The sequence below is a fragment of the Natator depressus genome, chromosome 27, assembly GCF_965152275.1.
Source record: "Natator depressus isolate rNatDep1 chromosome 27, rNatDep2.hap1, whole genome shotgun sequence".
Taxonomy (NCBI): domain Eukaryota; kingdom Metazoa; phylum Chordata; order Testudines; family Cheloniidae; genus Natator; species Natator depressus.
The window spans coordinates 14,731,395-14,787,928 of NC_134260.1; the positions used below are offsets into that span (position 1 = coordinate 14,731,395).

At 55.6% G+C, this 56,534-nt stretch overlaps 4 protein-coding genes across 4 annotated transcripts; 1 reads left to right on the top strand and 3 right to left on the bottom strand.

Moving 5' to 3' along the window:
• Positions 1-211: 211 nt before the first annotated feature.
• On the bottom strand, positions 212-15,313 carry KAT2A (lysine acetyltransferase 2A). Its single transcript, XM_074940623.1, has 18 exons — positions 15,104-15,313; positions 13,580-13,703; positions 13,210-13,355; positions 11,402-11,491; positions 10,252-10,433; positions 9,294-9,485; positions 8,919-9,025; positions 8,598-8,711; positions 7,565-7,701; positions 7,021-7,229; positions 6,486-6,612; positions 5,790-5,900; positions 5,540-5,683; positions 4,928-5,042; positions 4,272-4,308; positions 3,641-3,704; positions 3,125-3,209; positions 212-2,287 (listed from the first exon to the last, which is right to left on the bottom strand). The coding sequence occupies exons 1-18, from the start codon at positions 15,311-15,313 to the stop codon at positions 2,094-2,096; spliced, it is 2,388 nt and encodes a 795-aa protein (XP_074796724.1). The 3' UTR covers positions 212-2,093.
• Positions 15,314-17,104: 1,791 nt separating this feature from the next.
• On the bottom strand, positions 17,105-19,792 carry LOC141978377 (heat shock protein beta-11-like). The gene has a single exon (XM_074940414.1). It carries the CDS (start codon positions 19,712-19,714, stop codon positions 19,103-19,105), a length of 612 nt encoding a protein of 203 aa, XP_074796515.1. The 5' UTR covers positions 19,715-19,792; the 3' UTR covers positions 17,105-19,102.
• Positions 19,793-21,247: 1,455 nt separating this feature from the next.
• LOC141978577 (heat shock protein 30D-like) lies at positions 21,248-22,007 on the top strand. Its single transcript, XM_074940774.1, has one exon. The coding sequence runs from the start codon at positions 21,308-21,310 to the stop codon at positions 21,884-21,886; it is 579 nt and encodes a 192-aa protein (XP_074796875.1). The 5' UTR covers positions 21,248-21,307; the 3' UTR covers positions 21,887-22,007.
• A 3,666-nt stretch (positions 22,008-25,673) lies between these two features.
• On the bottom strand, positions 25,674-56,131 carry RAB5C (RAB5C, member RAS oncogene family). The gene is made up of 6 exons (XM_074940721.1): positions 56,028-56,131; positions 35,124-35,389; positions 28,829-28,980; positions 28,368-28,490; positions 27,299-27,392; positions 25,674-26,816 (listed from the first exon to the last, which is right to left on the bottom strand). Exons 2-6 carry the CDS (start codon positions 35,287-35,289, stop codon positions 26,701-26,703), a joined length of 651 nt encoding a protein of 216 aa, XP_074796822.1. The 5' UTR covers positions 35,290-35,389; positions 56,028-56,131; the 3' UTR covers positions 25,674-26,700.
• Between the last annotated feature and the right edge of the window lie 403 nt (positions 56,132-56,534).

Here is a 56,534-nt window from a genome sequence, read left to right on the forward strand (position 1 = left end):
GTGGCCCCTGGCGGGGGTTGCGAGAAGGGATCGCCTTGCAGGCTGTTTGACCATCTCATTCCCAGGCTGGTGCTTGCGGCTTCCTGCTGCAGCTGGACAGAGGTGGTGGCAACTGGCGTCAGCTGACAGTCTGGGGCAGAGCAGCACCATGGGCATCTCAGGAGGGGACCGGGGGAGGCTGCCCACCCACAGTGCCTTGCTGCTGGGGGCCCCGGGACACCAGGAGACAGACACGTGCTTCACGGGGGCCACGTACATTTATTTAAAAAAATAAAATAAAGGAAAATAAAAGTGAAATGGGGAGATGGGAAGGGCCCCTAGCAGCGGGACCAGTTGCCCCATGGCAGCACACGAGAGACAGGCCAGCGCGCGGTGGGAATAAGGCAACAGTGACCAGTCTGGGGGAACATGACGGCAAAACGCTTCCCCGGCCTGGCTGCTCTTCCATCCGTTCCTCTGCAGGGAGAAGGCTTCGCGGCCGGCGTCACTAGTGACTTCAGCCAGGCCGCCAGGAGCAACACGGGCTGGTACCACAGGGAGGTGACCGATGAGCCAAAGGGCAACAGCTCTTTACTTCACGGGGGCCTGTCGCTCTGCCAGGACTCAGGGGCCCCTGCCATGGAGGGGAGGCAGAAAGCTCCTGTTCCCCGAGAGGTTGCAGGACAGCTCAGTAACCCAGCTGTGAGGCAGGGAGAAGCAGCCTCAGGGCCCATCATTCCCTTGCCCAGGGGACTCCGTTCAGGCCGCAGAGGAAGGAGCAGGGAGGGGTCATGGCTTAGCCGCTCACCACTCTGTTCACCCCTGCACAGCAAGGCTCCAGCCTAGGACCCATTTCCCCTGAGCTGTCACCCCACTGCACCCCCCTTGGAAATGCACCACACTGGAGAACCCTCCCCTGCCCCAGGGCCTGCAGCCCAAGTGCCACTGAAATGGAGGGGCAGGAGCCCATGGTGGGAAGCTTTCCCCCAGGCAGCCCTGACTATGGCGCAGGAGTGCAGCGCTCAGGGAGCTGGAGCCGGGAGAAGCCCTGGAGCACAAGGCAGGGGAGATGGGGTCAGAACCTGGTGCAGCTCAGAGGGCCCGCAGCAGGGGCTAACACGCTAGCCGAATGGCTCACCCCAGGGAAGCAGGGCTGGGGCAGGACTCACAGGCAAGGGCCCAGCCCCAGGGGAGCGTGCAGCGCCAGGGGCAGGACAGGACAGAGCATCGGCCGCAGGTCGAGCTGCTGGGGGAGGAATGGCTGAGAGCTGATACAGACCCCTCGGACCACCTCGCACAGCCTGCAGCCGAGACCCTGAACCCAGGCAAGGCCAGAGTGGGGCAGCTCCCGTCCCCACTGCCCTCTGGCCAGCAGGGGAGGAGAACACCGACCCCATTTTACATTCATGCAGTGAGTGGCAGGGAGGGATGCTCCATGGGGAGCAAAGGGGCGGGCGGGAACAGGAGGTGAAGGGAACACACCAGGCTGCGGCAGGAGCAGTGTTGTTATGGGAGATGCAAGGGGGGAGTGGGGGCTGGGCCTCGGCCACATAAAGCAAAGACGTACCGTGTGCGTAGCCCAGGGGCTTAGGGCACCCCCAGGCCGGAGACACACGGTGCGGCTCGCCCAGGGTGGGGCTGCCCAGCACTGGAGCCAGTGCTGCCCTGCTGGAACTTCAAACCCAGCAGGTCCATGCCCCGGCTGAATCCACTGCAGAGCCAAGAGCACCCCGGGGCTCCTGCCTCCGAGTTCGTGCAGCGACACCCGCATGCTGAGTGCTGCCTGGACTGCTGCAGAGGGGCCCTGGGCCGCTCCGGTCCTGGCTGCTGCCCCGGTGGCTAACGCAGCCCTGACACCAAGGGGAGAGGCCAGTGGTGAGCCAGCGAGTGCCAGCAGAGAAGCCAGAGTCCCAGGGCGTCCCCCAGCAGCAGGAGGGGAGCTGGCCCCACACTCTGGCCGTTCAGCAGCGATGCGTGCCCCGCTCCCACCTGATCCGGGCTCGGAGAAGCCCAGGAGACCCTCCTGGGAGAGCGATGCCCCGGCCAGGAGCTCCAGGCACAAGGGAAGCGCGAGGCCAGGAGGAGACGCTGAAGGGCCAGGGCCCCCCAGGTGCCTACTTGTCTATGAGCCCGGCCTCCTTGAGCTTGAAGTAGAAGAACTTCTCGAGGGTGTTGGCACACTTGCAGTAGTCGCTGTCGGGGGGGTTGTACTCCCGGCAGTTGGTGATGATGCGCTGCAGGTCGGCGATGAAGAGCTTCTTGGTGACGTAATAGCGGTTCTTCAGACGCTCCGTCATGGTCCTCAGGTCTGCGGGGGGCAGCGGGTTACTCCCCCCGTGCTTCCCCCCCGTCAGATCCCAGCGCCCTCCGCCCCACAGAGGGGAAACGGGAGCAGCGACCAGCGAGTGGCTGGCTGGGTTACTCCCCCCGTGCTTCCCCCCCCTCAGATCCCAGCGCCCTCCGCCCCACAGAGGGGAAACGGGGGCAGCGACCAGCGAGCGGCTGGCTGGGTTACTCCCCCCATGCTTCCCCCCCGTCAGATCCCAGCGCCCTCCGCCCCACAGAGGGGAAACGGGGGCAGCGACCAGCTGGCTGGGTTACTCCCTCCGTGCTTCCCCCCCCCCCCCATCAGATCCCAGCACCCTCCGCCCCACAGAGGGGAAACGGGGGCAGTGACCAGCGAGCGGCTGGCTGGGTTACTCCCTCCGTGCTTCCCCCCCGTCAGATCCCAGCGCCCTCAGCCCCACAGAGGGGAAACAGGGGCAGTGACCAGCGAGCAGCTGGCTGGGTTACTCCCTCCGTGCTTCACCCCTCATCAGATCTCAGCGTCCTCAGCCCCACAGAGGGGAAATGGGGGCGCAGTGAGTCAGTGACAGAGCCAGGAACAGAATCCAGGAGTCAGGGCTCCCCACCTCCGCCTTGGCCACTAGAACCCCACGTACCCCTGCCACAGGAGAGGGCAGAACCCAGCCCTACTCCAGCCAGATTTCACTTAGATTTCACTTCCCTACCAGAGGTGAAATAGGACCCAGGAGTCCTGCCCCCCCAACTGCCACTGTATACCCCACGCAGCCCATGCTCGCCTCGCCCCACCCCCCACCCCGCCGGGCGTGCGGCGCGGGCCTCGGGCAGATCGGCCACCTACCGATGGGGAAGCGAATGATCTCGTAGTAGTCAGGGGCCTCTGACTTCTTCACGGGCTCCATGAAGGGCCAGGCACTGGGGTGGGTCTGTGGGGGGCGAGGGGCAGTTAGAGCCTCACGCATGGGGGACAGATCGAACACCCCTCCCGCTGCACAACCAGCCCGCTACCGCCCTCTTCCAGAACCAGGCCTGGGAGGTGCCTGGCTCCTGACCCCCACCCTGAGGACAGGGAGCTCAGACAGAGCGAGATGCCCTGGACTCAGGGACCATGGATCAGAACCAGCCGAGGTGCCTCTCCGCCGGCTGCTGGCCCCAGCTGTGGCAGGGGAAGGTGCCAGAAACCCCATGGTGCGGGGAGAACCCGCCCGGAGCCCTCAGTTGGCGACTGGCGTGTGCCCGGGCATGGAGGCTCTAATGGACCCATGGAAGCTCTCGATACCCAACAAAGTCTTTGCCTCCAGCATCTCTCGGTGCCCAGAGTGAGACCCCAGGGGAGATGCCCCCCACGCGCCATCACCTTGATTTGGGCCAGGAGGTTTTTCAGGGTGTTGTACAGCTGGTCTGGGTCCTTGAGCTCCTTCCTGCAGGAGAAGGGGTCAGATGAGGTCAGCATCCACTGCATTTGTCCCCTCCCAGCACCTGCAGGTGAGCGGGCACCGAGCTCTCATGGCTAGGCAAGCCCCTGGCCCTCCCGCTTCGGGGAGACTCGTGTCCTCCCTCCTGGGCAGCCTGCTCTAGGGCACTCTGCTGCAGCAGGACATGCTGCCCCCGTGCCGAGGGCAGCGGCCTGCCAGGGACAGAGCCACACGAGGGATCCCTGAGGCAACGTGACCAGACTCAGACCACGTGTGTCACGGCTGCTCCCACACAGCTACAGCCCAGATGCCCCAAGGACGCTGCTGCCCTGAGATCTGACAGCCTGGGGTCCCCTGCCGGGGTGGTGAGAATGGATTGCAGCCACGTGCCATCCCTGCATTGTCTTCCAGGCCAGGGAGACAGCACCAGGGCCCTCCGGCAATCGCTCCTTTTGGCCCAGGCTGCTGACAGGGGTAAGATATCAAACCGGCGCCACTGCTCCCCCCACTCAGTACCCCTGGTGAGCTCCCCAGGCCAGCAGCGACAGACGCGGGGCTGGGAACAGCACTTACCCTTTCTCCTTCCCCAGCGGCCGCCATCCCGTGTCTCCTGGAACGCAGGAAGAGGCGTTCACTCACACGCCATCGACCGCGTCCCAATCCCCTCCCCAAGCGCCATCCCTGGGTAGCACTCTGCCTCCGTGACCCCCGAACTGCCCGACCCAGCCCTCCAAAACCTGGCTGGGAGGGGCACGACCACCCCCTCCGCTGCCCCCGGAATGCACTGCTCCACCGAGACGTGCCGGGAGCTGTACAGTCCTGCAGAGCCAAGGCTGGGATGCCAGCTGTGCTCCTGTCCAAGTGCACAGATCAGAGCCACTGCCAGGCGCCCGGCTGCAGAGCCATTCAACCCCTCTGCTCTCTCCTGAGGCTCCTGCTCTTGTTACTGTATTAAGGAAGGAGTCAGCCGCTGCCCAGCCTCGCCCCCCAGGACAGGGGCCATTGGGATGCTGCACGCTGCAGTGGGGGACCGTGCCGTGGCACAGCCTGGCCACAGCCGAGACCATTTGCAAGCGGACACCGGCTGGGCCTACAGGTGCAGCGGTGGTGCGAGCACAGGCGCCAGGTGGGTAGCTACAGCCGCCGTGGCCGGGGGTAGCCGTCAGAGCCCTTCCCTGCTGCTGGAGCAGGCAAAGCCCGGGCTGCAGATGTTTGGGGCCCAAACTTACGGATTCCAGGGATGCTCTCGACAGGGATTTGCCGCACGCCCTCCTTGAAGCAGGTCAGGCCCGGGTAGACCTTGCGGATCTGCGCCTGCTTCCTCTCGATCAGCTTCTTGATGATCTGCAGCGGGAGAGGCCAGCTGGGAGCGAGCGGGGGAAGGCCTGGCGAGGGCAGAGTCTGGCTGGTCCCGGCCTGCTCCCCTCACCCTCGGGCCTTGGCGGGGGAGCCGGGCGCAGGGCTGTGCCCACAGGATGGGGCAGCCACTGCCCTCAAGGCTGCCTAGCGGCCAGGGGCACAGGCCAGCAGGGCTGGAAGCAGGGCTTGCCCAGGGCGAGCCGGAGGCAGGCAGCAGCTCCGGGGGGGCGGGTCTGGGTCTGCCCGAGGCGGATGCTGCGTCGCGGCCGGACGCTGGCCTGTGACTAGCACGCACATGGCAAAGCCCTGCTGGGAGCTGCCTGGGCCATGGAGACGCTGCCCGAGAGGGGTGCTCACAGGACAGCGGCCTCCTGGGCTGGCAGCGATGCCCTTTCCCTGCACTAGCATCAAGAGCATTCAAGGTGTTGCGGGTGCGCGGGCGTGGCGGGGGCAAGAAGCCAGGCCCCCCGCCCAGGAGATACCTCCTTCTGCTTCTTGATGATGTGCGAGAGCTCGGTGTAGGGGATGCGGGGGTTGAGCTCGCACTCCATCAGCGTCGCCCCTTCGTAGTCCTTGATGTAGCCCAGGTAGCGGCCCTTGGGCACTTTGATGTCCTTGGAGAAGCCCTGGAGAGGAAGGGGGGTTGTGAGAGCGAGCGAGCCACACCGGGGGGCGGGGGGATTAGGACACTCCCCTAGGTGGGCGAGGGCCGGCGGCGCCAGGGGCCCAGACCTGCTTCTTGAAGTAGCCGATGGCGTACTCGTCGGCGTAGGTCAGGAAGTAGAGGATGTTGTGCTTGATGTGATACTCCTTCAGGTGGTTCATCAGGTGCGTCCCGTACCCCTGGCAGGCAGGCAGACAGACGCCCATCAGGTGAGACCCCGGGTCACCAGGGCAGGTGGGTCTCAGCGTCTCCGAGAGGGCTTGGGGGGAAGATGCCCCAGGCTGGCCCTGCCCCGGGACATGTTGGGGGAACAGACCCCAGCAGAGCGATTGCTCGGCCGCAGGAACAGCCAGCGTTAAACATGGTCCCCGGCCCGGCCTCGGGGCACATTCCGCCGTCCACAAGGCTGCGCTCACCAGGGCCGGGGCAAAGCATCAGCTCCTGCCTCCCTCGCAGCTAGCCCCAGAGCCATGGCCTGCAGCCTCCCCCCTGCTATCTACGCCTGGGTTCCCCACCCAAACCCCTCTGCAGCACCCCCCAATCCCAACCTGCTGGCCATGCCCTGGGCTCCCCCAGCCCTGCCGGTGCCCCTCACTCCTGACCTGCAGCCCCCCACTATCCTTGCCCTGGGCTACCACAAGCCCTGCCGGTGCCCCTCCCTCCCGACCCACAGCTATCCCTGCCCTGGGCTCCCCAATCCCAACGTGCAGCTCCCCACTGTTCTCTCTCATTCACCCCCCCGGTGAGTGTAGTTTTCCCTTCACCTTCACTTGCTCGTTGGAGGTGACAGCACAGAAGACAATCTCCGTGAAGCCCTGGGTGGGGAACATCCGGAAGCAGATGCCCCCGATCACCCGGCCGTCCTTGATCAGAGCCAGGGTCTTGTGTTTGCTGCCAGGGGAGGCACAGCCAAAGTTACAGGGGGGTGGGGGGCAGCCTCAATGCACCATCCTGCCCCCGGCGAGTCGCTGCAGCAGCGGGGGTGGGGGGGTGGGGAGGAGGTTGCAGCTCAGACAGCAGTTGCCCCGTTGGAGTTAACAGGATGGGACTGGGGAAGAATCTGGGCCGCAATGTCAGCCTGGCTTGGGGGTCCAGACCGTTCCCCCACCCCACAGCTGCTGGGGTCGTGCTGGGCCTAGGCCTCTGGAGCAGCCAGGACGCAGGGACCGAACTGGGGCTCTCCATTTCCTGCATGAGCCAGGACCGCGACGGAGCCTGCGCCCGGCTCTCCAGAGCGGACCCCCCCCCGCCCCCCACCCCGGAGCCTGCGCCTGGCTCCCCAGAGCCCCCCCCACGTACGGGTCGAAGACGAGGCGGGTGATGTACTCCTTGGGCATGCGGGGCAGCTGATGGGAGAAGACATTCTGCAGCCCCACCAGCCACATCAGGATCCGCTTGTTGGATTTCTGCGAGAGCGCATTGCCGATGACGTGGAACTCGATGATGCCGCGTCTCTCCTCTAGCCGTGCCGTCTCGTCCCGCGCCGCGTTGGCCGACAGCAGGCTGGTCTGGGGGGCGGAGCGGGGGGTAAGGGACAAAGCCCTGCCCACCTACCCAACCCCCCCCGGCCCACTGACGCCCAGCCGGGAGCCAGCCCAGGGGAATAGGCTTCCCAGGGTATAGCGGGGCTCATGTCCTCCTGCAGCTGGCACTGGATTCCTCCTTGGCTGCTGCCCGCTCCATCCCCTCCCCCACAACAGAGTCACGCCAGGCCCCGGCACGGGGTCAGAGCAGGCGCCAGCCAAGGTCTGGCACAGCTGCTCCGAAGGGCTGGCAGCTCCTACTGTCGCCAGCAACCCTGGCCCCACTAATGCAGCTCTCTGCCCTGCTCCCTACCCCGTACCTCCGGGCCCAGCATGGCAGCCGGGTCCGTGATGGTCAGCATCACCTCGTTGACCAGCTCCATGGGGATGTCGCCCATGACCCGGATCCGCTTGGCGTCCTCCAGCGTCAGGCTCTCGGGCAGCTTCCGCTTCTCGCCTGCTCGGGCGGCAGAGGACGGTCACGCCGGGGCCAGGCCACGGGCCACTCGCTTCCCTGCATCTCCCACCCGATGTGGCTCAGGACGCCGCCTCCCGCCGAGCCACAGCGCAAGGGAGCCGGCAGCGGGCGCATTCGGACCCTGCAGCAGCAGCAGCCAGGCCTCGCCAGGGCTGGGGCCCGCGGGAACCGGTGCTGCTGGGGCACGAGCATGGCTGGGAGGCCTTGCCGTCACCCCGCAGGGGGCTTCCCCTCTCGGCCACCTACAGGGCCAGGCCAGGCCAACCGGGTGCTCCATGGCTTCCTGGGTGGCGCTGCCTGCCAGGGAATTGGGCACGGCCCGTCCCAGGCAGTCTGTGCTCGGGGGGCGGGCGGCAGACGAGGGGTCTAAAGGCTGTTCTTTCATTCCCCCACCTTTGAGCTGAACGGCTCGTGGCCGACGGGCGCCAGGGTTACAGGGAACGGCGGGCGCAGGCTCTTCCCAAGCTGGCTGACGACGATCCACTTGCGCATCCACCGTCCTCACGTATCGCAAGGGCAGCCCCCTCCCCCTACCCCACCATCTCCACAGACCCTTCCACCCCCTGGAACCTGAGATCCCTCCCCCAGCCCACACTGGAGACCCAAGCAGCCCCATGGACTCTCAAGGGTTCACTGCGGACCACTCTGGTCTGGCAGCACTTTGCCCCTTTCACTCCAGGGCAGGTGGTGCTGGCCGGAGGCCGACCCCTCCCAGGGCGCTGCGTCCTCGGGCACGAGCCCCCGGCACGGGGCGCACACAGTCCCAGAGGCGCCGGGGCCATAAAGGCTTGTGCCACTGGGCAGGGTCCCAGGGCCGTCTCAGCCCCTCCCCGCACCCACTGCGGGGGACAGTGCAGGGCTGGAGCCGGCGTTACCTGGCACGGGCTCTGCCGTGCTGGCATCCAGGCTCATGGAGGACAAGGAGCTGCTGCTGCCGAGCTTCTTGCTGAAGATCGGGGTGCTGGGCACGGCGACGGTGCTGACGGCTGCTGGGAACGAGAACGGAGCCTTTCACGCGCCGAACCCACTGGCCCACAGCCCCCTGCCCCGGGGTCGGTGCCCACGTGGCCCCGGACAGGAGGCGTTTGCACTGGCCCTCCGCGGCCCACACCACCAGGCCGAGGAAAGCACGGGCTTGCAACGGAGCCGGCATGGCATGAGCTCAATCACTCCCAGGCATCTCCCCAGCGAAGTACCTGGGCGTGGGACCAGCTGGGCACCTTCTGTGGCCGGCATGGTGAAGTCAGATTCCCAGATGGGCGAGTTCTCCCCGTAGATCTCCTCTTCCAGCATGGACAGAAACCTGGCCAGGGCGGGCGACAGGGCATGTTAGCCAGCAGGTTAGTGGCACGGCCACATCAGAGCTGCCAACCATGAGCAGCATGGGGGGGAAGTGTGGGGCCACACGTGGCCACCCAGATTAACGGGGCAGGTACCCCATGGGGAGGAGCCTCACCCAGCAAGCTGGGCCCAGGTACGCAGAGACCAGACGTGACCCACCCATCACAGCCACCTCTGGGTTCGCGACTCCCTGGGAGCCAGCCCCACTCCCTGGGAGCCAGCCCACCTACTTGGGGAAATGGGTGAGGATGAGTGTCCGCTTCTCCGGCACCAGCTTGTCCTTCTCCACCCGGAACTTCTCCAGCAGCTGCCGGCGGGTGACGGTGAAAATGGACTTGAGCAGGCTGCGCCCGAAGACGTGGGTGGTCTCATAGCGGGGGAGGCTGTCGCAGCTCTGGGGCACGTGGCAGTAACACAGCCAGCTGAGGGGAGAAAGGGGGCAACTCCCAGGGACCTGCCCACTCCTGGACGCTGGTACCAGCCCCCAAGGGGCTGGCGTTAGGACTGGGGTTGCAGCCACGGGCTGGGATGCAAATCACAGCAGCTGCATCTTATCGGGAATGGAGGGGCAATGGGATAGTCAAGATAGGGGACATTTCCCAGCAGAGTGCGGGGCACAGAGAGACGCTGTCTCTCCAAGCCAGCCGGGGCACAGCACGCTGGCTTCATGGCACTGAACCATCACGAGGACCCACAACCCCACCTGCCGGGCCCACAACCCCACCCGCTGGCCCGGCCCAAATGCAAGCTGCGAAGTGCATTAGCCCACTGACAAGTTGCCCAGCAGAGCTGCAGGCCCTTCAGCGGCACAAGCATGTGCAGTCAGCGCATGCCAGGGTGCACCTCGCTGAGCCGCCGGGGGGCAGAGGCACCTGCGGGTGGCACTCCGGGGATGCAGCAGGCGCTGGGCACGCTTAAGAGCAGCAGGCTCAGGACCTCCAGGTCTGCGAATTCAGCGGGAAGCGCGGCGGGAGAGATCAGGACCAGAGAGCGCGTGGCAGCTCAGGAGAGGAGGGTGAGCCCAGATCCCCTCAATGGGGACGTGAAATGAGGGGAGACACAGGCAGGGCTCCCCCAGACCTGGGGGCTGGGCACAAGCTAAAGCCCCGTTAGCAAAGCAGGCGATGGACTGTCGGGGAGCACTGCGCTGGGACGGGGTCTGCACCAGCGCCTCTCCCCAGCGCTCACCGGGTGTAGTTGACTTTGTAGGTGGCCACGTCGTCATTCTGCGAGCGCTGCCGGAACTGGGAGGGCGTCTCCAGCTTCCAGTAGTTGAGGCAGAGCAGGAACATCTTGGAGAGCTCGTACATGGTCTGACGCTCCTTGGGGGGCAGGTGGCTGAACTTGTACTGGACGAAGTTGAAGACTCCCTGTGGGGGCAGAGCGCCCGCAGAGCGTCAGGGGAGGGGAAGGCAGGCCCCAGCTGCGGTGGGCTTTGTCGCACAGCAGCCGACACAGAGCTGGCTCTGCGCAATCAACGCAGGGCTGGCGGAGGGGGGGTGCACGAGGTTAACGCAGCCGAGGAGCTGCAGGAGCTGTGGAATGGAGCAGCCGAGACCCGGGTCCAGTTATGGAGCAGGTGTAGTGGGATGAGCATGGGTGGATTCTCCAAGAATTCCCAGGTCGTTCATCAACACTACAAGATCCTCACTGACCCGTTTGCTAAAGCTGGCAGCTTCTATCGGAGAGACTCAGGGCTGGGACCGAGGGGCGGCAGCAGGGAGCCCAGACTGGAATATTGGGGGCACATGAGGGTACAGACCAGAGCAGCCGAGTGGCGTGGCTCGGAGATGCACTGGCTGAAGCCTGGAGACACGACACTGGGCAAGACGGAGCCTGGTCTGACCCCGCCTGGCAATTCCTGCCCTGTCCCTCAAGCTCCACCAGAGCCCTCCCCACCCCTGCCCTCTGACTTACGAAGATCTACCACTTCCAGGGTCAGGGCGGGAGACCTCCACGAGAAACAAACGCGCCCAGCACTGGCCCACGGGGACGGATTTCCTCGGACCAGCGCTAACATGCGGCTTGGTTTGCTACTGAGGCACCCAGACGTACAGTGACGCGTCCATGTCAGACCCTGGGTGGATAACAAGTCAGCCAGTTGCAGGGAACGTCTCCCAGTTATACAAGAATTATTGGGGCAGGGGACGCCAGGAAGCTAAAAGCCATAAGATCAGGTTTGAGAGAGGGTCATCGGAAGACACCAGCACCTCTCCCCCCGCCGGGGGCGTCCAGGCAGACACGTTAGCTCAGAGACAGCTGCATGTTACAGCAGAGGGTGCACCGGGCTTTGCGGTCACCGTGACAATGGACGGCCGCTATGGAGCGCTGGGGTTACCTGCTCGATGTTCGGCTTCTCAAAGGGGGGGCTGCCAAGGGACCCTTCTACAACAGGACGGCTCATCTGCAGGATGCATTTCCTCAGCAGCTGGGGAGACAAGGGGGACGTGTCACACCAGAGACCGGAAAGAGGCAAGGCTTACAGCAGCCACAGAAAGCTGTGACCATTACAAGACAGGCCAGGAGCAGCCGGCCAGATCCCCAGCTGGCTTGAATGGTGCCACACTGGTGCCTTTAATGGGCTGTGTTGATTTACACCACTTGGGAATCTGTCCACTCCTTCCCTCGCAATGTATTCTCCCAGGGGGTTCAGCTCGGGACGGGGGTGGCAGGACAACATCTGGTTTCCAGCAAAGCGTCTGCTTTCAAGCCAGTCTTGCAGTTGGGTTGCCTGAAGCAGGTTGCCAGACATAGAATAAATCGCTGGTGCTCAGCCTTTCCAGACAGTGGAACCCATTTCAGGAGGCTGGGGTACCCCGTTCCATCTCACTTAAAAACTACTTGCTTACAAAATCAGACATAAAACCACGAGAGCGTCACAGGGCACTCCTACCGACCAATGGCTTGTTTTCTCATTTCTACCATATAATTATAAAATAAAGCACCCGGAATATAAATATTGTGCTTACATTTTAGTATACAGCATCTAGAGCCGTATAAACAAGTCACTGTATGACGTATTACTTTGTACTGACTTTGCTAGTGCTTTTTGTCTAGGCTGTTGTAAAACTAGGCAAATATCTAGGTAAGTTGATGGACCCCCTGGTACGAAGATCTCTGCGTACTCTTGGAGTATGTACCCCTGGTTGAGAACCATCGTAATAAATCAGCAGCTCACTGGGCTTAGATCCCTACATGGGCTCGTTATTCCCAGGCCTAATGGAGACTACACACAGACTCTCCCCCACTTCTCATGTAATCCGTCTGCTGCTCCTTCCCACATCTCGCCAGCAGCACCTCAGCCTGGTGAACAGTTCACAGCATCAATAAAGGAGCAGAGGTCAGCTAGGACTCCAGGAATTTTAGGCAAGACGCAGGTTAGGAGAGGAGTGGCTCTTTCAGTCTCGTATGACAATGAACTAGCATTCCTCGCTCAAGAACAGGGGCACTGGGGGCTTCTGAGCCCACCAGAACACATAGCCACGGAGGTGTCAGGAATTCGGAGTTCCTGACAGGCAGGATGTATACAAACGGAATAGTTACTTTAGGTCCTACACAAATCAGATGTAGTGTCAGTGGATAACACGTGCAGACCGTTTCCCCAGGAAAGGAATGAACTCTCCAGCTACCCTGATCCCATTTATCCAAGGTGGAAGAATGAGCACTCCCTCCAGAAAGGCGCAGCCCTGAGGCCAAGAGGACGCCTGCCTTGAGGATAGCCTGGTGATACTATAGCTGAGAAGGATTGTAAACGCTTCTGGGCATGGGGCAGGAACGAATTGGGGCGCCCATGGGACAAAGCGGAATCCCCGCCTCAGAGCTGACTTCAACCAAGCGTGCCCTGGAAAGTAACTGCACGGAACAGCAGCCAGACCAGAGGCAGGCAGAGATGTGCCAGATTTTAGGCTGGAAACAGGAAGCCTTTGCAGTGGCTACACTGAGGTGGAACCAGTGTCAGGTGGGCAGGAACAGCCAGCCCATCCTGCCGAACAAGAGCAGGGTCCCAGCACGGCAGGGTCAGAACTGCCGCCCTCCGGGGCCCCCAACACGACCGTGCCAGGACATTAAAGCATCGGCTCAGCTGCTGTCCTGGAGGCCGGGCTTGCGGCTCAAAGGCAGAGCGAAGCCGCTGCTCCCCCACCGTACCTTGAAGAGGTAGAAGTACACTTGCTTGGTGTCCGTGTCCTCCTCTTTGTGGACCGACATAAAGAGATTTTCCACGTCCACCACCATCCCCAGCAGCCGGTTGATCTCCTCTTCCGAGACGTTCTCCAGGTGGGACACATGGTCAGCTGGACGGGGGAGCAGCGAAGAAGACGGGCAGGCTTAGGTGGTGACACCCTGGCACCGGCCACAGGGCATCGCCCGGCGTTGCCAGGGGGCCTCGAAGGCATGCGCCGCACTAAATGCGGCCCCGACCTGTTCTGACAGTCCCACCAGGGCAGAGCCCGGCGCGCTCCCAGCCCTTGCCCCGCCCTGGGTCCCCGTGCCGGGGGCAGGCGCCGGAAGGCCTTACCTAGGGCGTGTCCACAGCTACGGCACAGCTCGCTCAGGTTGGTCACGGGCTGCTGCAGGTCCATGCGGGGGGCAGTGGGCGGGTTGGGGTTCTTCCAGCCGTTGCACTTGCAGGCATCGTTGGCCTACGCCAGGGACAGACAGGCGATCGGTGCGGGGGCCTGGACCGCACCCCAAGGACCGGCCCTGCCCTTTCCCTTCCCCATTCCGTGCCACCCCAGAGGGGTGGAACAGCCAGGGAAGGTGCCACAGACAGCACCCCACCGCACAAGGCGTGGGGGGCTCCCGTGCAGCCTGCCGGCCCCAGGGGACAGGCTGGGATCGCTCAGCTCCTCAGGCCCGGAGACAGCTGGTGCACAAGGAACCCCAGCCGGGACCTGCGGCCATTGGGGGGGGGGGGGGGGGAATGATGATGATGATGTCGCTGCCGAAGGCTGGAAAAAGCAGCTCCCGGCTCCCCCCACCCCACCAGGCAATGAGACCCCGACTGGCCACATCCCCCTCTGCGCCGGGCATCTCCCCCAGCTTCTCCCCCCACCCCGAATCAGCTCCCCATGCCTGGCCCTCCCCAGCCCCCCGGCACCTTGCAGGCCAAGAACGCCCCCCCCCCCCCCCGACCTCCCCCCGCACCTTGCAGGCCAAGAACACCCCCAGCCCCCCCCCGCACCCCCAGGGCCCCCCCCGCACCTTGCAGGCCGAGAACACCCCCAGCCCCCCCAGGCCCCCCCCGCACCTTGCAGGCCGAGAACACCCCCAGCCCCCCTGCGCCCCCCAGCCCCCCCTAGGGCCCCCCGCACCTTGCAGGCCGAGAACACCCCCAGCCCCCCCAGCCCCCCAGCCCCCCCTAGGGCCCCCCGCACCTTGCAGGCCGAGAACATCCCCAGCCCCCCCAGCCCCCCAGCCCCCCCTAGGGCCCCCCGCACCTTGCAGGCCGAGAACATCCCCAGCCCCCCCAGCCCCCCAGCCCCCCCTAGGGCCCCCCGCACCTTGCAGGCCGAGAACACCCCCAGCCCCCCTGCGCCCCCCAGCCCCCCCTAGGGCCCCCCGCACCTTGCAGGCCGAGAACACCTCCAGCCCCCCCCGGGCCCCCCCGCACCTTGCAGGCCGAGAACACCCCCAGCCCCCCCAGCCCCCCAGCCCCCCCTAGGGCCCCCCGCACCTTGCAGGCCGAGAACATCCCCAGCCCCCCTGCGCCCCCCAGCCCCCCCTAGGGCCCCCCGCACCTTGCAGGCCGAGAACACCCCCAGCCCCCCTGCGCCCCCCAGCCCCCCCTAGGGCCCCCCGCACCTTGCAGGCCGAGAACACCTCCAGCCCCCCCCGGGCCCCCCCGCACCTTGCAGGCCGAGAACACCCCCAGCCCCCCCAGCCCCCCAGCCCCCCCTAGGGCCCCCCGCACCTTGCAGGCCGAGAACATCCCCAGCCCCCCTGCGCCCCCCAGCCCCCCCTAGGGCCCCCCGCACCTTGCAGGCCGAGAACACCCCCAGCCCCCCCCGCACCCCCAGGCCCCCCCCGGGCCCCCCCGCACCTTGCAGGCCGAGAACACCCCCAGCTTCTCCAGCTTCTTGGCCCGCGGGAAGCCCCGCACCTGGGCCTTGCGCTGACTCGCGCGCTGCTGCTGGCTCAGCCCGGGCCGGGCCGGGTCGCTGGAGCCGGCGGCGGGGCCCGGGCCGGAGCCGGGCGCGGCCGGGGGGGGCGGCGGGGTCCGGCCGGGCTGCGAGGCCTCCGGCTCCGCCATGCCGGGACCGCGGCGTGCGCGCCAGGCCGGCACTGCGCCTGCGCGGGCCCGGGGGCTGCTGGGAGATGTAGTCCCCGAGCCGGGGGCGGGGCTTAGCCTGCCCGGGGCGGGGCCTAGCCTGCCCGGGGCGGGGCCAGCCAGAGACCCTTCATGCGGGCCGTCCCGAGGGGGGGCAAATACCCCCCCACACACACACACACACAGCACCCCAAGTGTGGGGTAAATAACCCCCTCCACGGGGCACCTCCCCTCCCCCCACACTGCGGGGTGACCCCCCCCCCAAGTGGGATAACCCCCCAGTGCATGCAGGAAAAGGGGGCTCTCACCATGTGGGGTGCTGACTTCCCAGCGGGTCTAGGGAGCCCTAACTCCCAGCCCTGCCCCACGGCAGGGCTCGGCCCAGAGCAGCACGGCGTGGCCCGAAGCCCAGCCCCACCTCCCAGGGTGCAGCCACCAGCAGGCAGGCCCCCCAAGGGGCTGGGGAAGGAGTGCAGGTCTTCTCAGGGGCCTCCACCCTGAGCAGCTTTAGGGTGCAGGGGTCCAGCTCTCCTCGGGAACCAGGCGGGCGAGGAAGAGAACGCTGGCCGACAGCTGAGATCCCGCGGGGCGTCCGTCACGCGGGCGCTGGGCCCGGCGGGGGCACACCCGGGGTTGTGCAAGGGCTGATAAGCCGGCGAGAGCTGACAAGCTGGTGAATACCTGGGGCCAGCCCCGAGGCGCTGGGCAAGGGTCCGTCTGTCAAAGGATCGTTGTTGTGGTGGGTGCCGGAACTCGCCCCGGACGAAACCTCTCTCTGCCTCAGTTACGTTAAAAACCCATTTACCCGCAGAGCACTCGTCTAGCCTTGTGTCCATCCCCACCCCCAAGACAGGCTCCGAAATGGGAGGATGGGAAAGGCCTCAAGAGGTCATCTGGCCCAGCCCCCAACACCGAGGCAGGACCAAATAAAGCAAGACCATCCCTGAGAGGCGTTGGGGGGTTTTAAGACCAGATTAGACAATGAGACGGATTCCACCACCTCCTCGGTTCATCCATTAGACCGGGGGGGCCAACCGGAGCCTGAGAAGGAGCCAGAATTTACCAACGTACGTTGCCAAAGAGCCCCAGTAATACGTCAGCAGCCCCCCATCCGCTCCCCAAACCCCACTCCAAGCACCTCCCACCCCCCCGGGCAGCCCCGCCCCCTCCTTTCCTTCCCGCACCTGCTGATCAGTTGTTTGCTCCTGTGCAGGAGGCTGTGGGGGGGGAGGGGAGGAGCGAGGGCAGGGCAGGCTCAGGGGAGGGGGCGGGAAGGGGTGGAGTGGGGGCAGGGCCTGTGGCAGAGCCAGGGTCGAGCAGTGAGCACCCCCCAGCACATTGGAAAGTTGGGGTCTGTAGCTCCAGCCCCGGAGTCGGTGCCTAGACAAGGAGCCGCACAGTAACTTCTGATGAGCTGCGTGTGGCTCCGGAACCACAGGTTGCCCCCCCCGCGCCCCCAGGGCTAGATATTAGGGAAATCTTCCTAACGCCTCTTTTTAGTCCCCCCTTCCCAAACTCGATTTGTTACACTTTTACCGCATGCTCAAATATTTTCCAGCCTGAAACGGTCCAGGGCCCTGAATTACATTTCATTCCCACTCCCCGCCCAGACGAAACGTCTGGAACTATCACCCAGGACCTCGCAATCCCTGCAGTTGTCCAGTCTTCTCTGAACTAGACCCTGCACTTGAGGGTCCCTAGCACAGAGCAATATCACGCCTCCCCCTTTGGAGTCTGTTTGGAAATCGCAGTGAAAACCCATTTCTGCAAAGTCCACTGACAACGGGAATGGGGGGGAAACAGGTTTATTCCAGCAGTAACACAAACTAGAGACACCCGGAGAGAATCGTCACCTGGCAACTCAGCCAGGTGGGAACAGGGAGGTGGTGACACTTGCACATTCGTTAGTTGTCACGGAGTCCCCGGGCGATGCTCTGGAACTGCTCCCCATGAAGCCAGGCAGGACTCTGGGCAAGTCTCCTCTCTGGGAGCAGCCTGTCTGCAGGACACACAGCTCACCCGCCTTCCACCTTCCTGGGTCTGACCTCGGAGCATTCAGCATCCTCTGCCCCTCCGTGCACTTCCCCCAGCGAGTCCGCCCAGGCGGGGTCCTGGGGAAGCCAGAGGGTCCTGTCCCCCAACTCCGCAGTCAGACGTGACTCTCAGCCAGCCAGGAAAACAGAGGTTTATTAGACGACAGGAACATGGTCTGACACAGAGCTTGTAGGTGCAGAGAACAGGACCCCTCAGCTGGGTCCATTTTGGGGGGCAGTGAGCCAGACAACCACATCTGCACTTCACATCCCCAGCCAGCCCCAAACTGAAACTCCCTCCAGCCCCCCCTCCTCTGGGCTTTGTCCCTTTCCTGGGCCAGGAGGTCACCGGATTCCTTTGTTCTCCAGCCCTTTAGCTCTCACCTTGCAGGGGGGAAGGGCCCAGGCCATCAGTTGCCAGGAAACAGGGTGTCGGCCATTCTCTGTGTCCAGACCCCTGCACACACCTGCCCTCTAGGGCTCTGCAATGATCATACACCCTTACCCCACCCCCTAGATACTTAAGAACTGCCTGGGGGAAACTGAGGCACCCCCACACTATTCAGAGGAAACATTAAGAACAGTCCCGCTTCATCACAGTTACAGGTACCAGAATTCTGCCAGTCCCAGGAGGATGCTCCCCGGCTCGCTGCTGCAGACCCACATGGGGTCGAAGCCCGCCACGGCCACCGTCTGAGCGGGAGCAGCCGCACCAGGTACCGGGAGCAGCTTGTAATGTTTCTGCTGCCCAAACTCCTGCTGCCTTCGACTCGCTCTGCCTCGCAGGCTGGGGACCCTGGCCCTGGCAGCAGCCGCAGGGCTGCCTTATATAGCCACCCCGCCCTTCCAGGCCCTTCCTCCTCCGCCCACGTAGGGGCCGAGCCGGCCTCCTCTGCCCATAGACGGTGCTGGGGGCGAGACGAGCCTGGCCTTGTGAGCGACCTACCGGGCCGCACAGCCGAGCCGGCAGCTTCTGGCAGCCACGAGCAGGGCCTGGCATCGCTCCCTGCCCCAAAGTCTCTGGGAACTTCTAGGGCCCCCCTGAAGTTGGCCCCTGTTGTTTGCATCCGAGGCTGGCGGGAGGGGCCCGGCGATAGCTCCCAGGGCACAGGCAGGGTGCGGGGGCTGGAAAGGGTGAAGTCCCTTATTTGCGTAGGGCCCACATGTGGTCCGTATGGAGCGTGCGTATCTGTGTGCGTATGTGTGCCCGCACGCCTCGGCGCATGTGTCCGCTCTGTGACCCGTGTCAATAGCACCGGGCCAACGAACCAACTCGCCTGACAACCGTGCTGCCCCGGGGGAGCGGGCGCCCGGCCCTGGGCCCGTCCCCTCCCGGCCGACGCAGAGGCCTGGGATCACCCAGCAGTGCCAGGCCCTGCTCGTGGCTGTGCCTCACCCCCAGCCTCCGGTGGAGCCCAGGAACCCCCGACGTTTCCCCCGAGGGAGGCCAGCTGGGCGTGTGGGGGGGGAAACCCACCAGCCCCGGCTCAGGCAGGCCACGGGTGCAGCAGCAGGGCCGCGGTGCCAGCCTGTGCCACGGCCCGAGGAGGAGCCCGCAGCGAGTGCTGGGGCCGGCCAGTCCTGGCGGAGGGAGCACCAGAACAGGGGGAAATCAGGAACGTTTATTTCACGTAAAAATACGTCACACGCCGTGAATCTGGCTTGCAGCCAGCCAGGTCAGCCAGGGCGCGGCCCTGCCAAGTCTCAGCCCCGGCCCCTGGAGTCTGCTCCTTGGCTGTTACCCCTGGGCTCTGCCATCGGCCCCGTCCTCCGAGCCCGGCTCAGCCGGTGCCGCCGAGCCCCCCGCAGGGCTGAGCTGGATGGGCACGTTCCTCGCGGGGATGGCTGCGGGGGCCAGGCACGGGGCTTCGATGCACAGCTGCCCCTCCCTGGAGATGGAGCAGGTCAGGCGGTCGGTGTCCACGGCCTCGGGCACGTCCCACTCCCTCTTGAACACCTCGTACTTGTAGGAGAAGGCGCCTTTGCCGTCCTCGCTCTGCGTCTCCTTCCTGCCCGTCAGCAGCACCTTCCTGCCCACCAGCTTCACCGCCAGCTCCTGGGGCGCGAAGCCCCGGACGTCCTGCCGCACGGCGAAGGGCTGGGCCGTCCCCTGGGCCAGGGCCGCGCTGGAGCTCTGGCCTGGCTCCCCGCCGGGGCTGCCGCTCTCTCCGCCAGCCAGGAGCTGCCCCATGCTGCTTGCAAACGCCCTGGCCGTCTCCAGCTCCCGCAGCAGCTCCCGCTCCAGCTCAGCGAAGAGGGCACCCGGGGCCGGCCACAGAGTGCGCACGGGGCCCAGCTGGGCAGCCACGGGGCCGGGGGCGGGCGGCAGGAGGTGCAGGCGGCATAGCATCGCTGCTGCTGGGGCTGCCGCTGGCTCGGGGCTGAGTCCTCTCCGGTGGGGGCCGGGGGCCGATCTGCTTGGGGCCGGGGGCCGGCAGCTTTTATCCCCTCCCGTGAGGGCCTGGCTCCTTCCAGAACCCTCTGGCCCGGACGCCTCTGGCTGACTGGGACAGCTCATTCCCATTACTCAGCCCCCAGGACAGGCAGCTCCCACGCCCTGCTCTGCCCTCCTGCTAGCTTATAATTAGCAGCCTCGTCTCAGCCTCGAAATAGAAACTCCTGGCAGCTCTGCGACCCCCGTCAACAGCCTGTGACCGACCTTCCTTTGCCAGACGGAGTGGAGCCATGGCACGGGCCCTGCCAACCTTGCCCGTAGCCCAGCCCTGCCCCAGCCTCCAGCGCTGGTCCCTCCCCTCTAGTGCCAGCTCCTCCCCTCCAGGTTATACACACGGGCAGCGGGGAATGACTGCCCTTGGCTGAATGCCCAGGGTGCACCTGCCCGGCTCAGAAGAGCCTGCCCCACAGAACTTATGCACGTTGCCAATTCAATGCAGCCAGCAGAGAGGCAATGGGGTAGAGTGGGTCGGCCCATGGGCTGGGACTTGGGGAACCCGGCCTCTATTCCCAGCTCTGCCGATGACCTTGCGCACATCACTTCCCCTGTTCCGTGCCTCAGTTTCTCCTCCTTACACCTTGACTAGCTTGTAAATGCCTGAGGCCGGGAATTCCTCACTGTGTGTACTAGGCCCAGCACATGGGGTCTCCCAGCTCAGGGTGGTCCTGACATACAAGCAATAACTCATCACATGATGGGCTAACGAGGGGACTCAAGCCCCACTCAAGGGCGGTTGTTGGTTTCTGAACCAGGGCACTGAAGGGCCCATCCCACAGCTTGGCCTGAAAGAGCTGTAGTGCGGATGCCCCCTTCCACTTGGGGTCCATTTACGGAGGACTAGAAAGTGGGGGCTAGAGGTGACAGACCTGGGCCGGGTGCACCAGGGATGTGCGCTGAACGGCTGGCTGGCCTCTGGGACAGGGCAGGGTTCAGGTTTGAATCGCCAGGGGCTAAAGAACTGTCTCCTTCCCCCAGAGCAAGACCCTCGGTGCCGGGAGGCAGGGGACGTGCGCGGGGGCTGAAGGACACTCCTGGCATTGTGCTGCTCAGCCCTGAGCCCCTCTCAGCCCCGGGGTTTTCCTAGGCCCATAGATCCCCAGGCCGGAGCCCCTGCTCCAGGCTAATCCTCACAGCAGGTAAAAGCAGGCACCGCGGGTTTCCCCTCCCCAGGCCCCAGCTGTTGGTGGGGCTGGCGCACGTGCCTGTAAGCGGAGCCGGTGGCCCCGTCCTGCTGCTCTATTTGGAGTGGGGAATCCAGCCCAGGGCTGCAGTCACCGTTATTTTGGCCCATGAGTAACCCCTCGCCATCAGCCTCGTAAAAATAGGCAATGGGGCCTGGCGGGGGCGTCCGGGCCAGAGGGTTCTGGAAGGGGCCAGGCCCCCACGGGAGGGGATAAAAGCTGCTGGCCCCCGGCCCCAAGCAGATCGGCCCCCGGCCCCCACCGGAGAGGACTCAGCCCCGAGCCAGCGGCAGCCCCAGCAGCAGCGATGCTATGCCGCCTGCACCTCCTGCCGCCCGCCCCCGGCCCCGTGGCTGCCCAGCTGGGCCCCGTGCGCACTCTGTGGCCGGCCCCGGGTGCCCTCTTCGCTGAGCTGGAGCGGGAGCTGGAGACGGCCAGGGCGTTTGCAAGCAGCATGGGGCAGCTCCTGGCTGGCGGAGAGAGCGGCAGCCCCGGCGGGGAGCCAGGCCAGAGCTCCAGCGCGGCCCTGGCCCAGGGGACGGCCCAGCCCTTCGCCGTGCGGCAGGACGTCCGGGGCTTCGCGCCCCAGGAGCTGGCGGTGAAGCTGGTGGGCAGGAAGGTGCTGCTGACAGGCAGGAAGGAGACGCAGAGCGAGGATGGCAAAGGCGCCTTCTCCTACAAGTACGAGGTGTTCAAGAGGGAGTGGGACGTGCCCGAGGCCGTGGACACCGACCGCCTGACCTGCTCCATCTCCAGGGAGGGGCAGCTGTGCATCGAAGCCCCGTGCCTGGCCCACACAGCCATCCCCGCCAGGAACGTGCCCATCCAGCTCAGCCCTGCGGGGGGCTCAGAGGACCAGGCCAACGTTGGCAGAGCCCAGGGGTAACCCCCTGAGCTGCTGGCAGCCACCCTGGCAGAGCGACCGAGAACAGAGTTTTTGGAGCCTAAAACAAGTGGCTTCAAAACTAGCATCAGTTTTTGTCACTATGGTCAGAGCAAAAATGATTCCAAATAGTTTTTGTACCAAATAAATTCCTCTCCCTAGAAATCAGACTGCTGGTTGAGTCACTTCCCAGGCACACTGGTGTGGGTCAGTCTTGGCTACTGATGTACAAGGATTAGGCCCCACGGGGCAGGACAGAGCAGCAGGAGAAGCAGCCCCAGGGTCTGTCTACACTGCACACAAACCTGGCTCTGCAGATTGGAGCTTCCAAGCCCACCCTTGAGCGTCTCACTGAATTCAGCAGAACCTGCAGGAAGGAATGGGGAGGGGGTCTCGGGTCACCCGCTGCCCAGGGGAGCCCTGCCCCAAGGAACAGGCCTGGGGGTGCCTCCCCCAGGGAGGGAAGGGGCAAGCGTGGCTTTCTCACTGAACAGAGGCGTTTCCTCCCAGAGCAGGGACCCCTCTAGCACTGCCAGGGCCTTTGCATTGTCCTGTGCATGTACCAGGGGCAGGCCCGGCTGCAAGAAAAGGTGGGGAGGTTACAGGACATTCAGCTCACAAGTTCCTGGACAGGGCGTGCTATCTAACCCACAGAGAGGAGAGCGGACAGCCTCGAACACCTGGGTTCTAGTCCCCGGCTCATCCCCTTTACTGTTAATTACAGTCACAGATCCTTGTATGGACAAGCAGCTTGATACCACGGCACCCATCTGAGACAGGTGGTGGATAAGTCACTCCCTGGCTCCAGGCTTTCCATCCGAACAAGGGTGGGAAGAGGCTGGCTCCTAAAGCCTTTGTGATCAGGTAGAAGCTGCTCATGAGACCGACCCAGGGATGGGGGGTGCTTTGAGCTGCAGCAGGAAGCCCATAGGCCAGCATTAGCCACCCTGCCTAGCAGCACCTAACTCGCTACCCTATTTCATTGCTGCAAAGGTGCTGAGCTCGGACCACAGGAGAAGCCCCCCCAGCCCCCTCCCGCAGCTGGGGAACTCAGGGCAGGAGGCTGCGAGCGAAAGGAGACAGGAGCATTTGCAAGTCACCAGACTCCAGAGGTGCTGGCTAAGCAGGACAGGCCCTAGATGGCAGCTTTTATCACCTTCGTTAAGCAAAAGCCCAGACATCTCTGCTGGTCTCTGCCAAGCACAGGGAAGGTTAGATGCCTCCAGCCATAGAGCGAGCCAGCTCGTCACCTTGCTGTGTCGCTCCCGGTTACCGCTTTGAACGGTTTCTAGAGAGAAGCTGGAGTTAGTCTGTGGGAGATTAATGGGAGCTGCAGGAAGCACCCAGCAATCTCAAGAGCAGCTGCCACCGAGATTCCAGCTGGAAAATGGGAGAGGCCAGGTTGCCCGCTAAAAGGAACAAGCCAAGCAGGAGCAATTGTGTGAGGAAAATACACTAAAGAGTCTTCACACCGCCCACATGCTGTGTCTGCCCTCCGCTAACGGGAACGGTCTGTGACACGGATACTAGTTGCAGGGTGGCTTTCCCATTGCATTGCAATGAAGTGGGCTGGTCTTCATACCGTACAGGCCTGTTCAACCCCTTTACCATCACAGTGCTGCTGATCTGGGATTCTCCCTACGCACAGCTTGGTTCTACCCTATGCAGCCCAAAGAGCAGCAGCTCTCACTCCACATTTATCACAGAATCGTAGGACTGCAAGGGACCTCGAGAGGTCTCGAGGCCCCTGCACTCATGGCAGGGCTAAGGATTATCTAGAGACCATCCCTGCTCTTAAAAATCCCCAATGATAGAGATTCCACAGCCACCCTGGACAATTTATTCCAGTGCTTAACCACCCTGACAGGTCGGAAGTTTTTCCTAATGTCCAACCTAAACTGCCCTTGCTGCAATTTAAGCCCATTGCTATTTAAGCCCTATCCTCACACACTGAGGATTCTTCTCCCTCCTCCTGGTAACAACCTTTTATGTACTTGAAAACAGTTCTCATGTCCTCTCTCACTCTTCTCCAGACTAAAAAAACCCAATTTTTTCAAGCTTCCCTTATAGGTCATGTTTTCTAGACCTTTCATCATTTTTGTTGCTCTTCTCTGGACTCTCTCCACTTTACCCATATCTCCCCTCGTACACACAGGATCAGCTAGGGAAGAGGTTGGTGTTACCTTTCCTGGGATAAGGGGCCCTGCTAGTGGCAGGAACGAGGTGCCTCCGACCGCACTGCCTGTCACGGAGTGTGGGGGAGTCCAGGCCCTGCACCCCTCTTCCTGGGATTCACTGAGACTCTCAGCCAGCCAGTAAAACAGAAGGTTTATTGGACAACAGGAACACAGTCCAAAACAGAGCTTGTGGGTACACCCAGGACCCCTCAGTGAAGTCCTTCTGGGGGAGCAGGGAGCTTAGACCCCAGCCCTGGGGTTCCCTGTGTTCCTCCACCCAGCCCCAAACTGAAACTAAACCCACCGAGCAGGTTCCCTGCTGCAGCCTCCATCCACATTCCTGGGCAGAGGTGTCACCTCCCCCTCCCCCTCCTGGCTCAGGTGACAGGCTCTCAGGTCTCCTGTCCCCAGGGCACATTCCCAGGTCAACACTCCCCCCTCCCTGCTGCGTCACATCGTCACACTGCCCTGCCAGCTAGCTTTTACTGTAGGCTGAAGTTAAGGTACAGGTGGCAGGCATGACTGTCCCCCTTTCAGCAACGCGCTCCCTGCACTGAGGGACACCTCACAACACCCGCTCCAGCCATTGGCTAGAGCTGCTAGATCGAGCAGTTCCTCTGTCTGGGGGCAGAGATGGGGTTACTGATTAAGACAGCTGAGCTGGTTGTTGCTTCTACCTTTGCCCTGTTCAGGCTGGGAAAAAGGAAGCTCAGTTAACTGCTCTGTCATCATTTTCCACATGGCAAACTCCAACTTGGCTGGTCCATGAATTTCTGAAATTCAGGATTTCTCTCCAGCTGCCTCTGTTTGTTGCTAGTGCTCAGAGTTGCTGCAGCTGTGGGCATAGTTACCAAATCCTTCAAGCCATCAGACAGGTGATGGGCATGTTGGGCTTAGACTTTTCCTCCAGACTGTCATCTGTAGCCAAATGGGCCACTTTCATTTTATGGGAGGCTTGTTTCCTGTGCATCTTGCCATCCTCTAGGCCTGGTTTCAGAGTAGCAGCTGTGTTAATCTGTATCCGCAAAAAGAACAGGAGTACTTGGGGCACCTGAGACTAACATTTATTTGAGCATAAACCTGGTTCAAGCTGGCACCAGTTCTGTGCCTTTAAAAAAAAAAAAAAGTCCCTGTGTTCTCAAGGCAATCCATTCAGTTTTCTCCACCATGCCTCCCCTTTACCCTCGGCACGTCCACTCAGGTTAGGCAGTGACACCGAGCACAATGGGGAATCTAGACACTGCCACGGTAATCTACAAGGATTAGTGAGTAGAACAGTGATGGATTCAAGAGACCTGGTCCTACTCCTGATCTGCCACTGACCTGCTGGAGGGTCTTGGTGAGGCACTTGTGCCCCCGTTTCCCCATGTGGAGAGGGGCAGTAACAATGCTGACTTCTGAGATCTTTCGTGTTGTGCTTTAAGAGCTAGCTGGTGCAAAACAGAACAAATTCATAATGAAACTACACTGGCCAGTTTCACTTTCAGGGACTAGCATGATGCGTGGGGAACACTGGAACCCAGCTTTCGTTTACGTGGCTTCAATAAAACAAACATTTCTGGTCACATTTGATTTATAAAAATTTTTTTTTAATCACAACATAAGTTTGTGATGAAGGCTAAGTTGACAGTTCCTCTTTAAATACCAATCTGTATAAGACATTGCATCAGCCACTAGGCAGCAGCCAACGTGAGAGACTCCAGCAACAGAAGCAATTTTAATACCTCCCTCCAGGTTTTATTTTGTGGAATTATGAGGTTTAAATACAGATGGTTTCCACAGACAAATTACTCCAAGTCTCCCCCTCCCCCATCTCTGTACATCAGTAAACCAGAGCGGCTTGCACTTGAGCAAGGTTATTAACATTAGTGGCATCACATCACCGTCAAAAAGGACAATTTTGTTTTGTTTTTTATACAAGATTTTTTTTTTTTGCAAAAAAATTGCAACAGGATTATTAGTGCATTACACCAGAACTGAAGAGATAGAAAAGAGTTGGCATGCTAAAGTCCAACACCAAAAGGAGGACGACAGAAGGCTAGTTGGTATGTACTATATTGACAAGATACTGATTGGTTACATGTTGAAGAAACGTACAATACAAAATACAGAAGAAACCAGTTTTGCTCCCCTCTGCCCCCCCTCACCCCAAAATACTCATAACTGTGATTTGGTCGAGACATGGCTCCGACACCAGAGCTGAATGTCGTTATAATGCTATCATTTTGTTTAGTGGTTGTTCTAGGCATGTGGCACTGAACTAGCCTTCGCTTGTAACTCTGAAACAAGATCCCATCTAAGGGACGAACGGCCCTTGTTTCCACTAGTGGACGAGAAGCTTGTGGGAGCCGTTCGGCTCCAACTCTCGCCTAGCAGAGGCGGGAAGAGGCCAGCACGTGTATCCACCACCAGGAAGAGGGAAGAGCAGTTCATATATTAAAAAAGTGACTTAAGACTTAAAATGGAATTAGTATTTGTACAGAAAGGTGCAGGTGGACTAGCTCCCTCCAGCCTATGATCAGAAGGAGATGGAGAAATCACCGCAGCTGCAATTGCCAGCTGCTCTACCGTAAGTGCGATTGGGTCGAGTGGGTTCCAGTCAGGTCATTGGAAGGGCTTCGGTCAGGTGGGAACAGCGGATCAATTGCTGCAGCACTGGCTCCTGCTGGGCTGGCTGGTCTCTTGCAGGTCCACGCCCCGATTTCTGCCCTGAGAGCCAGCAGCATTTTGGGGTTCATTTTTCGGCAGCTTCTTGGCTGGAGGGAGAGGAACGGGTCAATGCAGCTCATGTGCAGAGGAGCCGGTGACTCCTGACATCGGCCTGCTGAGCTCTGCTCTGACGCAGCACGCTCTGGCTCCCCCAGGGAGGTTGGGCCTTCGTGCCCCATCAGGCAGGTCTTTCCCTCCAGCTGGGCTTGGTACGGTGAGTGCCAGTTCCAGGTGTGCCCAGCACACAGGCTGGCCAGGACTCTGGCAGCACTAATCCATAGTGGGCAGGCTCAGATTCTCCCTCTGGCTGCCCTGTGGCACTGATGGCTGCCAACGTGATCCTGCTGGGGGGAGGCAGGGAAGAGGGCCTTAACCAGCAGGGGTGGCCATATCCAGCTGGGCAACAGGCTCCCTGGGCAGTGACTTGGTCTTGCTCCCCCGGGGTGTAGAGTCAGGGGATTGCTGCCGTTCAACTGGGTGGGCAGGTGGCACTCAGCACAATGCCAGTTTGCGCAGCTACCCCACTTACCGATTGCCATAAAGATTTCATTCACATTCATTGCCGTCTTCGCCGAGGTCTCCATGAACAGCAAGCTGTTGTCGTCCGCATACGTCTGGGCTTCCTGGAGGCAATCACAACAGTGTAAGGCTGGCCCTACACTCAGACAAGGTGCTTGGGGAAGGCCCAGAGCTGCCCCCTTCACTGGGGTGGGGGGGGAAGACTGGTGTGCTGGAAGGCAGGCAAGGGATAGACCAGCAGCCCGGGCCCCTCCACAAGCCCCATCACACTAGGTTCTGCTGCTTTCCCTTCTTCCCACAAGTCCCCTCGAGCCCTGGAGGACTCGTGCTGCTGCAGCTGACAGCGCTGCCCGGCTGGCATCCCACCTCCCCACCCACATGTCTGACAGCACCGCCAAGCTCCCCCACCAGTTTGAGCTAGCTGCCCACCGCAGGAGCATGAGGCGGACCTGTCTGGGCGCTGCTCGCAAGGGTTCTGCACTACGGACGCTAGCGGGGAGGCACATGGGCCAGGCTACGATGGCAGCCACCCGACCCAACCCACGTCTCCGAGCCGCAGCGTAACGGGAAGCCTGCTGCCCGAGTGACACAAGGAAAAGCCTCAGGGCACGAGTGCCGCATTAACCAAGCTCCCTTGGCAGGGGGGAGCTGGCAGGAATCTGTTTAAAGGGCCGCCTTGGACAGATTCCTCAGATGTCTGGCTGCTGGCGGGACGTGGCTCATCTGCCTTGGGGAAGGAAGGCAGCTGGCTGAAGGGCAGCAGCACAGCGCGGGTGGGTAGAGCACACCCGTGGTTACTCTTTAGGGTCAGCTTGTTCCAATCCCTATCCCAGAGATGGGGCTGCCCCACAGAGGAGGCAAGGGCTCTGAAAGGAGTGGATGGACACAGGTGGGCTCCACTTCCCTTCAAGCAGGGCTTGGGGGTTACCATGGTGCAGCCGCCTGGAACACAACTTTCCCCGAGGGCTTTAGTGAAGCCCCTTGGATAGGTTTCAGCTGGACATTGGAGACCAAGGAAGGAAAAATTCCTGTTTCCCTGGCTCTGAACTAGGGCAGCGTCTGCTCTGATTCCTGCTTACCTGGAAGTCCACAGCTCTCTTGCTGGCAAGGTCGGCCTTGTTGCCTGCTAATGCAATTACGATGTTGGGGCTGGCCTGCCTCTGCAGCTCCTTCACCCAGTTCTTGGCTCGTACAAACGTGTCCTAGAAGGAGGCAGTGGTGAGGGAGGGCAGCCTCTCCCCACTCCTGCCCGGCACAGAGGCAGGAGAGGCTTACCCCAGTCAGCAAGGAGAACGGTTTGCCTCCAAGCGCTGTTGGTCAAGACTCAGTGGCTAGGTCCCTAGAGCCACGTACAGAGCCAAGGGAAAGCGACACATGGGGACTGTCAGAGCAGGCATTAGATGACCCCCGCCCCCCCAAACCGCTGGCCCCCCATCCTGAGCCAACATCATCCCTGCAGCGTCCCAAGGAGCAGGGTACCCAGACACTGGCCCTCCTCCCCTCCAGCAAGCTGGTCTGTGGCCAGCAGCTCCGTACTCACTGTGTTGGTGATGTCGTAGACGACAATGGCTGCCTGGGCGCCCCTGTAATACATTGGGGCCAAGCTATGGTATCTCTCTTGTCCCGCTGTATCCCAGATCTCAAACTTCACCGTCGTGTCATCCAGGCAGACGGTCTGTGTTAGGAAGGCAGCTGGGGAGAAGCGGCTGGTTAGTTCTAAGGGAGCCGGACAGCCCTGGGTTAAGCCAGCTGGCCTCTGAGAACCTGGTTCTCTTTGCACAAGAGTGACACCCCCCCCCCCCCCACACACACACCATGTTCACCATCTTTATACAGTTCGATTTGTACCAAGGATGCCTTGGAGGTACCCTTTGAAAACTCCTAATCAGCTGCATATTATCCCATTGAAATGGGCGTAACAGCACTGCATGTCAAAGGAGGAGACTCGGCTAGACAATGGTCACTAATACGTGGTCGTTCTGGGCAATGCTCAGAGACACCCTAGCACGCCAGCAAAGGGCTGAAGAGCCCTTACCTGCTGACCTGGGCATTCGCCAGCAGGGGGGAGCTGTGAGCAAGACATTCACCATTCATCTGAATTCAGTCTGGAGTTCCGGTACACAAGGAAACTGCCTGCCCTCCTCACTCAGCTGGGGTTTTTCCGGCAGAAAGGGCTGGAGTAGAAGGGGGGAAGTGTCCCTAACAGCCTCTCCCCAAGGGCGCCAGAGGACCAGGGCCCCATCACTTTTTACCTGCCTTAACGGTGAATGACAGGGGAAGGAGTGAGCGGGGGCAAGGCCTCAGGGAAGAGGTGGAGTGGGGTGGGGCCATGGTTCAGGTGCTAGTGCCTCCCCCCCACACTTCTAGGGTGCTTCCGGTACTCTTGCCTCTTCCGTACATTGCGTGAAAGACAGAACCATCATTGACCTGGGGGCCCCCGGCCAGGTTTTCCAGCCAGTCCAGACTGCCAAATGCTATTGGGGAGAGAAATCGTCTCTGCTTTTAAACCTATTAGTCTTGGTAAAGTTTCAGAATTAGCTTGTGGTTCTCTTTTTATTTGTAACCAATTCTGGCTTTTATGCCTTGCCAGTTGAAATCTCTCTAGTTAAATATGTTTTAGCTAAACCAGTGTTTGAGAAACCTCTACTGGAGATAAAGGCTGGTGCATGATCACTCCCAGTGTTGGAACGACGGACTATCTCCAAGCTTATACTGTCCAGGAGGCTGCTGAAGAGTATAAGACATTTCTGGGCATCCAGGCTGGGGCAATGCGGGTGCTGCCCTGTTAGGTAATTCATGGCTGGCGGGGAAAGCGTTCATGTACTCAGCTGGGTGGGATTTTGCAGCTGAAGGCTGAGAGCAGGCCAGGAGTGGCTGTACAGACAGCCCAGCAGTGTAAAAGGCACTCTGGGCTACAGAGTTACGGGGACACAGTAGTCCAGGTTGTAGCCTGGGGAATGTCACAGCTAGGAATTGGGGGGGAGCCCCAGATAGGGCTACATTACCCGAGCAGACAGGTATGCTGCCAGTGGCTGCATGGGCTACAGGTAGGGTATTTAGGTACTACAAACATGAGCAAGAGACAGGGACAAACCAAACCATAGTTACAGCAGCCAGAGAACCACTGAACACAGCCAAACTGGTCTGCCCCATGGTACATCCGAGCACACATGCTACTACCCTACACACTAGCTCCTGCAGCACACCGGGAGAAGACTTGCTCTTTAGACAGAAGACAGGCTAGCTTAGAGGCTCTTTTCACACGGTTGCTAAAGCGCAGAGTGGGATCTCAGCACGTGTCTTCCAGTGCGAACATCCACAGCCCTGGGATGTGAGACCATTGTGCCCCAGTGCCTTTGGAGATCTGAGCGTTTCCTATCCCACCTCAGTGTCACAAGCGAGGTGAGGAGTGGGTACCTGATCTACTGAGATCAGTGTAGCAGAGCCAGGAATGGAACCCAGCCGTCCTGGCTCCTTGTCTCCTGCCCTGTGGTCAGGTTCTAACCCCCTGGTTTTATGCCCCCTTACTTTAAATCCCATTTCTGACCATGGTGCTGCACAGAGAGCCAGCTACATCCTCAGCCAGTAACCGAGACAACCGGAAAGTGCTCCAAATAGAGCAGAGGCTGTTAGTTACCTGTAAAGCAGCCAAGGGTCGCTCTAAGGGACAGTGTCGTTCAGCCCCGGACAGCGGTCAGGAAAGCCAGTCACTATAGTCCAGGTAACTCCTGGGGCAGTGTCAGTTTAATAAGGTTTGCTTGCTACGCAGTGCACTTTTAAGTTAAAGTTACCACAGACCAAGGGACTGATGGCTCAGAATTGGTAATGGACTAAGCCTCTCCTCTGGGTCATTAATACCCCCACAGGACACGATGGTGGCATCTGCTTGGTGTAATGAGTGGTCAGCGACGACAGTTGTTAATGGACTATCACCGACCCAAGCATTGGCCCACCAGGTTTGGACTGCCAAGTGGAAGCCACTTCAGGGATGACAAGGACAGGGTCATTGGACAGCCCCTCTTCAAATGGGGTTCCTCCAATGCCCCACAATGAAGCGGAGGCCAACTACAGACTTGCAGATCAAGGAGCACCTGCTGACTGACTTCAGCAGTGGGCTAGCAGCTCTTCACCTGGCTGACAATGCTGTTAAATGACTGGGCACATTGTGCATATGCAGAGAGGGGTCTGGGTGACAGGTTCAAATCCAGCCCGAGTGATTGGACAGCAGTGATTGTCACCTAAAAGTGGTCTAGCCACACTGACAAATTCCTTCCTAGTTCTCCACATGGCAGCTAGCCCTCTTGCCAGGCTCAGGGGTCACAGACTGTGGACAATGGAGACTCCCTCTCCTCAGCAGGTGGGGGTCAGGCCAGAAGTAGCTGAGGCATGCAGACAGGGTGATGAAGGACTAAGTGCTACACAGGCAATTGCAGTGCATTCTGCGCCAAGAGGGCTTCAGTGCCCAGGCTGCTGATCAAGTACAGCATGCTCGGGCCGTGCTCCACTCCAGAGAGACGTGGGTCAGAGATGGAGAGGTGCCTGTCTGGAAGTGGCTTTCTGGGCAGAACAGCTGATCCAAGCACACCCACATGGCTTCTCTGAAGCAGTAAAGATCCCAAATAGATTCACTAGCCTGTCCATTTGGCTGGTGTAACTAGCTCATGCTTTTGTCTAGTCCTGCACATCTCACCCAAGTCACTGACCGTACATCACGGCACCAGGCTGTTGTCTCTTCCTGTTTTTACGAGCTTGGAAAGGCTCCCTCCACGAAGTGAAAGTGAAAGGTAACTCTGCCCTTCCAACCAGAGGGCCAAGCTCTAACTGCATCATTTCCCTTTCTGCCGTTCTTGTTGGAGGGCCCAGACCTGCCACGCACGCCCCCTGCATTGGGGGAGCGTGTTTCCATGACCCCTGCACTCAGGGGCTGCAAGGATCAATGTCCTAACCAGCATCCAGGAGCAGAGGTGGAAGGGGAGAGCTGCAATCACAGGCACACTAGCGCATGCTGGTGGAGAGCTGGGGTTTAGACCTTCCTGAGGTTCGGGGACATGCCCAGAGCTCTGTCAGGCAGGACAGTCAGTATCACCATGGCAGCGATGAGTGGGACTCATTCGACAGCCTCCTCGTGGCTATTGTGGCACGAGTGATGCCCTACCAGGAGGAAGGCTGAAGCCTCCATTTCACCTCCAAAACGCATGTAAAGTTACTTCCCAACAGCATGTGTAGAACAAGCCAGTTTGCCAACACTTGAAAGTGAAGCTCAAAGCCAAGTGCAGGCAGCTTTTTACATGAAGCCTGCAAAGGGGTCCCCCCGCCCCGGTTTCCCCCTCTGAAAAGATTACTCTGCACAGGAAAGTGCCTTTTGCTGTAACCCTTTCGAGGGGGCCCTGGAAGCTTCCCAACAGCAGGAGCACTTTAATACACACTCTACCAATGGTCAGCCAGCAAATCTCTTCAGCCATGTAACTGCAGCGAAAAATGCTCTTTGCCAGTGGCCCATTTACTCTGCCAGACTGTATCAGACAGTCATTTCTGGAGTTCCGGAACAAGCTTTCCTGTCTTGTTAACGTTCCTCCAAACTCCCACGGGAGCTCGATTCGGCTGCCCTTTGTGACATTCAGCCACTAGTTTCCTTTACAAATGGCAAAGGACGTTTTGCTTTCTGGGCATTTTAAAATCTAGACAAGGCTGTGAGATTTGACAACCACCAAATCAAGTAGGATGGGTGTTAGGGTTAACCCTACTTTCCTAGGCCCGATGCCCTCAGTCAGATACAGACATGCCATCGAATGCCTAAGGTAAGCTATGCAGTTCTCAAAGCAAGCAATAGCAGAATGCTGGACTGGAGAAGCAAGATCACCTGCTTCAAACGGAAGAGGCCATTCATAGGACAGGTCTAAAGGTCCTGCTTGACCAATGGAACATGCTTTCTTCATCTCAGATGAACACACCAAAAGCCATCAAGGTTCACCAGTCCCACAGACTCCAGAGAATATTTGTGAATTGCATTTCTGTATCTAGAGAATTCCTAGACCAGATTTTCTGGACTTAATGCCAGACAGAGGCCAAGTTATTTTCCACATTGGGTTACTCTGGGGGGCAGTGGAGAATTGACAGCAGTTAAGTAAAATGGATATCAGTCACTACAGCTTCCCTGCTGATAGGGAAAATACATTAGAACTGGGAAAGGTCCAGAGAAGGGCAACAAAAATAATTAGGGGTCTGGAACAGCTTCCATAGGAGGAGAGAGCAAAGAGACCAGGGCTGTTCAGCTTGGAAGAGACAACTAAGGGGGGTTGACAGAGGTCTAGAATATCATGCCTGCTGTGGAGAAAGTGAAAGGGGAGGAGTTCTTTACCTCTTCAGATAAGAAAAGAGCCAGAGGTCACCAAATGACATCAACAGGCAACAGGTTTAAACACAAACATAAGGATGAATTTTTTCATGTAATGCACAGTCTACTGTGGGACTCGTTGCCAGGAGATGTTGTGAAGGTCAAAAGTATAACTGGGTTCAAAAGAAAAATCAGACATGTTCATGGTGGGGAGGTCCAGCAATGGCTAGTAGTGAAGATGGTTGGGGCGCAACCCCATGCTCTGGGTGTCCCTAAGCCTCTGACTGCCAGAAGCTGGGACTGGATCACTTGTACCTGGTTCTGTTCACTCCCTCTGAAGCTTCTGGCACTGTTAGAAGTGACTGGTTTCAGAGTAGCAGCTGTGTTAGTCTGTATCCGCAAAAAGAACAGGAGGACTTGTGGCACCTTAGAGACTAACAGATTTATGTGAGCATAAGCTTTCGTGAGCTGCATCCGATGAAGTGAGCTGTAGTCTAAGGTGCCACAAGTCCTCCTGGTCTCTTTGTTAGAGGTGAGCATCCTAAGACTGGTAGATGGACCATTGGCCATATTGGATCAGCCCAGTCTTATGAATTTCTGCCAGCCTGAGCTTCCCACCCAGCAGCTAGAAGCATGATTGCCAAGCCAGACTAGCTCAGGCCACCAGGTTCATTTCAGAGGTTTTCAAGCATAGCAGCTTCTCTCCATGCACGGCATCTCTGACACAGCTGACTGTGGGGTGGAGAGTGGCAGCCAACTGGCCAGACCGCAGACTGCACAGCTGTGTGGGAAGGGAAAGTGAGTTGAGGACACTGGGGAAACCCCATACTCTAAAGAGCTATGGGTTATTTAGCATCCATGCACAGCAGCAGCTTTCTAAGAAAGTCATTTCAAGATCTCCTTCCCTCAGGGCAGGGGTTCCCAGCTGGCAGAGTGCTGGTTTGTACCAGGCAGACTCTCCTGGTTCCCTGTTGATAACACATTCATCTCAGCACAAAGTATGTTGGGTCTCAGTTAACTTTTCCACACAGGCAACAACTTCGTGTCCCTGTGACAACTTCACCCATCGCAGCGAGAGGGGACACTGGAGCAATGTCAGCCTATGAAAGCCTGAGGAGTCCGGAAGCAGGATTTTATGAACTCCCTTCACCGGCTTTGGAAAGGCAGCAGGCTGAGTTTACCTACCCCACACCTACACTGGGATCCAAGCCAGACTTTAAACGGAGAGGTCCTTTTACCCAAGAACTGCATGGTGCTTTAATGAACACTTAAAGGAGATCCCGAACTGCTGAGCCTGGCAAGAATTAAACTCGTTTTATGAGCCAGGAACTCCAGCCCGGGGAAGGGACTTGCCCAAGGTCAGCATCAGTGGCACAACTAGGGAGTTTGGTGTTCCAGCCCTAACCCCTGAGTTAGCCTCTAGCCTGCTCCTTTGAAACCAACCCTCTAGCTCACGAGCCAGGCCTCCTGCTGCTTCCCTAGCACGGCCCTGAGCACTCACCTCCAATTGTGCTTTCCTGGTACTCGTGAAACTGGCCCTTGACAAACCGCAGGACAAGGCTGGATTTCCCCACTGCAGACTCCCCCAGGAGGACAAGTTTGAACTGGCAAATTTTGTTTCCAGCAGCTGGTCCATTCGGTCGAGCAGCTCCACCTCGACCCGCCATGGTCGTTTACAGTGCAGCAGGGTCAAGAGCACAGACTTCAGGGGCAAGGGGACTGTGCTAGTTGTGGACGCTGATGAACTCAGGGAAGGTGGGTTTCCAACTGAAAGAGGAAGACAGAGATTGCATTATTGGCACCCCATGCAGCAGGATTTTGGTCTGATCATATATCCTAGAAGCGAGCTCATCTCCTGCAGAAGCAGGAAGGAATCCCCTCCCACCCAATCAGAAATCTCCAAGTAATCAGGGTGCATCATCGGTCCATCCTTGGAGGAAGGATCAGGTACTTGTTAATGCTCAAGACCAACCACGCTCAGCTTGCCCTTGCCAGTGCTCTCATTGAGTACTTGGTTTGAAGTGAACCCCAGACTGGAGCCTGCCACAAGGGACACTAGCCATGACCATGCTCCCCTCACTGCTAAGACAGGTAGCAGAGAACCCAGAGCGATTCCTGCCAAGTGTTGTTTGGACACTTGCCTACCAAAAACTGGATAATGAACAGACTAGCTTCATACAGGGCAGAGATCAGCCAAATTGCATGAGCCCCTCTGACCCCTTTTTGTTAAGCTGTGCTATGGCAGAAATCATTAGAGCCAATACACACGCTAGGGTACTTGTTCTGGCAAGTCATGTTAGCTACACATGGAGTGGGATTAACCCATCTTCAGTGCCTTGGCATGTACGGTACAACACAGCGCCCCTTTATTCCCTTATGAGCAAACCAAGTATCAGGCCACCTGCATAAAGTGAAAACGTGGTCCAAGCTCATGAATGCTTAGAAATGTAAGAGCTTAGGTAGCTTAGCCAAATGCAGCCTGTTAAACCAGGGGTTCCTGAAGCACTTAGTGGTCCAGAGATTGAAACACAGGAAGTCATGGGGAGTGGGGTGTTGAAGGCAGAGGATCTTACAAAGTAGTCTGTATGACACATTAAGAATCATTGTATTAGAAACACACCATTAAGAAAGTCAAACATTTATTCTCTTTGGATGGGAAGAGACACTCCCAGCTAAAAACACAACGGCCATACTGTGTCAGACCAATGGTCCATCTAGACCAATAGCCAATCTTCCAATGGTGGACTGTACCAGATGCTTCAGAGGAATGAACAGAACAGGGCAATCAAGCGATCCATCTCCTGACATCCATCCCAAGCTACTGGCAGTCAAAGGCTTAGGGACACCCAGAGCATGGGGTTGTGCACCTGACCATCTTTACTACCAGCCATTGCTGGACCTCCCTCCCATCAACTTCTCATTCTTTGAGCCCATTTACACTTTTGGCTTTCACAATATCCCCTGTTCAACAAGTTCCACAGATGGACTGTGCATTGTATGAAGTTTGTTTTAAAACTGGTTTTAAACGTGCTGCCTATTTGCTTCATTAAACTCAAAGTTAGCAAAGGCCTAAAGCAGCTTAGGGGAAGCTCCAAAAAGCAAGTGTCTTCCTGAGTTGGAGTCCCAAGCATGCCCAGCAGGGACTCCCTTTTGGTAGTTTCCTGAAAAGAAACTCTAGCCCAAGTCTTCTCAAATCAGCAGACTTCAAGGACCCCAGGTCACAGAGCTCAGATGTCAATATCTTCATTTGAAAAGACCTACTTAGAATCATTTCTCAGCCAAACATCGGACTTGGTCATTAGGATTCCCAGCTGCTCCAGATTGGCAGTTCTGTGCATGCACATACATCCAGGTGTCGCTGGACATGCTGTAAGGAGCAGTCCAGCTTGTGCTGCCAGAGATGGCCTATAGGAAATAGCTTGCTTTGGAAGCTCTGTTCAGAATTGTACCTAACTGTGCTGTAGAAACACTGAGGAGTTAGTGAACAGAACCTTGAGCTTTCTGACCCTAAAGAAACTCTGGGAGGTGGCAAGGGGGTTTGGAAGAGAATAATCTTGCTTTCAGGTTGAGCTAGCTAGGAGACTTCCTCCAGGACAAACCACTTTAGATTGTAAACTCTTTGGAGCAGGAGCAGCTTCTGAGAGGCTGTGTCCTCAAACAGAACGGAGCCCTGATATGGGGAGGTTGGAGGGAGAGAACCTTGAGTAGCACCACAATACAAACACTACTTGAGCTATCATCCATCACATGTTTTGGCAATGTGACACTGAAGAAGCCCTTGTCAGTAATTACTGGTTTGTGAAGGCAGCTATGGAAAACCACGCCCCCACCAACCTGGGAAAGGATTTGGGAATGTGCATGTGTAGAAACAGCTACATTGATGAAGATTTCAGCCCCTGATCATAGAACAAGACAGAAAATACACCTGTCATTTCTTACTGTAACAGTTCATTGCAGGGCCCTGTTGGCTCCTGCCCCTGCTGGGCTGAGAAAGTCACTCAGACCCTCAGGTTCTAAAACCACTGGTGATTTATAAGTCTGTTCCCATCAGCTTCTCACCATACAGCGTACACAGCTCTGGGTTCCTCGTGTCTGAGCCCGGTGGGGAAGGGCTTTCTCCCCCCTGCACTCCCTCACTCCTCTGTCCCACCACCCTGCTTCCTTCTTCCCAGCCTCTTATACAGCTCGGTGAATTGGGCTGGCAGCTGGCTTTCATTCCCCAATTAGGGCAGGGTATTTCCAGCCAGCTCCACTTTATTCACCCAAATGGGGCTGGCATGGCAGGGGGCTGATTCTGCAGCCCTCCTGCTCAGCACCTTGTCACACTTACACTAATGCAATTACTTAGCAATGCATGGGGTTTGGAACTCAGCATGCTCTATGGGGTCACATTCATAGCTAAGGCATCATAGCATAGGCATCGGATCCCCATAGTCCATCTTGTCAACAAATCCCAGGTGACAAGCAAAATCATTCCTCCAGCAATAGTTTGTCTAAAACGATTCCTGCAACAATGCTAAAAATTCTCATGACACTACTGACAACCAAGTTACAGGCAAACAGGATTAGATGCAAGTTTCACTCCACCCAAAGGATGATGTTCATTTGAATGTGCATTATAACTGTACATGTAATGAGCGACTAGAAAGCAAGGAATTCCTGCCGCAGTTCTCGCTACCTGCAGACTAAGGCAGAAAGCCATGACAAACATTTCGCATTATTTCCTTTGGAAGGACCATCTTGCAACAGAAGCCCATCTGTACAAGACACTGCTGGGCAGAGGGTTATGGATTTGCTTTTGCAAACTTGTTGCTTTTTATTATCCTGTTTGTCTGTTAAATGCCATAATGCTCTGCTATAAAAGGATCATCATACCCAATGACGTTAAGCATATGGGAATTCACTTCATTCATTAGGAACAAAGGAAGCATGCACTGGTCCTGATGCAGCACAGCCAGGAGAGAACACCCCCAGAATTTGATGACTACTCATGTCACCAACATTCACAGCTAGATAATGCAGTGAATTCAGGGTACCGAAGCACTAACCCTTGGTCACATTAGCTAGACAGTCCTATCAGGACAAGCCATGCCTGGGTACCATGCGTGAGCTGCACCTGTAAGCTCTTAGTTTGTCCTTTTTAACATCCATGGGGGATGAGAACAGAGCTTCCCAGCATTACTCAATCCCTTTCTGGAAAGGCACTTCTAGTTGTAAGATGTTATGGGTCAGCCCCCCATGCCCTCTAAGAATGCCAACAAGGGTGCCAGCTGGGATGGTTCTGGAGACACTGAGAAGTCACTCCACCAGAAAGTTTTACAAGACTGACGATCTGGATGTTCATTACTTCTAGCCACAGTCAACTTGGTTCCCATCCAGATCAGAGATGTGCATGTGAAAGGCTCTGCCCCCGTACCAGGCTGAGGCACTTGGCCTCCCCACCCCTCAGAATTTCTCCTCTAATCACGTAGCCCTCTTTGTGGCTACATATTTTGCTTGTTTAACCTTGTCTTGGTTTAACAGGGCAGATTTTATCAGCAACACGCAAACACTAGGCTGCTATTTCAGATCGGTCACATTCTGCGCATTGAATACCATGCAAATTGTACTTCAACCAAACAATGACCTCTGAAATGAGACAGATTCCCAGAGCAGGCAACATAAGGGAACAAGTTTGCTGGCAACATCAAGTCTCAATGTGACCCATATTCCTGTTTCACTGGACTCACAAGTAAAGTGAAGACCCGGGATCCTGCAATCGGGTCATATCATGTACGCCAGAGCAGAATCACCGAAGTACAGCTTGTATGACAGTTCTCAGCAGGCTCCAAGTCACCCACTCCCAAAGAAAAGTTTACAAGGAGACTGCATGGCCCAGGGGTTTGAAGCATCTTACTCCTGGCCAAAGCTGAGATACCTTGTGCCTCTAACGGTGGCCCTTTCAGGCAGGGTGGAAGTAAGAGCCAGGAGGAACCTGGCACTGCTTCTATGTGTTCCATGGGGAACGAGAACTTGTCTTCAGGATTGTAAATGCAGCACCTTTTACAAGTGCTGGAGCTGATAATGTATGCATTCTATTCTCTGCTTCAGAAGAATATTTGAAGCACAGTAGTTCAAATCAGGCACCAGGGCCATATTTTGGCATCTGAAGTCACTTATTTACTTCTGATGCTTTAGGCCCTTGACATAATTCCGCAGCACACTGCTGTGATTCGGTCCTAAAGCTAGCACACACCAAACCAGTACAGAAGGGATCATGCCCAACACTGTACTTGGAGACAAATTCCCTGACTTCCTGATGCCAGCTGTAAGCAGTTTCTTGCAGCTGTAACTTGGACCTTTGTCTAGCCTTCACTGCCAGCTACAGTGCGGTCTTACAATTGGGAAAGCACTGTGTCTCACATATCCATGCTTCTGGATGCAATCATTGAGAGATACATCATGCAGCAGGGAAGGTACAGTAAGTATTTGCTGTTTCTTGCTTGGCTTTAAGTCTGTTTGAGGTCTTCTGGCCTACAACTAGGTATAAAAACATTCTGAATTAAACTCAAAGTTAGCAAAGGCCTAAAGCAGAACAAGTTGCTAACTGATTTCAGACAGTTTATATAATTAGCCACATTAAAAATAGCAGTGTTCAGTTTGTGCATATGCCAAATACGGGTGCAGTTCTGCTCTCGCAAGCTGTGCTGTGACGTATGACCTTTTAACATCAGTAATCGTATGGAAGCTCAGCAGCTACCGCACACACCACGCCTTGCTGCAGCTCAGCTCCTGCCAGTCACAAAACCATTTTCATTTTACAACCCTTTCGCATGAACATCTGCGAGTGAATGGACAACGGTGCTGTGGGTCAATACTTGTCATCTGCAAGACTGACAACTTTAAGTAGGTGTGCTGGGACATGGGCAGGCATGACAGGCAGGCTGCCAATTCTCATCTCAGCTTTAATGGTATGTTCACACCACACAGAGCGAGTGGCGACGCCACCATCGCTACTCCAGCTACCGTGGAAGTTCGAGTCCCCAGCCAGTGAAGCAGGCATTCTTAGAGCTGATGGACTCATGTCCCCATACCATTAGATTGGAGTCCTCTGTTAAGCTCCTATTCCAGCAAGTGTATTTCTGAAGTCTGTTTCTCACCTTTGAAAAGCAAGTAGCATCATAATGAGTGAAGTTAGACTTGCACGTTAATGCCTGGTTCAGGCTCCTACCATCCAGTTTGCATGCAGATGCCTCCTTCCATAAGGAAACTGCAGAGACTGGTAAAGAGGAGGAATCCCAGCACTTGCTGCACCCTCCACCCCTTGCCTCAAGTTACCACTTCCAGAGGATTTCTGAATCTTTAGCTTCTCACTTTCAATAATTCCCTCCTATGCACAGGAAGGGACAGCTTGCTATGCAACTGATCAGAGAAAGGCTGGCCCAGGAGAAGTTCAGAGAACCTCTGCAATCTTGGTTACGATGCAAGGTAAGCCATGGGGCCTATTCCAACTAGTGAAATTTCAGAATGCAGACTAAGAGGTCAAAAACGCATTTTAAAAGGAAACTGAGACCGCCTAGCCAGGGATATCTGCCAGCTAACAACTTGCGTTACAAGTCAGTGTCATTTGTTCTATTAGTGTTAATAGCTATTTTCCAGTCTCCTTTATACCACAAGCCAAAATTTATGCAGTGGTAGTTTTTGGTTTATTAATGTGTCTCACCACCATGGGTGGATCAGCTAGGAAAGGCAGATCACAGACTAACCAGACATTACCAGTGTAGCTGGGACACAAATGAAAGGAAGGCATAAGCTGAAGCTGCAGACTGCCAATCTTGTCAGTGGGCAGAGGCAAGCCATGGACAGTGCAAGGGGGTGAGCTAAGGCACTTTGTCCCTGTTGGGGCACTCTGGAACGGACAGCTAGCAATGGGTACTCGGGGGAAGGTGGGGTTCGGAAGATAGGTGAGCTACACTTTCGGATTTGATGTGTAAAAATAACTCCTTATATCAGGTCCTAATGCACAGAAGTGAATCCCTTTTCAATAAGCAGGAAGGGGTCAGATTTAAGTGAAGCAAGAGAGAACATACATTAAACAGGTTGTCCATTTACCTGCCCAAAGTTTGTGGTGGCAGCAGCCTCCAGTAAGTTTTGCCAGAAGATTCAAGGATTGAACCCTAACACACAAGTGCCAAGAATCAAGCCTGAGGCAAAGATATTTAGCAGACTTCTACCAAGAGCTGCAGGGAGCACCAAGCCCCCTTCAGAAACACTTCTTGATGATTTAAGACCAGTTTTGTCTGGGGGGGTAGAGGAAGACTGGACACTCTGGTGAAAGCCAGTGCTACAGTTCGGGACTTTGGGAGAGCAGGAATAGCATCCAACTGCAACTACCCTAAACAAAAAGAAAAGGAGTACGAGCGGCACCTTAGAGACTAGAGACTAACCCATTTGAGCATAAGCTTTCGTGAGCTACAGCTCACTTCATCGGATGCATACTGTACATCTTTTATAAGATCTTCTGTACTTTCCACAGTATGCATCCGATGAAGTGAGCTGTAGCTCACGAAAGCTTATGCTCAAATGGGTTAGTCTCTAAGGTGCCACTCGTACTCCTTTTCTTTTTGCGAATACAGACTAAACACGACTGCTACTCTGAAACCTACCCTAAATAAATTGCTCAAACATTCAGGACTGATGAATATGCAGTTAGGTCAGAGGTGGGCCACATCCGGCCCACGCGACCATCCTACCTGGCCCCTGAGCTGCAGGCCGGGGAGGCTAGCCCCCCCCCCCCCCCAGTCACACCGCTGCACACGCAGTGCAGCTGGTTCAGTCCAGACAGCAGGGCTGCGAGCTCCTGCCGCTCTGAGCAGCATGGTAAGGGGGCGGCGGCGTTAGATGGGTTGGGGCAGATAGGGGGCAGGGGCCAGGCTGTTTGGGGGGCACAGCCTTCCCTACCTGGCCCTCCATACAGTTTTGCACCCCGATGTGGCCCTCAGGGCAAAAAAGTTTGCCCACCCCTGAGTTAGGTTCATACCACACAGCTGCCAGACACGAGTTAGAGAATCCAGAAGTCGGAGGTCACAGGAGGTTCAGGCACAAGCTTGTACCTTTGTGTTGTCTCTTGCTTTGCTGAGGAGCTCCCCACTGGGCGAGGTGTGTGCTCCTGCTGGATGATTCACAGCTCTTACGTAACTACAATCTAGTGTTTGTGATACAGACATCCCCTCAGCAGCCCTGTCGGCTTTGAGGCAAGTGATAGAGGTTTATTACCAAAGACCCTGCCCAGCAGTTTATAAGGATTCAGCCCATCAGACACTTCTGTAACATCCAGCTGTTCACATTCCTCAACCTTGCCTGCCACAGCTGCTGTCTGCCACCCTGCATTAGAGTGAATAGTAACAAAGAGCTTCAGATGGCGTCTTGCCACTCAGCCTTCAGAAGCGAGTTTCACTTACAAGACCACCAGCTTATTCAAAAGAGTTTTGCAGATGTTAATTATTACAGCACCAGTTTGTAGCTGGGATGTGAATTTAAACCAGCGCCTTAGCTGGCCAGTCTGACAACACCTTAAAGATGACTTCATGCAGTTCTTGGTACCTTCTACTCTTCCACATCACACTGTCACTGGGTAGGCTCAGTGTGGGCAGCTGGACCAATACATAGAGGAAGAAATAAGCAGAAGAGCACTGAAAATAAGCTTTCAGCTTTACATTTGCTATGAAGGGCTTGTTAGGGGCCCAATTAGCCCTAGGGCTGGCAGCATGCAGCTAGCAATAGAAGGGTATTGCTGGACAACAAAGTTTCAATGGCCATGAAATGAGACTTGACAAATGGAGTGTTTGAGACAAACCAATTACAGCCTATTAATTATGAAAGCCATAGGCTAAGAAGCTCTAGTTCTATCTGGTGTTTGCCAAAGATTTGTACAATGTTTGCCCGCTCAGAGAGCGCTCAGCTTTGGACAACTCTGCAGTTTCCTTCACTGCTCCTTTGAGTTGAGGTGAGCAACATAGGGCAGAAAATGTCAAGCAAGGAGAAGTTCAGAGATATTGGGTGTCAGGATTGGTAACCAGGCTATATTTCTGCTGGAAGCATCTGGACAGGACACTGGGATGCAGGGTTCCTTTATTCTGTCCTATTTAAGGTACCTAAGCTCTTGGGCAATTTCAGTGTAGAAGAAAAAATACTGCCAAAGCACAGTGCAAGGCAGGTTATACTGATTTTAGAGATTTAGCAAAATCAGGTTCTACCCAAGTACCTAGGCACCCGACAATTGTTTAAAAGCACAGCCAGCAGCAATACCCTTTCCCCATCGACATCCCCCACAAAAAAACACCCCAAGAGGAGCCGTGCAACATGCTCTGAAAGTCGACACACTGGGCTAGTCCAGACCAAGGGAGACGTTCCAAAGCCAATAGCCCTTCCCACCGAGCCAGGTCTGGATCTGGGGAACTCCGGATCTGAGCACCTGCTGTAACCTCAGCTGAGGACATATGGAATGGGGAAAGGTGGTCTCAAGCAGACAGAGCAGAGGCCATGGAGAGCTTTAAGTGTCTAACAACTACATCTTAAAAATTAACGAGTAACCCACAGCAACCAGCACAGATCAGAGCACCACAGATTCCCCTCCCAGAAAAGGCTTCCCAATTTCACATTCAAAGAAGAGGGTGAGGTGTGATTTGCTGATAACGCCCACTAAATAATTTAGGTTACTTCCTAGATCAGGGTCTGAACAAGCCACTTCTGCTACACTCAAGCCCACCAGCCTTAATATGTGACATCTGAGAGCAGCTCAAAGCACTGGCAGATGTACGCTACAGGTATGTCTACATGGCAGTTAGGCACCTGCATCTTGCCTGTTCCAGCTGACTCCAGCTATGGGACTGTTAATTGCAGTGTAGACATCTGAGCTGGGTTGCAGCCCAAGCTCTAGGACCCTGCAAGATGGGAGGGTCCCAGAACCCAGACATCTACACTCCAATTGAACAGCCTCTTCACCCAAGACCCACGAGCCCAAGTCAGCTGTCACTGCCCAGCTGTGCTTTTTTAATTGCAATGTAGACATACCCTACTATAGCCAAGTTCCCATGCAAGCTCATATGAATCCTAAGGCTTTCTAGGACCCTTTGACAACCAAGTTAGTGGCTTAATTTCTGCCACCAATTCTGCTTGCAGTAATTTATTCTGAGGAATAACTTGGAAGAATAGCTTTGCATGATACACTCACTGCCTTGACTTCTTTGCTGCAGTGGGCCCCATACCCACCGCTGGAGCCGGCTATACCGAATGGCAGGAACCGTGCACGGAGAGGGAGGACTGCACCTGCAGCAAGCTACGCAAATAGCCTCACTTCGCTCGGGTTACCACGGCTCAAGAAAAAGCCCCCAATGAAGTACTTAGACTATCAACTACTTAAGATGCTGCCTGAATTCCTTGGCAGGGACACCTTGGAGTTAGTGACTATAACGTTACTGACCGGGTCTGTAACCGTATAGATCACTGTGCAACCACTGTGCTATATTTGCAGAAAATGTTGTACAAAGGTTGTTGTGTGAGGGGTCCATGGAAAGGTTATGAGTGGCTGGTTATAATTATAGGTTTCAGAGTAACAGCCGTGTTAGTCTGCATTCGCAAAAAGAAAAAGGAGGACTTGTGGCACCTTAGAGACTAACCAATTTGAGCATAAGCTTTCGTGAGCCACAGCTCACTTCCTCGGATGCATACTGTGGAAAGTGTAGAAGATCTTTTTATACACACAAAGCATGAAAAAATACCTTGCCCCACCCCACTCTTTTTTCATGCTGTGTGTGTATAAAAAGATCTTCTACACTTTCCACAGTATGCATCCGAGGAAGTGAGCTGTGGCTCATGAAAGCTTATGCTCAAATAAATTGGTTAGTCTAAGGTGCCACAAGTACTCCTTTGGTTATAATTATTATCTGTATATGTGTATCATTTCTGTAGTTGAAGTTATGAATATTGGCTCTATATGGACTGTATTTCAAACTTCTGCTCTGCTTCTTGATGACATCCCAGACAAGTTGGTGTCAGCTCTGCCTAGCCTGCTTGATGACCCATTAAGAGCCATCAGCTATACAACTGACCCATTGGGAGAAGGCAGACACGCCTTATGACTCAGCAAGGTATGCAGGGACCTGCCTATGGACAGAACTCTAAGGTATTTCTATGCCATGTGCTGGATAGCATGTCCTTGGGACAAAAGAAAGCAAATACCACATGGCAAGAGACTATAAAAGGCTGATGCCTCATCTCCTTCTGGTCTTCAATCCTGCTTCATACCTCTGGAGAGACTTTGCTACAAACGGAAGCTCTAAACAAAGGACGGATGACCCATCCCAGCTGTCGATGTACTCCAGAGACTTGATTTGAACCTGCAGTTTATTCTGTCACTGCTACAAGCCTGAACCAAGAACTTTGCCATCATTGGATGTAATTGATTCCATTTAACCAAATTCTAGCTCATCTATATCTTTCATTTTATGAATAAGCCTTTAGATTCTAAAGGATTGGCAACAGTGTTATTTGTGGGTGAAATCTGATTTGTATAAGGACCTGGGTCTGGGGCTTGGTCCTTTGGGACTGAGAACTTTTTTCCTTTACTGGGGTATTGGTTTTCATAACCATTCATCCCCATAACGAGTGGCACTGGTGGGGATACTGGGAAACTGGAGTGTCTAAGGGAATTGCTTGTGTGACTTGTGGTTAGCCAGTGGGGTAAAACCAAAGTCCTCTCTGGCTGGTTTGGTTTGCCTTAGAGGTGGAAAACCCCAGTCTTGGGCGGTAACTGCCCTGCTTTAAGCAATTTGTCCTGAATTGGCACTCTCCATTGGGTCCCACCAGAACCAGCATTGTTAGAGTGACATAAGTAGGTTTTGCTTCACCAAAGATCATTAAAGGCACACTTGCCCTCTCTCAAGGTTAGTACAATGTTTGACCCCCCTTATAACCCCCGAAACTCCTTTACGTTTGCAAAGCCTGTGTATTAGGCATTTAACAACCATTTTCTTCCCCTATAATAAAGATGTCAGCATTCACAAGCAGGCCCTAGACAAGCAGAGTGCTGTGGCAGGGAGAGACTAAATCCTTGGTATAAAAACAGGTTCCTGTTTAAGGGTTATTTAAAGACCACTGGTTAGACATATTCTGACCTACCACAAGCTTTTCTCAGAACCCCAAGGGGCTTGGTTACCATGGTGCTGAATCATGGTTCTCGCATCTGAAGTGGTGTTTTACTCACGAAAGCTTATGCCCAAATAAACCTGTTAGTCTTTAAGGTGCCACCGGACTCCTTGTTGTTTTCATGGTACTGAAGTACACACCTCATGGAGTACTGTAACATGCTTAGCTACCTGACTCGGAGACATAGAATCCATTTGATTGAACACTCCCCCAGCCAAAAACCCAGTAAGCTAGCCTTGCAAGAGGAAAGCCATAACTGTCACCTTACCATATGAGAGCTGATCCAGCTAACAGCGTGACATGTACTACATGGGCAAGCTTAGAACTTGCCTCTCCCAGTTACCCTATCGCAAGCCCACATCTCCTCCCGAATGACTTTACACTTCTTTGTAAAATTGTGACTTTACACAATTTCTACAGCCACAACCTGCACTTCCCTCCGCAAGCTAAGGGAAGGAACACTTCTGGGGAGGGACACTTCTGTAGCCAGTGAGCAGGCTCCGTGTCCACTGAGCTAGCAGCTCAACAGGAGTAAGTGCCACTGTCAGGGTTAGCATTCAGGTGCTCAGATCACAAGTCAAGAGGTAGCACATTGCTACTGTGCTGGCACAAGGCATGCTAGAGTTTCAAGGTCAATCCACCTTTCCTAGGAGAACTGGAACTGCCAATGGATTTTAAAAGTGCTTCCATTCTAATAATGGAGAGTTTGTATTCCTGTTGAAAGACTATCAGAGGCATGGCTACCCCAGAACTCACACCTGGCTGTTCTCTGAAACAAGTTTGCCTTTGAAAGGCCACCGAGAAAGTCTAGATCTGTTCCTTCCGAAGTTATGCAAATAACCTGCAGGACATGCAGCTTGTGTCTCTCACCAATGCACAGTATGCCATCTGTCTCCCAGTTTGCACATGGGACAGTCACACATGTATCAAGCCCGTCTGTTCCGCCAAAAGAAGAGTGTTTCAGTGTGCAGCAGGATAAGAATTCCTGCCAGACTCCAGGGAGTGTCTCCCAGTGGAAGCTTTATTAAGTGATTCAATTGAGGCAAACATTTAAGCAGCTAGCCTTAAATATGCCCAGCAGCATTCAAGCTAATGGAGCTGTTGTCTCCTTCAGTCATACAGCTTCATTAACAGAATCTTCTGACTGCAAGGCAAACCCACAAAGAGGGAATTCAGTTGAGAATTAAGGTTTCAGAGTAACAGCCGTGTTAGTCTGTATTCGCAAAAAGAAAAGGAGGACTTGTGGCACCTTAGAGACTAACCCATTTATTTGAGCATGAGCTTTCGTGAGCTACAGCTCACTTCATCGGATGCATAATCAGTTGAGAATTAAGTTGCTAACACTTGAACAGGGCAATGCTAGTGAGACAAGGCTAGAGAGACCCTAGAATTCAGGTATTTTTTAAGAAAGACTTTCTTTCTGACCTAGTCAAAGTAATTGAAAGTTATAACTGTTACAGCTGTGCAGGCATCAGCCATAGACGTCAGCTTCCCAAGATCTGGAACGCACCGACTAGTGCCAACTCTTGCACTTTTCCTTGCTTGATATTATCAAGCCAGCCATTAACTGCCTAGTAAAGCACAAATTCACCTGCTAACCAAGATATCTTCCTGCTTTACCACCAGTTGGCAGAGCCAGCAGGCAGGGCCCAAGTCAGTCCATTATAAAAACAGGGCTCAGGGAAGTGTCAGGTAATTCATGTCTAGTACAGTCTGAGTGTGCCAGTTTAGCTCTGTGATCTCTTTATGTGGCAAGGGAATTATCAGAACTTCCATAACTGAAGTCAAGTAAAAAACATGCACAGGACTTTAATCAGCAACAAGCAGTGATCAGAGTGACTGCCCTGAGGCGGGCTGCTGCTATGGTTCTGGGTGAGCCTTCGGCTGGATTTTCTTCCAACCCTGTGGCGAGAGTGGTTCTGTTCCCAGCTCTGCCAGTCACTGAATTGTTCTGGATGGGTCATTTCACTTCTGCAAAGTGGGTATAAATCCTGTCTGGAGGGACACTGTATGGCTTGTCTGTGACACCCTTGGAGAGCTTCTGGAAAGTGACTCTGTAGCTAGAACAGGGCATCGGACTGATCAAGGGACACCAGGAATGGAATCACTGTCTGAAAATGTTCTGCTTACTAGTGTTACAAGTAATACTTAACATTTCTGTGACTGACGTTACTTTTGTCTGCAGCAAGTCTCTTTTCCTGGCCACAAAGATTCTTAAATGGGGGAAGAAAAAAAAATCATTCCACTGGTGCTAACACACAAATTTCTCCTCCAACAAGGAAGGTGGGTGTTTGAGTCACTTGTATCAACATCTTGTGGAGAAAACGGATTTAAATAGTCAATGCCAAGAGTGTTGATGTGAAGATCGGAAGCTGTAGTATTCACTTCAGCTTAAACAATTCACAGAAACTTACCTCCTATGGTGCTAGGTTATTGTAACCAGAGCTCCAAGACAGGTGTGTATCTGCTTGGAATTGTCAGTGGCAGGTCTTATGTTAATGTCTCCACACAGATAAAAAGTGTTTAAACCCAATGAACAGAAGGTGAAGAGGCCAGAACCTCCAGTACCCCATGTTGACAAGTTGATACTTTGGAAGGTAATTACACAAGTTAAGTTTGCAGTAAGACAGGGGAATTCAGGATATTCAATGATATCAGCTCAAACACTGCCACATGCTAGTTAGCTATTTTGAGTACTCTGTTAGTTGGCTCACTGCTATTAAGGTTAATTCTCCACAGGTAATAGCAAAGTAACAGCTACCGGTTTCAGTAACCAGAGGCATGCTCTTTAATGGGGCTCATGGGTGTGGTAAGCTCACTAAAATGCCAAGCAGATACAGAAAAAGATCGCTATTTATGTCATGTCCAGAGGCACCTAGAGATTGTGATGTTATAGTGGTGATAGCCAGTGTGGCATGTTTAAGTTAAGACTCCATGTTCTGTAGCTATGGAATCCAACCATTGCCACAGATTAGAGCCCTCGTGGCTAGTATTTCTAGCACTCATGGTTGTGAAAACAGATCTTTAAAACGTGAACCAGCGGTAACTGATGCAGCGTTATCTGTGAAGTCAGCTGGACATTTTCTGTTCCGCTGGCTGGGTACATCATTTAACCTCTGTCCTTCACCTTAAAATTCAGGCAAGTTGGGGAAAACACTCCTCTCACTATGATAAGAAGGGTGCTTGTAAAGCACCCATGTAGTGGGAGCAATAAGGTGAAAATGAAGTACAAAGAACTATGCACATGAATTCCTTTTTGATTCATGAAAGGAAAAATTCTCTTATTAGACCACAGATAAGGCTTGCAGGGTTTAATCAGCCACCCCACATCATAAGCACAGACTTGACATAAGAAAGGGAGAAGGAAATTGAGAAGTCTCTGCTAGAATCAAGTACTGCATCATCTTACTCCTGACAAAGCAGAATAGTTAAGATAGATTTTAATCCAACTTTGAAAGTGACCAAGACGGGGTCATGCCAGCTCTACAAGATTCAGAGGAAGTTGCATGGCTGCTCTGGTTGGGGCTTTAATTTAGCTGAACAGTATGACTAATGCTTTAGAAACAGTTGGTAGTGCCCTATTAGATCACCATGGCTGAACTGAGAAACACACAATTAGAACAGGCTGAGGTATTGTGTTTGTGTGCATTACTAGCACATGAGGAAGGTGACAAGGATATTATTAGAAGCTGCATTCTCACTAATGGCACCTAAGAGTAGCATTTTTGTTTACGCTACTACAGCAATGCAAACCGGGATGACAGACTAGATCAAAACGATGGAAGGCAGCCACAGAAGCAAGCTTTGTACTATTGCTTCGGCAAAGCCCTGTACTTGGGTCATCTGTCACCTCCAGGGGCAATGCTCTAACACCCTCACTAATAAGATCCCAAGTGTAAGGGGATGGCACTTCCCCATTTAAGTACTACAAGAATATGGTAAAAAGTGGTGTTACAAGGGAAGAAGACACTGCACAATCCTGTTATCTGGGTAGAGGTTAAAACCCTTTGGGAAATGGGTCTCTCTTTCTGAACATACATAGAGCACCTAGCATGGTTCTGGGAGCATAGAGATAGCTCTTGTCCAAGAATGGGAGTTTACCACAGTGTAAGCGCCTCCAGGCAGAATCACTCAGTCTAATATGATCCCCCATCTGTGATGTCAGGGAGTATCATCGCCATTTAACAGATGGGAATGGAGGCACAGCTAGATGAAATGGCTTGCTCAAGATGAACAAAGTCTGCAGCAGCTAGCACTCGAACCCCGGAGTCCACATCCCAGTCCAATGCCTCCCCCACAAGGACCTTCAACTTGCTGCTCTCACTGTGTCTGTACAGTGCTGTGTACATTTGCAGGGGTGGTGGGGGAAGATAACGCTTAGCTCAGAGTAACAGAGGAGCCCAACCCACTTGTAACAGGAACTCTGCCACCCAAAGGATCACTCCACATACTTCTGAACCAGGACTGGAGAGCTCCCCACTCCTTAGTTGGACGGAGGGGTTGCATGGGTGATGCGGAGTAGCACTGCAAGATAGCAGCATGCTCAAGTGTTGGCATCCTATATACAGTCTTGAAAAGGTGTGTTGTGACATCACACCCTCAACAACTCGCGGCAGGGAGCACTACAAGGTAAAAAACAAACATGAGATGCCAATCAGAATTTTTTATTGATTCATGCAGCTCACTAACAGGAAACGGCACCTATTTGAGGGTTTAAAATAAACCCGATTGCTCCCAGAGACAGTGTCAGTCGTAGTCAAAGACAATCTGAACCTTCCTGGAAACCGCTTGGAATTTTTATGGAGTTGCTCTGAGAACCAGACACAGGCCTTGCTTGCCTAAGAGTGACTCAACTTCATACCTGAGGGCGGGCAGCAAGAAACTGACATCGCTACTGCATCACACTGTTTTCTAACACACTGACCAAGAAGATAGCAGACACACATTTGAATAATTCTTAGAAACACGGGGAGTCGTTTGTCTTAAAGGATTGTGTCAGCTCCTATTGTTATAAGTTAACACCCAATATTACAGGGGAAAAGACGCTAGTTTTAATTCCTGCAGGTGAAAGGACTTTATAGTGGGTGTTTTGTTTTGTTTTTGTTTTTAACCTGTACTCCTCTCCTTTGCAATTCATTAGGGCACCATTTTCACCTGTCTGGGGTCTTCTACACAGCAGCCGGGAGAAAGGTGGTTAATAGGAAAGAGGCTGTAAGACCACAAAGATGATCTGTCAGGGGACTGGCCCAGAACCTGAAGCTCACTTGAACTATAATTGACTAGAATTGAAGTTGGTGCCTAAATCCAGAGGGCACAATTCTGTACTGACAGAAGATGGATCTTTTGCTTCTCTTACTAAAGCTGAAGCAATTCTTAGAATAGGGTTACTCGTCCTCTGTTGAGATACTTGAATTGCACTTTCACTTCCAGACAGCTTTGCTTTATTTCTCAACTAGCCTAGCCCATCACTGATGGGTTGGGTTCACAGCAGCACAGGGGAGATTAGGAAGCCTTCCCCCTGCACCGCCTCAAAAAAAATTACAGGCCTAAACCAAACTGACTGCCCTTTTTATTGCTCTTGAATTTAGCAATTTAAAGTACTCAAGTGTAGTTTTAAATTGCTCAAGTTTTGCCTTGTCTGAAGGCTAACCAGAATGTCTACAGAAACTCACAGGTTGTATGAGGGAACATACACACCCTCATCTGGCTCATTTTCTGGAGCACACAGAAGGTAACTTGGAGTAGCCTATAAAAGTGTGTAGGCCATTGGCTCACTCTCTGGAAGGGTGACTTTGTTAAAGAGATGAACAACATCTAGATACTTGGACACATGACTCTGGAAGATAACATTTGAAGGTTTAGGCAAGATTCCAAAACAGGATTTCATCCAGTCAGAACAGAACAAACTACTCAGTGACCCATAAATGTAGAGTTATTTCTCAACACTGCAGTTCTGCTACACAAAATGACTGAGTGACCCAGATCCCTGGTGCAGGGCAGCCAACTACATGCACTGCTCTCAGAATTCCACATTCAGGTCCACAACAATCATAACTGCTTCCATTTCTGGCCACCCAAAGCACCAGTTATCAGCTACAAGTTTAAAAGAACAATCCAGAGTTTGGTTAGAAGAGAAGCAATCAAGTATATCATGGGGATATTAACAGGAAGTTCCAAAGACATGAGCCAGAGTGCAGGGTCATGGGCACATTAACTCAAGCAGTCCCTGTTAGTCCATGGCCTATTGTATTCCAGACTAAGAGGCCCCTCAGCACTCCTGGCCTTGGAGATTAATAGTTTGGAATACAATTACCTCAAGCAGGAAGAGCTCACAAGTTATCTGACTATTAGCTTGGCACCAAGGTTCTGATACATTGTCTCTTCTGCCAATTTGATCTAGTACAAGCAGTGCATCTCAATTATTTTGAGCTCTTCTGTAAACAGAAAGCCAAGAATAGAAGAAGTATATTGTTTCACATGCAACAGCCTTAAAACAGAAGTGTCCCAATATGATCTCTTTTCCTGCCCTTTCCTTATACATTCTTAAGACTTAAGTCAAGGTCAAAGTTGTAAACAGCCATTTACAGAAGCACTAGATGTTAAAGGTGAATCAAAATATATTAATGCTGCCTGTAAGATCCCAAACCAGACAGTGTTGACTTTAAACACACTGATTTCATTTACTAGCGACGAAAAGTATGGAAGAGTTAGTTGCTGTTTCACTTACCTACCAAGACAGGAATTCAGAGTCCTGTCCCCTCGTTAATATCACTAATGCCCAGAAGAGTGGTCAGGAACACGGCTCCTGTACCCTTTAAGTGTTAGTGATACCGCATTTTTACTCAGGTCACCTTTGTATCGGTTACGGTTCAGTGAAGTAGTGAGGTCTGTGTCTGATCCTACTGTCACGCAATTTAAAGGTGGTGTTACCTCCTCTACAGGTGTTAAGGGCACCGTCGCCTTGATACATATTCAACTGTGGACTCCAGCACCAACTACTCTCTTCACTTAAAATACAGGGAGGGCAAGACTTTCTGAAATAGGAGACTGAAGTTAGGGTCCTAAATCCATTGGATGCTGCTGGGTTCTTAACACTTGAAATAAGGGACCTGATATTTGTGCCTTTTTTGGCACTTACTTTAGACTCCCATTTTTGAAATTCCTGGGCAGTTTTTCCCTCCTTTGGGTCTCCCATGCGAGACAAGTAAAGGTTATAGCACTTCTGCTACAAGCCATTGATTTCTTCTAATTTCTAGAAGAGTATGTCTATGCAAAAGCCACAGTGTAGAGTAGAGGGGAGGCAGAGAAGTATGCAGTACAATGACACTTACTCAAATAACCAGAACAGTTACAGCTAGATGTTGTGGTTGTTGTTCAATAAACCTGCCATGACACAGTATCCCCCCGGCATGCGAAAAGCCTACTAACTACTAACTCAAGCATCACTTATGATTAGAGTCAAGACTGACGGAAGAGCCAGACTGCCATGCTCTAACTGGGAAATTATCTAGTCAGCTTGCAAGTACGCTACACTATCATCTAACCAAGATTTATGATCCTCAGGGTCAACACATGCATTCTGTGCTATAGAAAAATATCTTGCACACTTACTGTGTGAGTATGCTATAACACAGGACCCCCTATCAAGAAGGGTCTGTGAAGGTCAGTCATACGCATGCTGGTGTAAAACCTAAGTGAAATCCCAGTATGCCTTGCACTTTCAGGGATTCACATTAGGTGACAACCCCCCAGTCTTTTGAGCCAAGTATCATGCCCACATCGGAGATTAAGACACCACCTTCCTCCAAGGCCACATTACAAGTTTACGTCCAAGTCGGGATTGGAAGTGAAAGTCTCCCCATGTCACAAGGCAGTGCTCGCTCCAGACTAAGTGGCTCCTCAAGGCCCTGGTTTTGAGGATTTTCTGCCTTGACATTTCTGCCCGATAGTAAATCAGCAGCAACTGCCATAAACCCATAATATTACAGTCAACTTCTACACATACATGTGACACCAGAAAGTCTAGCTCTTGGAAACACTATGCCAGACCAGACCTGGTCCAGTACCCAGAAAGCCAGAGAGATGATGGCATTACCCAGTCAACCAATCCAGTTATTCGGGAGATCTCTAATGATGGGCAGGCCACAGAGGTCTGTTCGCAGGGGCAAAGTGAATCATGAGTCATAACACATTTACCAAGTGATAATACAAGGCAGAGCAAGGGGAAGTTACTAGGAAGTTACTGACTGTTCATAGCCAGGGAGAGCTTAGAATGAATGGGGGCAGGGGGACTTGAGTTTGCTTCTCTTTTCCCCTCATGTAGTAAGTCAGTTACCAGCAGCAGCTGTCCTGGGTACAGGGTGGGGTGAAAGAGAGAGCAAGATTATGGAGTCAGCCTCACCCAAAATAACCTACCGCCCTAACCCCACTTCTCTCCACATTCACCTAAACTGGGCTCAGGTGACCAGGGAAGCTGAGGTTACCTGTGTAAATAGCCCAGGCTCTCAGCTGCTCCCCAGCCCCATTTACACACCCATGCCAGCTAGCTAGGAACCCAGTCACATTACAGAGGGAGTAACTCCCCAGTACCCATTGGGCATGGGCTAATCTCTGGTGATCCCTGCCAGGGAGGGCTGGCCAAAGCTCCCTGAATCACACCCCATGGGTACGACCTTACACGTGGGGCAGAGAATAAGGACAGCATGCCAGACAGGGTCTCCTGAGCTCAGAGCACCTCTTCCCCACCAGCTCCCGTGGGGGGGGGGGGCGCCCAGCTCAGAGCCCCCCCCCCCCCCGCAGGGCCCGCCTCTCCCTGGCTCCCGTGGGGGGGGGGCGCCCAGCTCAGAGCCCCCCCCCCGCAGGGCCCGCCTCTCCCTGGCTCCCGTGGGGGGGGGGGGGGGCGCCCAGCTCAGAGCCCCCCCCACCCCGCAGGGCCCGCCTCTCCCTGGCTCCCGTGGGGGGGGGGGGGCGCCCAGCTCAGAGCCCCCCCCACCCCGCAGGGCCCGCCTCTCCCTGGCTCCCGTGGGGGGGGGGTGCCCAGCTCAGAGCCCCCCCCACCCCGCAGGGCCCGCCTCTCCCTGGCTCCCGTGGGGGGGGGGGGTGCCCAGCTCAGAGCCCCCCCCGCAGGGCCCGCCTCTCCCTGGCTCCCGTGGGGGGGGGGGTGCCCAGCTCAGAGCCCCTCCCAGCGGGACGCCGGACCCAGCCCCCAGGCCCCACTCACGGCTCAGGGGTCTCCTCTCTCCCCCGCCCCAGCTGGGTGTCAGGCTGCGGCCTCCACTTCCGCCTTTCAGCTGCTCCGTTTCCGGATCCGCCCACCCCTTCCGCTCCGGCCGGGCGGGGTGAGAGGCAGCGGCCTCCGCCAATCATCGAAGCCCTGCCCATCTGGAGGCCCGCCCCTCTCCGCGCGGCCGGACGTGGGGCGCAGGATGGCCGGGCGGAGGCACGTGACGCAGCCGCGGGGACCGATGGGAGTTGTAGTCCACGAGGGGGGCGGGGCCGGGGCCGGGGGGAGCGGCGTGGGAAAAACCCAAAGTTGAGTCGCTGCCCCTGGTGCTGCCTGGTGCCGGGGGAGGAGCCTGGGGCGCGGGGGGCGGAGCCGGGGGAGGAGCCTGGGGCGCGGGGGGCGGAGCCGGGGGAGGGGGGAGCGGGGAGAGGAGCCGGGGGGCGGGAAGCCTGGGGCGGGAGCAGGGGAGCCGGAGAGGGGAGAGGAGCCTGGGGGGGGAGCGGG

Excerpts from the sequence above, each read along its gene's own strand:
- KAT2A (XM_074940623.1), bottom strand. The coding sequence starts at position 15,313 with ATGGCGGAGCCGGAGGCCTCGCAGCCCGGCCGGACCCCGCCGCCCCCC. Across the intron at positions 7,702-8,597 it reads CACGGCAGAGCCCGTGCCAG|GCGAGAAGCGGAAGCTGCCC; the intron begins GTAACGCCGGCT and ends CCGCCCGAGCAG. Across the intron at positions 5,684-5,789 it reads TCGGCTACTTCAAGAAGCAG|GGCTTCTCCAAGGACATCAA; the intron begins GTCTGGGCCCCT and ends CTTCCTCTCCAG.
- LOC141978577 (XM_074940774.1), top strand. The coding sequence starts at position 21,308 with ATGCTATGCCGCCTGCACCTCCTGCCGCCCGCCCCCGGCCCCGTGGCT.
- RAB5C (XM_074940721.1), bottom strand. The coding sequence starts at position 35,289 with ATGGCGGGTCGAGGTGGAGCTGCTCGACCGAATGGACCAGCTGCTGGA. Across the intron at positions 27,393-28,367 it reads AGAGAGCTGTGGACTTCCAG|GAAGCCCAGACGTATGCGGA; the intron begins GTAAGCAGGAAT and ends GATTGCCTCCAG. Across the intron at positions 26,817-27,298 it reads TGAAATCTTTATGGCAATCG|CCAAGAAGCTGCCGAAAAAT; the intron begins GTAAGTGGGGTA and ends CTCTCCCTCCAG.
- LOC141978377 (XM_074940414.1), bottom strand. The coding sequence starts at position 19,714 with ATGCTATGCCGCCTGCACCTCCTGCCGCCCGCCCCCGGCCCCGTGGCT.